This window comes from Uloborus diversus, chromosome 8 (genome assembly GCF_026930045.1).
Source record: "Uloborus diversus isolate 005 chromosome 8, Udiv.v.3.1, whole genome shotgun sequence".
NCBI lineage: Eukaryota > Metazoa > Arthropoda > Arachnida > Araneae > Uloboridae > Uloborus > Uloborus diversus.
The window spans coordinates 8,622,308-8,694,396 of NC_072738.1; positions in this window are offsets into that span (position 1 = coordinate 8,622,308).

The following is a 72,089-nucleotide window of genomic DNA, read 5'->3' on the forward strand; positions in this document are numbered from 1 at the left end:
ATATATATATATATATATATATATATATATATATATATATATATAATGTAATCCGTTCCGAATTTTTGTATTTAACTAAATATGTCCAACATCAGTATCCTGATGAATATATTTCGAAAGAACGAAGAATTCGTGAGCGCGGAACTACATCCCATTAAACAAATATCCCACTCATCAAGCAATTCCCTAAAATAAATCTTTAACTTCTAATTAACCCAATTACATTCCTCAATTCCGCAAAAGACAAAAACCAACAATGTTGACACACTAACTAGAAACTTATCGCAGTCTCTTATCTACAGCTCCCCGATGATAAATTTTATTTCACTCTCTTTAATTGGACATCATAGGAAAGAATGTATAACTTGGGGCGAATTTCTCTGAAACTAGTTTCCATATTAGCGCTTAATGCGTGTGACAACAGATGGTTATCGTCGTTGAATAAATTACATTGCGTTGAAGGTTAAACCGGTCATTGCCAATCAACGGGTTAATGGGTTTGATTTTTCAAACCCTTATCGATTTTAGATCTTAATGCATTTTTCTTTTTTTTCTTCAGATTTTCTTGAAAACTGTAAGAAATATGATTAAATAAATTGTGTACAATGTCTGATTATACCACAGGGGGGGGGGGAAACCTCTATAATGGAATGCCAATGTAAAGAAGTATCGCCCTGAGCATTATTTAACATAGTTTAAGAAGATAAGTGTAAAAAGCTAAAGTCAGATTTTGAATAAGCGGACGGTTGCTCAAAGCAAATTTGTTTCCATCTTTTTCTTATCATTTTAACACTGAATTCAAAAACAAGATTTTAATCTTTTCTTTCACAGGGGTGCCCCCCCTACTCGCGCTCCTTTTCCAATATCACGGAGACCCCCTTAAAAAGCAAGAGCCCTTTCCCCAAAATGAGAAAAATACCATTCCAAACACTCCCCCCTCTCCTAAGAATTTCAATGGTACAGTACGTGACATGACCCCCCCCCCTTAAGTGGGTGTCCCTATCTTTCAAATTATTAAACAAAGCGGACTCTTTTGAAATATTATTTTTTTTAGACAGAAATCTACAGTCGAGCCTGCTAATGGAATGGCCCAATTTGCCACGAAAAACTGACTTAAAAAGCATGATATTCCATTGTACGGAATCAAAATGGCAAATTACAACAATTTGGAACATTGAAAATTTATTTCATTAAGCGAGAGATTATCTTAACCAATATTTTCCATTTAAAAGGCTAGACTGTACTCTAGTACAAGCAGTGTCGAATCTTTGATTTTTCCTAACCGAGGCTTAAAAACTTTAAACTGCCGTCCTTACCCATTTTCTTTCTAGTTTATACACTGCATCGAAAAAACTTCAAAAAACAGGATGAATCTGCCTCCCACAGAAGTCTCCGCCCTGAGCAAGGGCGGAAGCTAGAACTTGCTCCTCCCTAGATCCGCGACACTAATTATAAACATACAAAATCGACTTACGTTTTCAGAAACAATACCAGTAACGCGAAATATTTACAGACTTAACCAACCGTAATCCAACCGCGAAATATGAGAAACTAACAATACATCACTAAGATAAAAAGTAAATGCTGGTTACGAAATGCTGTAAAATTAGTCCCTTTTGTTAGATAGTCCGCGTTTCTGGTTTGATTATGATCCATCGCGTGGAAATGATGCAACAAACAAAAATAAAACTTTTATACATTCAAAACACCACACTTAAAAGTTTCAAATTGTGTCCAACGAAAATGCGAAATTGTTAACTAATGACTTATGAACTTACGTTTGGCGGTTGACCCTATTTTAATTTATATGTTTTATTTTACTATAGAAGATATGAAATATTTCACGGAGAGCAAAACTTGGTCAGTTTACTTCAATGCTGTACGAGCAAGGAGTTTTAACAACCAAGAAGGTTTTACATAAATGTAAAAGAAAACTTGAGTTTCTGAATGGGACTTCTTTCACAATGATTAAGGTTTTTGCCAATGTCTTTTCATCAATAATCTCATATCTTCGGTGATGAATTGGGAGTTGCACTCTGTAACACTGAGCCCCAAATATACATTACTTTGCAATATTTACTTATCTGAATATGTTTTAATACGTTTGTTTTCAGCTCAAAAAAATATTGTTTAAATACTTTTGATATCAAGACTTGTATTGTTTTTTGAAAAGTTGTTTTTTGTACTAATCAGGTACAAAAAGTTGTTTTAAGAATGCGCAGTTTTTATTTATTTGACTTAATACAAAATCCTTATTACTCTTAAAAATAATAATCAATGGAAAAATATTTAGTTAAAATTAACATTTGAAATTCAGTCACTTTTCGTTTTTTCCTGCCTTAATAGCCGTGGTAACTTTCTATTATAAAGAAACATCACGCATTTTGATTTTCAGCGGTTCACCTTTAACAGTATTTGTAAATGAAAAAAAAAAAAAAAACTTTTGGCAGCATTGCCCAATTAATGGCTGCCTTACGCAAACTTCCTATCCCAGATGAAGATTTGTAAGAGCTAAAGGATACTTCCAGGAACTTCTTAGCAAGAAGAAAGGGCCGTCCCATTAACTTGATTTAGCTGGAAGTTTATTGTTAAGGCCTTGATGCCCAGTCACCATGAATTTTCGGTCTTTCGGGAAACAAAGCTTTTAAGAGGGGCCATTTTGTTTGGCTCTCCGGGCGCTTTTAATTACTCAGGGCACTTTGGAATGCCAGGTCTGGTGTTCGTGGGTGACGTAGGAGGGGGTGCCCAGAGTAACCTCTTCACAATTTCGAAGAGATTCGATGGCGTTAATGGATATGAGTGTGGTGGCTGTGAGTTGCTTAATGGTAATGAGATGGAATGGTACAAAATCTCATTTGACGAGGAATTTCCTTAGAATTCCTTATTTAGAAATAAATGTTAGACTTTTTTTTTACTAATTTGTGTTAAAGAGAAGAAGTTCTTTAAGGACCACTAACACTTAAAAACATAACACTAAAATAAGTTCATCACTCACACATAATATACCATCTATCATTTTAAGCACATAACTTACTATGCTTTTTCTTTTTTTTTTTTTTTACATTATCTAACTCAAGTTATTGTTTCTTTGATACTGTTCTTTTTTTATTATTTGTTTGCTTGTTTTTGAAAAGGGAATTGATTTGTTAAATTCGTGACATTTCAGCGTGATAGAGGACTTATCATGAAAATAATGAAAGCAGAAAAAAGGGTAATACATATCTGGTTACGTAAAAATCAATGGAATAATGAGGTAATTTTAGTATTTGTAAATATTCTTTCTAAACAAAGAGTTCTTTAAGTTCGTGATATCACTTCTTGGTGAATCAATAAAAACAATGGTAATGGAGTACAAAAATATGTAAACTATTGCATTCAAGTATTTTAGGGTTACAAGAAAATCGTTTTGAATGAAGAACACGTGAGCTGATAGATGAAGGAACGAAAAAAGCATTTACTGACTTGGCAATTTATTTTCATAGTTTTATTTGTAACTAAATTTTATTTTAAAAAAATGAATATTTAGTAGAAAAATCCGGGGCCGTAGTATTCGAGCCGGATTTACATTCATAAAGTCAGAACCACAAGGATTTTAGGGCAACGGGGTTCAGAATCGGAGTCGAAGGTGCTGAAATTCTAAAAGTCGGAGTCGGAATTTGGAAGAGTTGTATCTCTTCCAAAGCTGAGGAGCCAGAGTGTGAGTCGGACTGATTTTGGAGTAGAGGCGTCAGAGATTGAGTCGAAGTCGAAAGGTTTCTAACATTCTCGGCGTCGGATTCGGTTATTTTCCTTCCAACTCCGTAATTCTTCCGAAACTGAGGATTCAAACTGCGAGTTAGACTACTTTTGAGGTAAAGGAGTCGGTGATGGAGTCGAAGTCGAAAGCTCTAACTTTCTCGGAGTCAGACTCAGTTCTTTTATTTCCAACTCCGCAGCCCAGGAAATACCGAGTATCTTTAAGAGCTTATAATACGCATTCTTGCTTATCGACAGTAGGTGCAAAATACCCTCCACCACGATTAGTATTAAGTATCTAATTCGGTTCTCTTAAAGTTGACCCGTATTGAAAATTTTAGTTAATTTTAAAACAGTTAAAATTTTTTTAAAGCCATACTCACTATAGATAATGAATTAGAAACCTTTGAGAGAAACTTCTTGCCTTACTTGCACAATGCAAGAGTCTAAAGGGAGTATCATGATATGGTGCACGTTCTGTTGGCATGGAAGTGGTGCCCTGGTGTTCCTCGAGGGTAAACGAACAGCGATCGATCTCTAGATATATTGGCAGATCAAGTGCACCTTGCAGGGTTGCATTCTTATTCTAATGGCGACGATCATTATCATGGACGATAATGCAACTATATATCGTGCCAGAAGTGTTGAAAATTGGTCGCTGAGCATCAGTCTGATTTCCAATACCTTCCCTGGTCAACGCACAGCCCCCATAGAAAATGTGTGGGATATGGTGGAAAAACGCATCCGACAACACTCTCCTCTTCCATCTAGTTTACAAGATCTAAAAAGCTGCATAGCCAATGCACGGTATTCTTTGGATGTAAATGCACACTGAAACTTGTAGACGACTCGATGCCCAAACAAATCACAGCAGTTATCCGTGCAAAAGGTGGTACAACAAAATATTGATCTTGGGTTTCTTATTCATTGGCCAGTGAGTATATCTTTTTTCCCCCCTCCAATTGTAATCTGTATGCTTGCAAAACGTACATTGATATCGGTAGTCGGTACTTAAGTTCTCACATTAAACTACGATCCAACCTGTGCATTTAAATTTGACTGAACAGGTCAAGTACGAAATGCTCCTATGGTTTCCCTGGGAGACGTGAAACTGGTAACAAATCATTGACATCTAAGCCCGTTCCTTGATTCTAATTTAGAGCTTCGGAGCAGTTTTCTGCTTTACCAACACTAGAAGGCCAAAGGTAACACTAGAAGTTTTGAATAAAATAACCTTGATTTCCCTAGTTTTCGGTGCTGATCAAAACCGATTTTTAGATTGAATACTCGATTATTCATTTTTTTTTTGTGTCCTACTACTATCGTTGAACACGAGAGAAATTAAATATACCCACCTTTAATAAGAAAAACTTATAGACTATTTAAAAGCATTTTTTTTTTTTAAATTCCCGCACTCATGGTTCATCACCGTCTAAAGGCTGCTTTTAGCTTTGTAGTGGAAGAAGGTCTCTAAAATTCCAGTTCTGTGGTTAGTTAAGAGGTACGTCTGTGAAAATTTATTCATCCTCAATTGGTTGAATGTAGGGAAAAAAACATTTGTAAGCGCTTTTTGGCGTTTTCGCTCCACTGTGCGCCGGGGGAATTTTTGGCACTATATTAGTGTATTACTATATGAATACTGAGGTAATTGATGCCAAACAATGCAACACACATCAAGTTTATTAACTACAAATGGTGTTGCTACAAAAGACGTTGAATAAAACCATTATTGAATAAAAAAAAAAGTCCGCACAATTCACAAATAAATTTCGACGCAGCAGCAAATATGTCTTTTTTTTTTAAATATACTCTAGCAAAATGGTGGCCATCCTTCATTGAAATTTAGGTGCAGATCAGCCACATTTCTTTGATAGCAGATAGCAATGAGTAGCCATGCATTTTCTATGGTATAACCACAGTGATTGCCCAATCTTTCTCATCGTGACTTGGCGGTGGAGATTTCTAAAATGTGCTGTGTATCAGTGACATGTTAACGATATCGCAACTTTAAAAGCTCAGGTTACATTACAGGTAGGACAAATTACCTTGGATATGTGGAAACAGTAGTGCATCTTATGCAGTTCTTGGAACCATATTGAACCTAATTTCAAAATAAAATCCTCTGTGGTAAAATAAAATTGATGCATATTTTCTCGGCTGGCATTTCATCCTTCAATATTCAAAGTAATACACCTTTTGAACGCCAAAACTTCTCTTGGTGGCTTTTTTTTTTACTATTTTTTTTAATTTAAGAAATCGAAATCCCATGGTCTACTTAGGTACGCATATGAAATTTGTCAATGTTTCGTCTAATACTTCACTTGCTAGAAGGCTCTGAACACCTCAAGTTATTTTTTACCACCCTGTGTGTACAGAGATGTATAAATACAGAGATGTATTTCTTAAATGTTTTTTTTAATACACTGCTCGACATTGAAAATGCAACACCAAGAAGGAGTGGTCAGAAAGTGATGAAATTTGGAAAAAAGACAGAGACAGCAAGAAATAATAAATGATATTAATTTCAAAATGATAGGCAGAATACAGAGCAAGAACGGCGTCGGCTCAGTAGGATGCAGGACCACCGCGGACAGCGATACACGAAGAAACACGTCTAGTCATAGAGTCAACAAGGGTGCGGATGGTGTCCAGAGGGATGGTTCTCCATTCCCTTTCAACCATTTGCCACAGTTCGTCTTCTGAACGAGGCAGGGACAGAGTCTGCAAATGGCGTCCAATTTCATCCCACACATGTTCGATTGGTGACAGGTCAGGAGAGTATGGTGGCCAGGGCATCTGTGTGCCTTGGAGAGCATTTTGGCAGATGCGAGCACTGTGTGGTCGGGCGTTTTCCTGCTGAAACCGTTTTCCTGCTGTCGGCCTGGCATTCTCTCGTGTTACACGTATCCTCCAAGCCAAAAACAAAATTTCTTCGATAATTCTCCAGTCAGAAATAACGACACGAATATTGCCCATTCTGCAAGTTCCTTCCCTTATATCTTACTTCACGTGCGTCGGAGAGCTGCGCATTTCACATCATTTACATAACTCAGTGATGTACGTCTACTCTAAAATTTGCATAAATTTCTGAACACTCCTTCTTGGAGTTGCATTTTCAATGTCGAGCAGTGCATTTATACAAATATTAACAAGGGTTATTATATAAATTTTAAAAAACTGCTGTAAAAGTTTGAACTTCATAACTTTTAACTATTATTGATATTCAGAGCTATGTTTAGCAGTAAGTTCCTTCTCAACTAATATTTATGCATTTAAACTTCGTTTCAAAGCAAAGTTCTCAATAAATAAAGAATGAAAGAAATATGTCTCCTCTGTATATCTGCTAATTGGGAGGCTAAAAGCTATTCATGCTTTCCTAGACTTTCCCAAAACTCTAAGCAAATAGAGTTAATGAAACAGAAGTCCTTTTTCCTAGGAGTAGCATTGAGAAAGCTTCTTTTTATTGGTTTTCCAAATGGCTTCATACTAATCATTATCGGACTAAAGAGCGTCCATTTAACGCCAAGTGGATTGGTAATAGGAAAATGTGTTAAGAAGATGATTAAAATAATTTACTTAATAGAAAGTTGTTTGCAAATTGAAAAGAGTAATTTCTAACATCGAAATTCCGGCTCATTAGACGATTTGGGATGACGAGCCGACGAGTAACTAATAGTGTTTCTTAACATAAAAGACGAGCCTAACGACCGCCGGTCTTTCCCCAAATAGAACCTGACTAATAATTTTGTTTCGAAGCTTCAATTTTCAACTTAAGATAGCGCTCTTAAATAGTTAAAAATATAAATATAAATACAATTTTTTAAAACATAAATAGGTGTATTAGTTTTCACGTTGGTTAAGAAGAATTCAGCTGTGTTAAAATATAATTTTTAACTGTTTCCAATTTCATTTTTCAATTTGAGGCAGTACGCTAAATTAGAAGTTTATTAGTTCAAAAACAGAAATTTAATTCAAATTTATCGCTTGCAAAATCAAATTTTCCCCGAAATTGGTGGACTGAAATTAAAGCATACATATGCAGGTACATTTAGGTGAAATTCAATTTAAATTTTTACAAAGGAGAGTCGGAACATAAGTTCCCCTTGTTGGCTGTGGTTAGAGCTTGGTAAAAAAAGAGAATGATACATCTTTACTAATAATAAAGCTGAAAGTCTCTCTGTCCGGAGGATGTCTAGATGTCTGGATGTCTGTAGGATGTCTGTAGGATATCTGTGACGCGCATAGCGCCTAAACCGTTCGGCCGATTTTCATGAAATTTGGCACAAAGTTAATATGTAGCATGGGGGTGTGCACCTCGAAGCGATTTTTCGAAAATTCGATGTGGTTCTTTTTCTATTCCAATTTTAAGAAAAAAAATATCATAAGATGGACGAGTAAATTACGAAATTATCATAACGTGGAACCGTAACATGGGCACAAGCCAATTGGCGAGATACGAAATTATCATAACGTGGAACCGTAAGATGGGTACAAGCCAACTGGCGAGAAAATTCACCATACATTATTTGTAAATATACAGGCGAACCAAAAGACCTTTTGATTTTTCTATTACGGGCAAAGCCGTGCGGGTATCACTAGTTATAAAAAATAAAATATAACTTTATTTTTCCTCAAACCATTTAGTTCGAATGACTAGTACCCATAGTTTATATTATTTTATATTTCTTTATTGAGCAACTTTTTATTCAATTTTGAACAGTTAAAAAATTTATATTACAGCCAACTAGAAAATTTAAAGCTTATGTAGAACCTTTTAACATACAGAATCGCTTCAAACTTTTTTTGAAAGAACTTTTGTTGTAAAAATACTGTCATAAGAGGAAATGCTTTATTTTGGCTATTTCAAAAGCTTTTTTTTTTTTTTGAATAATTCATACTTTTATTGATTAATTCATGGAGAAATGCAAACTTCACTTGAAAATCTGTTAAAACTAAAAATTATTTTGTGCAGAAAATAAGTAACATTGACTTAAGTTAGAGATGAGTTAGGGTCAATCAAAATGAATTGATTTCGAAGTGCAACGAACTTATTGCGTACATAAATGAATGTTGATGTGAATGTGTGTGTGTGCGTTTTTTTTTTTTTTTTTTTTCATTCCTAAGCTTTAATTGATTCTTGGGGAAAAGGACATTCAAAACGATTTTTTTCTTTCTCAAAAGAAAGCTCTACGCACCTAGCGCATTGTCAGAATATCGAACAGATGCTAAAAAAGCGATATAGGTATACATAAAATTAGATTTAATTTGTTCTAAATGTAACTTCTGGTTAATCTTTAGTTTGATTTGAAGTACCACTTCAGGTATGAACCTTTCGTAGACGGGTATCAATTCGAATTTTTTTTAAATGTAATTTATAATGCGTGGTTCTCAGTAGAAAAAATTCAGTCTTTTAACACAATAAATCATTTTCGATTTCGAGTGTTTACGTAAGTTAAGATTTTGGTTCATAGCTAAAGCATTAAAGTACAAATATATTCAATGAAAATTTAGCAGTCTTTACTTTAACTTTTGACTTAAAGTGGACTTAAAGTGGAAAAACAAAACCTCCCTCAACATGGAATAACAATCTAAGATAGCAAACATCTAAACGCAGCTGCAATCGAAACAAGTTCGGGTTTCTGAAGTACTTTTCAAAAACCCCTAAGGTGTTTTTTGGTTTTTCTTTTACCGTTCTTACCTTCTTTGCTTTGTTTAAAGTTTTTCTTATTTTAGTTTGACGCAAGTCAAGTCACCAAACAACTATGTTTTGATTACTTGGAGTACTTTTTTTTTAATCGCAAAACGTTAAAAGTTCTTGTTGTTTCGAAGTAAAAATAAACTCCCTCACATTTATCTCAAATGAGTATTTTTACTAATGTATTTTTCTGCAATGATAATGCATGTGAATAAATTTAATGAAAGATATTTCTAATTGCTTGATTTGGTAAATATGACAAAAATTCAATGGAGTCTAAATTTGATACGTTAACATCCACTTTGCTTAAACGGTCTCTTCTTAAATTTAGCATTTAACATGATTACCTCTGGAGAATGAAAATGCTGGTAATTTTTACTTCATTTTACAAAAAAAAAAAAAAAAAAAAAAAAGAAGAAGTATTGTATTCTTGAAAAAAATTTCACTCAAAAATCGACCTTAATTTCCATTTTACTCACCCCAGAATAAATATTGAGGTTTTTTTTTTTTTCGACTCGATCACACGTGCGTATGTACATCGCATAACTCAAGAATAGTAAGTCCTAGAAAGTTGAAATTTGGTACATAGACTCCTAGTGGGGCTAGTTGGCTAGTTGTGCACCTCCACTTTTGGTTGCATTCGAGTGTTTCTGAAGGGATCTTTTGCCCCTTTTTGGGGGAAATAGTTGTTAATTTCGATGTAAACTCAAGTGGTGTTATAATTTGGCTGACACTTGGCGATCTATCGCCAGTCTTTTGGTCGCCAAGTTTTGTCGCCAACTTGGCGACCAATTTGGCGATTTATTATTATTTTTTTAATTTTAAATCTGTTTCAATTTGGCCACTGTTGGTGATATTTAGAGAGTAAACTATTGAATCACATTAAAATTGCCAGTAATGGGGAAATGACATTAAATTGGAGTAGAAGGAAGTCATGTGATGCACACATCAGCTCGTTTCATTGAAAATTTACGGCAACATATTTTGTTAACTACCAATCTACCTCAAATTGAATAAACTTAATATTCAATTCATATACTCAAACCTAATACAGAATGTAATTTAATCTTCAAGTGTCATCTCATACCTTGCGAAAACAGAATTTAATTTATTGGCTATCTCCGCATAAAGCTTACTATTGAATAATATTCAGGTCTTCAAGTGGACAATGTTACAGCTGCCATTTCATTTCATTAAACCAGATCAGTCATACCCTTTCGCGCCACAGAAAGGTGCGAGGTAATTGTTATTAATTCCAAGCCTTGGAATGTCTTCTGTTGAATATAAATTCACAAGTGAGTTCGGGTTGGTTTCAGCTGTTGATTTCTAAATGAATGGAGTATCAAAGGAACTTGTTTTGAATCAAGTGTTAATATAGCAATCTATTCTGTAAAATTTTTGATAAAACGCTTGAAAAGATTTTTTTTCTTGTTTTTGAATATGTCTGTACCCTGTACCTGAAAACCAGACTAAATTAAGTTTAAAAATGGAGATTTTCTGGGTGTTACAATATTCTGCCGTGGGCAGGTAAACGGCAGTATCTGCAGAAATGAGATTTAGAGATATTTGGAGAAATGCTTTTTGGATTTAATGCTAACAATGGGGAAATGTTGGAATTAGACGTTTTTTTTCGCATCTTTTTTTCAGTGGAAACCAAATAAGCGAACCTGTACAACAAAGATAACTTGCAATAGATGACAAAAATGCAAAAAAATGAAAAATGAAAAATTTGCAGTTACTGCCCTTTACCTGCACACCGCAGTGTTGTATATAGAATCCCAAGCCACAAAAACGTTATTCAATGTAAAAAAAAAAAAAACGTTCCTTTATGGGTGAATATGCGGTAACTGAATTTTTTGCTTTCCCAAAAGGAAAATCTTTTGTTTAGTTTAACATTTTATTTCAGATGTCGTTATTTTTGTATTTGTAAAAATAATGGCTAGATGATGTTTGATTTTTTTTCCGACTTTTATAGGCGCTAGGGAAAAAATATGCCTTCGGTATTTCAAACTACCAGAAGATTGACGCCAGAGAAGTGACAAATTCACACATGAGGCAGTGAGAAGCAAAGGGATGCAATTGGCAAAATTAAAAATTTGGAGATAACCAGTACAAATCGTAGGTGAACGCCTCCTCTGTCTTGGGGCAAGAGATGTTACTAGTAGCCCTGGTAGGTGCTGCTGTACAGCATGATTTAGAAAAAAAGTAACAATGAAAGCCTACCTAGGATCTGATCTTTAAACGCGTTTTACTCGAAACTTGAAAATGTCTATTTAACCCTTTGCTTCTCACTGCCTCATATGATCTATAAAATCAACATAACGCGCTCTTTTTACCAGAACTTAAATGTAATCTGTGAAATCTACACACAAAAAACCTTGCATTGTACAAATTCACAGTTAGGTAACGATAAAATTTAAAAATATATACTTACCAGGGGAAATACTGAAACGACTGGCGCAAGCACACTTTGTAGCAGTGCAAAGGCAATTGATGCTTGAATTTTGCTCAACATCATTAGCTTGCTTTTAACTTTAGTCTGTATAACGCTGGTTGTTCGCTGTCAAGGACATCTTTTAGCAATCTTAATGCTAAATTACAGCCTATTAATTTCGCCAGGGGAGGGTGACATAATTATTTTGTCACGTGAAAATGTTTGCGCCAGCTTTCTTGCAAAGTAGTAATAAAGTGACTTACTTTAGTCTGACTTTGCGGTACAGATACTTTTCTTTTAGCTGTTTAACATTGCCACACACACTATAAGTATGCCTTTTTTTAAGAAATGACGAATTGCTTATTATCCTCACTTGACCAAAGTTGATGTTGTTCTGATTTTTCAGATTACGATGACAGTGGTTTTTTATGTTTACTTGGAAAGCGAAATTTTTTTGTCATAGTTACAAATCGTCTGTGGTTTGATTTTATTCATATTTTTTCAAAGCTTAACTCAGAGATTTTGTGTAAAATTACGTTTTTTTTAGCAATCACGATTGCTTATTGTTCTCACTTGACTGTTTTTGAGGTCCTATCATTTTTTCCCCGCTAGCACCCTCTGCAGCACCACCAGCCTCACGATGCTGCTCCTCTAGCGAAAACCTTCTCCAGATTGCGTCCATATCCGACACGCATACATACACACACGCATGCCTACACACACATACCCACACGCATGCCTACACACACATATACATACCCACTCACATACACACACATATACACACACATACACATATATACACACACGCACCCACATACACACACACACGCACCCACATACACACACACACACGCCTGCACACAGACACAAACGCACATGCCTACATTCACACATACCCACACACACATGCCTGCACACAAGTAAAAAACACGTGATTGCGAAAAACATAATTTGAATTCAAGATGTTAAAATTCAAACTATTATTTTTTTTTTCGAGGAAAAACACTAGTATAGATGAACTTAAACAGCAAAACTTCGTCTAAAAACAAAATTTCCAGATTACTAATTCCCATTATTTAAGATTGATGAAAAATAAAAATTCTTTATGTTAAACGCCTTAAATAATATTTATGATAAGTGTGCTGGTGGAAGTCGACTATAAAATCTCTATCTTTATCACCGCTTCCTAATCATCATTTCTTTTTTTTTATGGGTATACCCTCCTATTACCTTAAAATAACCATTCATACTATATGACGGATGTAAATTTCTTGGATATTTTCATTCCATTCCATTTGTAAAAATAAGAGTCAACACGAAACAAATCTATCATAATTCGGGATTGCGGAAAACGTAATTTGAACTCAAGGCGTAAAAATTCAAATGATTTTCTTTTTTAACTTTTAAGATAGATTAAGAAAACAAATATATTATATAGCAGGGGAAATCATGCATGGCAGCCAACACCTTTCTCAAAAGAATGTAAACAATCAGAATAACAAATCGGGAAAAGCGTATTAATGTCTGTAGAATTTCAATGAGACAGCATAGCATTCAAAACAGTTCAAAGATGGGCGGTTGCCATAGACTAATAATAAGAGTAGACCGAGCTATGGCAACCCTTTTGCTGCTCATAAACCAAATCATGTGACTGGTGGATATCCTAGCAACAGCAGGTGTTGATCGTAGCAGACGATCAACGCTCGTGAGAAATAAAATAAATAGAATTGATGGAACACGGAAGAATGATCTTTTATGGAGTCCGATTTGTAAATTTGTTATTCTAAGTTGTAAATATTTTGTTAATATAGTGAGTTTTTCGTTTAGATAGTATTGTGAAATTTCTTTAGTCAATTTCAATAACTCTCTAAGCAATTAAAGATGCAAGCGCCCAAAAAGAATCGGCAAACGGTAAGGATTTTACCTACAATTTCAATTTAATATACCGATTAGTACATTTTTGCGTTAACGCTAAATGTTTACGCCATTACGTTCACACCAACGCTGACGTAGCAGTTCCAAATGAAATAAAATTTACTAAAAACTGTGATCAAAAACTTATTACTAATGTCAAAATAATGCATAACTTAAAGAAAAACAGTTCAGTCTCTGCACCTGGAAAAAAATTATAATAAAAACACATTACGTCTTAAAAAATACATGTCCAGTGCCAAACTATAGATAATGTTGCCATCTAGCAACCATGCCGCCAAAGTTTGCGCCAAGCCTTTCACCAGTCACATGATGTATCCATGAACAAATTGTTTCATCAGCAAGTCTGGGAAAGCTCAGTCTACTCTTATTATTAGTCTATGGCGGTTGCCATCAGATTCAACATGTTGTTTCACTTCGCTTCGTTATTTTTGACATTTATACAGAGCGTTTATGAAGTCTTGCACTAAATGTAGAAACTAAGATTCATACTTAATTCTTTTTTTCGTTTTGAAATTTTTAACATGAAGTTTTTTTCCCCGTAGGTACAATATTAGCTAGAAGCATGCAGAGATGAATGAAATCCAAGATTAAAAATGGCATCAATGAAGAAAAAACTCTCAGCGAATGAAAAGGGGTTTTGAGTATCAACCACCCAGAACCTTTACATTTAACACATATTCCCGGTCTTAATGTGTCTGGGTTTATTATTGATAGAATTACAGTCGGACCTCCATATATCGAAGTAGCAAATTTCCGAAAAAAAATTCGATATATAGAAATTTCGATATATGGAAACGATCTTATTTTATCATAAAATTCTCCTAAAACATTAAAATAAAAGCTAATTTTCGTGTATGAAACCCAATTTATAATTTATACGAGTATAGGATTAAATGAAAGTTAATGATTAAAAAATTAACAGAAATTTCATTTTTACTCCAACCATACATCTTCATATTCTTTGGCAATTCAACTTGATCGCAACATTAGGGGATTTTCGTTTTAACAATGTGATCGAGAGAAAAGTAAAAAATCAATCTACTTAACTTGAAGGATTTCTACTGAAGCTAAGAAGACTAGAAATGATAATCAACAAACAAAAGGGATAATTTGAAACTGAATTTACAGTGTAACTGGTTCCAGCTAAGATTTGAAATAAACTTGAGGGGATTTAAGAACTTCAGAACGGAACAACGACTTAACTACACACCCTTCAACCCGATATTTCTTATGAGTTCCGCAGCAACATTTAGTGTGAACGTAATTTTCTCCTAACCTTTATTTTTCATGAGACTAACAGTCTAAAGAGGAAAAAAAATCTACGAATGTCTCGAAAAAATTTTCGATATATAGAGATTTTTTCGATATATAGAAACAATTTTTCTATATAATGAACATAGAAATTTGATGGGATTTCGATATATAGAAAATTTCGATATGTGGAAGTTCGATATACGGAGGTTCGACTGTATTTTTTATATAAATGCAGGGTTGTTATGAAGAAACCTTCTTCCACGAGAGAGTAAATTCTGGCTGCACTATTGCTTGGCACGAAGTTGAAAACCGTCTATATCTTCACAGAATTGCTATAGGTGCACAGGGAGTAGTATATTAACGATGTAAAAAAAACTTTGAGATAGAAATCAAAATTTAAAAATAATTAGGCTTATATCAGAAGAAGTTTTTTTTAATGAATTTTCTATTTCAGTGCAAGACTTTATAAACACCCTTTAATTCTATGAAAAATGTCTTACTCTTCCAGCTAAATCGTTTATAGTTGGAACCAAGGACGAAGAATTAAACCGGGTGAAGCAAAACTAAAAGAATTTATTTGCTAAAACACCCTTGACATAACAATTACGTACTGCAAGTACTTCTATAGTTATTGGCTTTGTGCCAATAGAAGAATTCCTCTTATTTTTCCAAAAGCAAATAGAATTCCTATAAGATCTGACGTCTTGTTATCTGTGCTATGCCGTACAGTAGCGTAGTCAGAACTTTTTATTTTATTGTTTATTTATTTTGAAGGGTAAATGTTTGGTTTTACACCTTTTCTATGGTAAAAATAAGGGGAAAATTCTTAGTTTTGGAGAAGTATCTATCCCCAAATCATCCTTCTTGTATACTACTTCTTTGAGTGTGCTGGTGAAAACAGAGCTCTGATTGTCTGGTATCATATAAAGAAATATTAACTATTATTCTAATAACTGTAATAAATCTTTATTTATTAAATGTTTGAAATTAGAATCACTAAATTATAAAGTTCTTAAAATAGATAAAAAGTTGGTAAGTGATAGAGACAAAGCAATTGGAACTGCCATATCAACTCCGTATTGCCCCTTTTGGCTCCAGTGAAGCTACTGCCTGCCTGCCTGAATCACTAATGTTCATAAATTCTTCGTTTTTAAAACGCGATTCCCTATAACCCAAAAACATGTGTCTGCTTTTTTTTTTTTTTTTTAATTTGTGCGTCACTACTTTTTGTGCGTCGTGACAGCGCTAGCAATTTCGTTTATACACATTTAATGCTTAACTTTAAATACTATCGAATTTGTATTTTAAAATACAATAATAAATTAAACACCACTATCATGGACATAGAGAGAACGTACCTTTGGGGGGGGGGATGAGCGTCCCTTTTAATCTCGTAACATGAGTTTTTTTTTTTTTTTTTGCATTTTTGTGCATCCTAACATCCCGCAATTTTGTTTCAACACATATACTGCTTGACGATAAAACTCTCCCGAGTCTGTGTTTTTGAAATACAATAATATCATTTAAAACTCTATCAATAGCACAGCCCGGCTATCTCGTGTGGGGGGGGGGTTCATAACAAAACAATTTTTGCAGAAGGAAAATACTGTACTAGAATCCGCAACGGGGCGGTTTCTCTGGAAATTTTGTCCCACAATCCCATCCCCATTTGCTCCGGTGATTACCATCCTTGATTAAACTTCGACAAAAAGGCAAATGCATTTTTTTGGAATTTGAAATCTTTCTTTATTATAAACTAGTGGTATCCGCACAGCTTCGCCCGTAGTAGAAAACTAAAAAAACATTTGGTTTGCCTGTATATTTACAAATAATGTATGGTGAATTTCTCGCCAATTGGCTTGCCCATGTTACGGTTTCACGTTATAATAACGTGGTAATTTACTCGTCCATCTTATGCTAATTTCGCTTGGGAAAATGTTCTTAAAATTGGAATGGAAAAAGAACAAAATCGAATATTCAAAAAATCGCTTTGAGGTGCACGCCCCCATGCTACAAACCAACTTTGTGCAAAATTTCATGAAAATTGGCAGAACTGTCTAGGTGCTATGCACGTCACAGAGATCCAGACAGACAGAGATCCAGACAGACTTTCAGCTTTATTATTAGTAAAGATAAAGAATATCAGTCAAAATACACATTCGCAAAAATCACAACACTTCAAAATAAAGTGAATCCCTTTTTCTCAAACTCCTCACTCTTCCAAAAAGCAAAAGAATTCGTGTAGATCATTTAAAGCTCATTACACCACATTTAGATGGCGTCCGCTTCTCTTTATGTCCATTTTTACAAACTAATAGCTCATTGCCTCGAGAATGAAACAAGTTAAGTAGATACTTTAAGAGACAATAAGTGCGGCTCTTGCCAGGCACAAAGGAACCAGTCCCTGTTAGCATTCGGAACATGGGAATAATTAACAAAATCGCTGGCTGTTAACCTTCTTGACTGCGCTTGTTGGAATTAATTGACCTTACAGGAGGCGCAATTCCTTTTCTTCCTATTCCATTTCTGGTTTTGTTATGGGGTTCAGTTCACTTCGAAATGAAAATGCTGCGAGTGAAAAAAAAATCTCATAGTTATTGTTCGCAGTGAGAGTTAATTAATTTTGCATCTCATAAGCAACTTTTTTAAAGCAATATTTGAGTATTTCTAATGCGAAACACATCAATATTCTAGCTAAAAGACATGCTTTAAAAGAAAAATATTATTGCGTGTATTATCTGTCCAATAGAGGCTTTGACAAGTGCAACCAGAATTTACCTTTTGGGGTCGATAACAATAATAATTATTATTAATATATTGATTATAGTATTCTAGTACTGGAAATATAGCTCAAAATCAATTGTTCTATAGGAGCTACACTCCAAACCCACATGTAAGGAAGGTATGGAGTAATTTCTTGTTAAATAATTCTTACCATACTTTACCATACATACCCCACTTATCATTCATAAAGTACTTCATGATGGGAAGTGCTAATATACAGGGTGTGTCGTAAATATTGGGGAAAACTTTAAGGAGAGGTAGTAACAAGGATTCAAATTTGCACTGCAACCCGTGGTCGAAAATGCCATGAGAAAGTAATACGACAAGTTCAAGAAATAAAGAGACACAAGATTGAGATCATCTGAAATGTTTATTGTTCAAAGATATTATATGTGATCTGTGGTACATGATATTTAACGAGCAGATGTGTGCATCACATAACTTAATTTTACTCCAATTTAATGCCATTTCTCCATTATTGGCATTCTTAATGTGATTCAATAGTTCAGTCTCTAAATGTCACCAACAATGGCCAAATTGGAACCAGATTTGAAAAAAAAAATCGCCAAATTTGTCGCCAAGTTGGTTAAAAAAACTGCTCGAGCAAAAGACTGGAGATATATCGCCAAGTGTCCCCAAAATTATAACACCACTTGAGTTTGCATCGAAACTAACAATGATTCCCCCCCCCCCCTCAAACGGGCAAAAGACCCCTTTAGAAACACCCGAAAGCAAACAAAAGGGGAGTTGCACAACTAGACCCCAATAGAAATCTACGTAGCAAATTTCAACTTTCTAGGACATACCGTTCTTGAGTTATGCGACATACATACGCACATACATACATACGTAAATACAGACGTCACGAGAAAACTCGTTGTAATTTACTCGGGAATCGTCAAAATGGATATTTCGCGTGTCTATACGTTCTTAGGCACTTATCCAAGTGTGGTCGAGTCGAAAAAAAACTCAACATTCATTCGGGGTGAGAAAAATGGAAATTAAGGTCGATTTTTGAGTGAAATTTTTTTGGCGAATACAATGCTTCCTTTTTTGTAAAATAAAGTAAAAGGTCGCAAATGATGTTCAAAATTTCCACCATTGTTAGCGATGCAACTGAACAGTACTGGCCAGAATGGATGACTCGCTTGTTTTTCTTTTGTCCATTCATAGTGACGTATTGGCACCAGATGTTTGTTTTTGGTTGTCTGCCAAAGTGAAGGTGCTCTTGATTGGTATTTGGTTAGTTAATTAGTTGTGTTCGCCGTGTGTTGATGTGCAAATTTCTGCAGAAGGGTGAAATAATATCCAAATGCCTGGTAAAAGAATTTCCTGTGAAATACGTGACAAATAAAGATTCTGACCTAAACCGGTATAGTACTTGGGAAATTGCTGCCAGATTACAATTGGCACAAAAGAGATTCTAGGTCTGTAATTCATCTAAAATTAACCGGAAATTATGGATATTCAAAGCCAAAAGGTCGTTACAAGAGCACAAGCAAGCGCATGGATGATTCCATCATTTTGGCAACGAAGAAGTCACTTAAAAAATCAGCGAAAACAATCCAAGCTGGTTTACCGAAAGATGATAATATCACCAGCCGAAGGACAATCCACAGGAGGCTATTAATGCCAATTCAAAGTCCTACAAGCTTGCTAAGAAGCTTAAATTGTCTCCCAAAAACATTACTGACCGACAGACATTTTGTAAAAAGTATCAGGGGCGGACTGCAGAGCAATAGAAACATATGGTGTGGTCAGACGAGACTCAAGTATCGCAGTTTTATGTATTTTGTACAAACATACGACCTCCAAATAAAAGAGACTGTCAACGCTATAAGTGAAGAATGCCGCAAAACTCATGATCTGAGGAGCCATTTGTGCCAAAGGAAGGTGTGGATTGTGGTTTATGCCTGAAAGCACATCAATTAATGGAACTGTTTATCTTGATGCGGGAAAAGAGAGGTTACCATCGTTTATAAATTTAAACTTGTGCACACACTTCCAACATGATGGAGCACATTGCCACCAGACCAATCTGTTAAGACATGGATTGCAAAGAAGGGCTTTCAGATCCTTGGGCCGCAGCCTGAAAATTCCCTGGATCTAAACACAACCGTGAACTTTTGGATAATTTTAAAGCTCAAAGTTGCTGAGCGTAACCCCATTTCACTTTTGGACTTAAGGGAAACTATAAAACAAGTGTGAACTACAGAAATTACACCAAACTGTTGTGAAAAAATATGTATTTCCATGACTGATAGTTTAGAAGCTGTATTGAAAAAAAAAGGTTTCAACACCAAATATTGTCTGATTTTGTTAACAATCTGAACTTTTAAAGTTTCAACTTTTTATGTTTTTTATACTTACTCTTGTAAGCATCGTGTCATACTGTGTGGAACACGAGAAGTTTTTAAATTGTATTAAATTAAAAAAAAAAACACCAAATATTGAACACTTTCTCAGTTATTATTATGTACTGTGCTTATATAACTAAAATTAATAATCCCTATAAAATAAATTCTTAGTTAAATGCCATTACTCTTGTGCATTCATAAACATCACAGTTTTTTGTGGTGAGTCATCCATTCTGGCCAGTACTGTCCATCGTCGGACCACAGACTGGCGAACTCTCTCAAATACACCCGGATTTTTCTGGATATCAACAGCAGCACAGACAATTCTTGTGCAACTAGATCCATTTCTGAACCCACAGGTGCTGCTTACACAGCATTTCACAGAGCAATCCAAAGAAATAAACCAATGCTGTTTAAATAAGGAACTTATATGCTACTGTTGAATGAAGGCTTTTCGGACCACGGTTTATTGTGCAAATCTGAATCCTTGGGATGTTCCCTACCTCCCCTTAAAGTTTGCCCCAATATTTACGGGGCATCCTGTATATTAAGAAGTAGAAAAACTTTAAATGAAAGTTATTTCTCAAAATAAAACTTAGTTTCTTTTTAAAGTTACGTTAAGAAATTATATGATTAGGTTTTTCGCAATAATTTTCAAGAAACTTCATAGTTCGACAACAATCGAAAAATTAAAAAAAAAAAAGAAAAACTTACCCCATAACAGGTTATTTACCCTGTATAATATTTATTTCTACGTTTTATGTTTTATATGCAACGTCATAAATGAAATTTAATGCTGCACAAAAGCAATACAACAAGAACAAACAATTTACATAGGTACATGAAGAGGTTTCGATGTCTAAAGGAATCTTTTTCCAGTATTGTCGTAGTATTGTTCATTCATATTGTAGTATTGTATTATATTGTGCAGTATTGTGTTATATTGTTCAGTATTGTGTTATATTTTTCAGTACTGTGTTATGATAATTCACACCGAATAAAAAAATCAAAAAAAAAATTTCCTCCTACTATTCTTTAAGTTCTGAGGAAAATTTTTCAGAATCAAAATAGTTTGCTGAAACACTTTAGTTAGAGTCCTGATTATTCTCCATAATATGATTTGATGCGATTCTACTTTTGTTAATAGATATGGTAATAAAGCAGAATAAGATTTCCGTATGTTCAAAACACTTATACGTAGAGAAAAAAATCCGTTATTTTTTCTTATTCATTTGGTAACAAACAGTCCGGTGTTTAGTAGCACCAAAATAGTAAGGAAAGACATATATCGCTGCATGAAAACGTATGCACAATAAGCTTTAAATGCGCAGGTGAAAAACTAAAGGTTTACTTCTCTTTTTCGGATGGCAAAGGTCTGTTTGTTTTCGAACCAAAAATGTTAAACTTCTCTTACGCATACCTGCTTGGCATATTCGCCAATGACTCTTATTTGAGCTTAAATATTTTTCAACTCGCGGTAGAGGAATGAACAACACACAATTAAAACTTAGGACAGTGCAATTCAAATTGAATATCGGTTAAAAAATGAAACACATAGGGCATTTAATGAAATTTAAACCAGCATAGGATTATTCATAATAATACGCAAATGTCATAAAATATTTTTTTGGATATATGACTGAGGTGCGCGAATTTTATTCCGGGAAATTATGATTTATGATGTTACGCTGGCCCAGCTCTTTGACATTTAGCAAAATATTCGTACAAGCTAAATTTTAACAGTGGGACGCAGATGTTCTGCACGGATGCAGCTAGGTATGTAATAGAGAGGGAGTTTATTTTATAAATATGAAACTTAAAGTAAATAAAAAATACATTTTGAAGAAAAGACTTAAGATAATTTTACCAATGGAAAAATATGCTTTCCAAAACCTTTAATGATAAAGATAAAAAGATTAGGTGAAAAAAGTTTTGAAGAGGATTTACTTAAAAAGCTAAAATGCTAATATCAAGCAAAAAACCTTTTTTGAAGCGCAAGGATACTTAAAAAATAAAATAATAATAATATGAGTAAATATGAGTAAAAAAAAGTTTTAAAAAAGGTTTTTTAAAATTTAGTAATTAGTATTGAGTAAAAAATAGGTTTTAGAATTTGAAAACATGTTTTTAAGTAGTTATTAATATTAAATAACTTGATTTTTTGGAAAAAATAAAGTGATGAAAAATAGTAAAAATACAGTTTTTAAAAGAGGGCGTAAAAAAATACATTTTGGAAAAAACACCAGTATGTAAACACTTGCATGAATTTTTGTTTTAAATTAATCTCTATAAAATCGTTCATTTTTAAAAAATTCGCAGCAAGTGTAAAGATATTTTTACTTTTTACAAAAATAGTTATCGTTCAGTATCTTCCTTAACATACGAATGTTTGGTAACTTCCTGCATAACAGTATAAAGTTGTTATCTGCCATTACACAATGTTCACACCATTTCGGCATAACTCCCTTAGCAATTCATAAGCAATGACAATCGAAACGGAGGTACATTTTATTATTAATAGCTTACAAGTCTTAAAGTAATTGAAAAATAGGTGCGGCTCGGTAGCCGCGCTTATCCCCGATCCTTCACATTTGTATTCCGAGTCGGTAGTTTTGTTCACCATTTCCTGCTTTGGTCTGGAAGTGTCTAAGTTGATGCCAATAATGTTAAGAGCTGTTAATGATAAGGAAATATCGTTAATTTCGTTCAAGAGAATAGGATTTTTATCTGTTTTCAAAATTAATAGCTGTTATCCCATTGTGTTTAATATCAGTGGCCACAAACTTGAATTGTATGCGGACTGGATGCATGATGAGAAAAAATAAAATTGACTGAACTTATTATTGCTTGCAACAAAATAATAATTCATACTTATGTATTTAGATGAATATTGTCACATCATACCTCGTTATACCGATGCACCGCGCATTCTCGTTAAAATCTCGTGTAAGCGGTTTCTTCGAACACTCTCAGAAATGGACTTTCAAATTCGACGAAATTTTCTTCGTTTTTGACGAAACCACTTCCAGGGATATGCTCCGAGCGAACATTTCGTCAAATTGAAGAAACTGCTTTTGTTAGTGATTTGAGGATGCGAATTTCGTCAAATGTAACGAAATATTTCTTCATTCTAGTTTCGTCAAATTAACAATCATTTTCGTAGTTTTGAGAGCATTAGTTTCGTCAAATTAATTTCGTCATATATGAGGTCGTTAATTTCGTAAATTTTTAAGAAAATTTCTTTTTTTTTTTTTGTTTTTTCTTTGAGTACATTAGTTTTTTTTTTTTTTTTTTTGAGAATACAGTCGAACTTCGTTAATTCGAACACGCTTCAAACAAATAACTGCTGGATCAAACTACGTTTTAAAATAATCGATTTTAATGGTCCTTTTAGGTTCTTTTTAACGATGTTCGACTGTATTTTATAAGATTTGATCAAATTCTAAATTCTGAATTTTACCATAGTAATTTCCCAATTTAATGCGTGTATTCACTCTCACAGAATAGTCATTTACGACGATCTTTACAGTTTTTGAAAGTCATGTTTTTTACACATAGGTGTTTTAGTTGTTTTAGTTGGTTTTTTGTAAAAATTTTATTGGGTGCAGACCCTTTGCCATATTTGGAAAAGAAAGTTGAAATAGCGGGCCTGCAGCCCCCCCCCCCCCCCCCGCTTAAAAACAGACAAGTTATTGTTGAAAAAAGAGGTACACAAAATACGTCAAATAAATTTTATTACTGTAAAAATACAAACAAACCATTTCTTTAAAACACTAAAACTAGTTATTGCAGATAAAACTCCCCATGGTATCTAATTAAACCCCCATAAGGGGAGATTTCCTTCAATAAATCCAGTTTCTGTCGGATCTTTTCCAAATTTGCACAGAGGTTCGTTGATGCTCGGGAATCCACACAGATTAGGTTTCGTCCTTCTGTGTGGGGGGGGGCACCCCCCCCCCCCCCACAATTTTGATTTTCCTTCAAAAAATCCAGATTTTGTCGGAACTCTTCCAAATTTGGCACAGAGGTTCGTTCTCTTACGCTCTGGAATTCTCCTAGGGTAATTTTCATCTTGCTATGGGGGGGGGGCAACCCCCATTCGTGGAGTTTTCTTATAAAAACCAGTCTCTGTCAGATCTTTTCCAATTTTTGCACAGAGGACCTTTGATGCTCGGGAATTCACACAGGGTATTTTTCGCCATTTTATGGGGGGGGGGGCGACCGTCACGAGGGTTTTCTTTCAAAAAATCCAGATTTTGTCGGAACTCTTCCAAATTTGGCACAGAGGTTCGTTCTTTGATGCTCAGGAATTCTCCTAGGGTAATTTTCGTCTTGCTATGGGGGGGGGGCAACCCCCATACGTGGAGTTCTCTTATAAAAACCAGTCTCTGTCGGATCTTTTCCAATTTTTGCACAGAGGTCCTTTGATGCTCGGGAATTCCCACAGGGTATTTTTCGCCAACCTATGGGGGGGGGGCAACCGCTATGGGAGTTTTCCTTCAAAAAATCCGGTTTTTTCGGATCGTTTTCAAATTTGGCACAGAAGTTCGTTCTCTGATGCTCAGGAATTCTTTTAGGGTAGTTTTCGTATCGCTATGGGGGGCAACCGCCCATACGGGGGGATTTCCTGTAAAAAATTATTTTTTAACAGATCTTTTGCAAATTTGGCACCGAGATCCTTTGATGCTCGGGAATTCACCCAGGGTATTTTTCGCCATTCTATGGGGGGGGGGGGGCGCGACCCTCACTAGGGTTTTCCTTCAAAAAATCCAGATTTTGTCGGTTTTTCTGCACAGAGGTTCGTTCTTTGATGCTCAGGAATTCTCATAGGGTAGTTTTTCGTCTCGCTATGGGGGGGGGGGGGCGCAACCCCCATGCAGAGGGTTTTCTTTTAAAGAAAAAGTTTTTATCAAATCTGTTCCAAAATTAGCACAGATGTCCTTCGACTCTCGGGAATTCCTCTGTTTTCGTCCCGCTATGGAGAGGAAAACCCCTCGTGTGGGGGGGGGGAGGAGGCGTCTTATAAGATTCCAGTTTTCATCGGATCTATTCCAAATTTGGTACATTTGTATTTTGATGCTTGGGAATTCTCATGGGGCAGTTTTCGTCCCGGTATGTGGGACAAACCCCATAGGAGTTTTCCTTATAAAAATCCAGTTTTCGTTGGATCTTTTCCAGATTCGGCCTAGAAGCCCTTTGCTGCTGGAAATCCACATAGGGTAGTTTCCCATAGGGTAGTATTCATTACAACATGTGAACACCTGAGCAGTAAAGGACCTATGTGCCAAATTAGGGAAAGATTTGACAAAAGTCTGGATTTTTGTAAGGAAAACTTCCCTAATGGGGGGGGGGTAATCCCCTATAGCGGGACGAATATTCCAATCTGCTTGAACTACATCGCGATGTAAAAATTTTTAAATTGCCCAGCCCTACTGGAAATTTTTTCGTCCGACTTCCTCAGTAGATATTGGGTTCTGGAAGAATAAGTCATATGCCACTTTCATGCACAATTAAATTAATATATGTTCGGGGGAACATTGCTGGGGATTTTCTTCTTTATTGCATTGCATGTTAAATTCCAAAGAAAAAAAAAGATTTTTATCCAACTAATACCATAAATTTCAAAGAAAAAGTACAATAAAATGGACAGCCTAAAGTTTGTATATCTTTCTTCTAAAATTAGATATAGAAAATGAAATTAGATAATCTTAGGAAAAAGCTTACCTTTTTATTTTTCCAATCAGTTATTTGTCTTATTAATTTTGCTTCTATGTAGAATGCTTGTTTGTCAAAATTTATGTTCGATACAGGAATTTTATTATTGCATGCATTACATACTTCATACTTTGATAAGAATTGTCTGCCAAAATGTAGAAGAATATTTAAAAATATTAATTTTTAAAAAATGCAGATATGAAATAAATCTGTTGGTAAAGTTAATTTAGTATAATTATTCTTAAAAAAAAAAAAAAAATATGCCTGTGCTTTCAACCGCTAAATTTTTATTATTTTTTCCAAACATGTGTAACATGAAATCAATGCATATGCATAATGTACTAACACTTAGAATATTGTTATAACTATTGAAAAAGTCTTCGTCTGTCCTGGTGTTGATCATCTCCGCGATGTTGGATCCTTCCTAAAAGATTTCCAAGAAGAAAAAATATATATAATAAGTAAATGTATAAGTCCATATGGGTGTATGCCATCATGCACATTGATCTTTTTTCTATTTCGAGGAACATTTTACAATTAAATGCAGCAGTTTATTTCTGAAATAAAGCATTTTTCCACGATTTCTTCATAAAATCTCAGTTTTTTTCCTTTAGCTAAAAAGCTTAGATTCTCTTATGTCTTTAAAGAGCTTCTGGTTTTATTTTCACATTTTTCAAAATGCATGATTATTTTGATGCTGATAGCTATTTTCCCAAGCAGATTGCAAGAGTGAGTTATTTTTACAGCGGATGGGAAAATTTTTTATTTAGGCAGCCAGACAATAATTTCTTTCAGTTGGTTTCTGAAATTAATTTCTGAATAGTGTTCTGCCTTTTAGTCTGGTTTAATGTAGACCGGGACTTCTCTTTTTTTGCTAACAATAGCTTGAGGTGGCAAATATGGCAATAATATTAATGCTGCATTTGTTTTTGCTACATAAACTATATATAATGGAAAAATTCAAAATTGTCACAAATCATGTAACACAAATTGACACAGAAAAATTTATAAATTGAGCGTATTAAGTGTGAAAATAAACAAAAAATGCCTATCATCACTATTATTATTTTCAGACATGCTGCTATCTTTTCTTTTTTTTTTAAATCGAGGTTAAACATTAAAATTCTACCTTCAGTAACTTATTTTAATTTGCGGAAAAACTGAAAATCTTCAGTTGAAATATCAAGCAAAAAGATAAGAGTTCTTTATGGAAATTAATGTTTTGTCTAATTTAAAATAATTTGTATTAAATTGATAGCTACTTTACTTCATGTTTTATGCAAGTAAAAACATAAAAAACAGGCTCAGCAAATAATGAACTGTCGATATGCAACGTAAATACTCAAACATCTGCAAAGGGGAAAGAGATTATATAAACAACATGAGGTACGCTTTTTTATAAGTCCTGTCAACGAGCATGACAAAAAAAAAAAAAAAAAAAGGACATCATTTCGGAACTAAAAGCTGATATAAGCTGTTTGCATTTATTTTTCATTGCATAAGGCGCTTTTTTCCTCGAGTTTCATGGGTTTGTTTTAAAGGTTCATTGAAAATAATAGGTGTACGAACACTTTTGGGAGCTACTGTATAAATTATTATTATTATTATTATATTGAATAAAACATTACATGTACAGTGGAAGAAGAAAAAAATATAAATATTTATTGGGGGAAGAGTACATATTCGTTTACGAAAATAAAAATGCAGAGTAAAAGAAATTTGATGTATTAAACTAAAAAATACACTTCGTTTCACAGATTTTTTTTTTTTTTTTTTTTTTGTAAAATTCATGAGGACGAATGAAAATTCATAACCATGTAACATACCTATTCAGCGTTGAAATTAAAAGTTTCAAAGTTCTATTCCCCTCCATTTTATATAAAGGCGGTGTTTTCATCATCTGCGTTAGTTTAGTTACGGTGGAGCTTTTTATGTAAGTTTAAATTCGTACAAATTCTTTGGTCATGTTTGTCATTTATTTATCGTTAACGGAAGTACGTTTTTGGAAACAAATGTCAACCAACCAACGTTTTCTTTTGCAAATAAAATATAATGTTAGCTAAGCCTAACGTGGAGGTGACTGAAAGTTAGTTTAAAAAACACACATAGTTCTAAAACTAATCGAACCATTTGTTTTCAATTTTAATGTGTTTTAAATACAACAATAAACACAACACTAAACAAAAATGCAATAATAAACAAAATAAGGCACATTGCACATAAAAATTTCAATAAATACTAACCTTTTTAATGAATCCTATAGGATACTTGCCGTAGAATAATCGGATAATTTAACGAGCGAGTACAAGAGTGAAAGGAAAACTCCCAGAATGCACTGCAATGTGACGAAATCAGGAGGAAAATATTTCGTCAAAAATTTGAGATTTCTGGTTTCGTCAAACATCACGTGATTTGGTGACGAAAGGATCGTCAAAAATAACGAAATAGTGCTCGAGGATTGCAGAATCGTCAAAATTGAGCGTTTCATTTTTGACAGTGAAAGTAAAGGATAAAATATATGTAGGTACTGTACTGCGCTGCGTTTGTATGGTACGCGATTATTTCTATACTTTTGTACTTTTGCTTCACCGCATTAAAATTTTACTGCCTTTCAAACTTCGATGCAGTTTGTTAAAATACTAGTACAGTAGTAATACTGCCGTGCTAAGCACAAAAGTGGTATCTACACTTTTTGTCAAAATTGAGTTATTGTCACGAGGTGGTTCTTTATAACATGTTTTACCCCTATGCAATGTTTTATTGTCATTTGTGAATTGGAACTATTTTTTAAAAAAATCTTAAAAAGTGAAATCTGGATCAAATACATGGAGGCGTAAAACTTTAAATAGCAGTTTTTCGGTTTGACCTCAGCTGCAGATACGACTTTTGCGCTTAGCACGGCAGAATAGATGATAATAAAATTTCGGAAGACGCGTAACTGAATCGATTATTGCAGAAAGGGTATAAGTCACATTTTTTTTCAAAATCGGGTTAGCTGTGGTTTCCCATATTTGTATGTAGAGACATCGTACTAGTGTATCAGGAAAGTCAATCCTTGCACAACAAAGCACTTTATTTAGGGGTCACATTTTTTGTTCAGTGAAGAAAGGGTATAAGTCATGAACTTATGCCCTTTCTGCACTAAACGCGAAGGAAGAAATAGTAAGATGGATTGGCAAGATTATAGAAGAACTAGATTTTTTGGCGTAATGAAGTAAAATCAAATAACTCCTTCGATCTAGCCTAATTTCGGTAGTGGCAGGTTCGTCAGTTTGGGAAGTAGGGGACGGGGGGATTCGAAATCACGGAATCGGAATGAAATTCGCTAATTTCTCAGAGATTTTATTAAAATCACTCGAAGAAAGCGAAAATACTGTATGTTTTCAGTGAGATACATACTGCTCAAAATAAAAACTGCAGGAGACTTTTCTAGAAATAACACTGAAGAAATTTAATAAGATTGCTGATGACTTTCCTCTGAGAGGACATTTGTTTGTCTTTTGCGACTTTGATTTTAGGACAGTAAAACGAATGTTAAACAAATATGACACATTTTTACCATGTGAAATCCAATATCTTATAAGTGAAATTCTGAAATTACATTAAGATTCGGCGCCACATCTGTTCACAACAATGAAATCTAACTACTAAAGTGCTAAAACATGTGCCTTTTATTTCTTAAGAAGACTTATCTTCCTAATTGAGATTTTGGAAAAAACTCTACTGGGCGTCAAATGTTTTCAATTATCAACATTCCTGATGTTTAAATATTCGATAGAACATAAAAGGAACGGTTACAAGCTAGCTATTTTATAGAGTTTTCAAGAGAATATTGCAAAGTAACGCTTGTCGACTGAACTATATTGACTTTGTCAATATTGAGTTTAAAGGGAAAATTTTCATTTTGTTGGAAGAAGTAATAAGTATCAATATGATTATTCAGTGCAATTTTGAACATAGTCGCACTAATATGTACATCGAACTTGGGGTACACAAGAGTAGACAAGAGAAAGATAGGGGAAAAAAAGATTTCCATGTAGGACGTATTTTATGAATGTGAATATAGTTTCATACAACATGTAAAACTTTTGCTTTTTATTTTAGTTTGTTAGTTTTTGTATTTTTTCAAACCAGACTTTTGTTTTTAACTTCAGCAAAACGAGAGAAAGAGGAAAATGCACAATTCATTTTCTTAAGATAATGAATTTATGAATATGGACTTCACTAATTATTTTTGTCACTTTGTTAAATTTTTTATTATCATAAATCAGTTTGAAAGAAATCTGTTTCATTTGATTTGCATTTTCATCACTCTAAACTAGTCTTTCAGGATATTTTTGGCAGAAAGGGCATAATTCCAAATTATAAAAGAATTTTTAATTAATTTCAGTGACGAAATGAAACGTAATTTAAGGTGAAGTAATAATCCTACTGGTGGCTAGACTAGTCACAAAAAGTTTCGTAGAATTTAGTTCATTTCTGAATGAAATAGTCACTTTTTATTGATTTCTGAAAAGTTGCATTAGTTGGACTTATGCCCTTTCTGAAATAATCAATTCAACTTAAGGTGCAATATCATTGTGCTGTGTTATTCATAAATTTATATTCGATAAATACGGTTATGTTATCACGGCAATAGATTTATAGTGCAACTAACCAAATATTTATTGCACCTTACGTTTTTAAAGCAGCGTTTGAAATGTTTTTTTAGGGGTAAGCAAAAATTTCAAATGACATAAAAAGGCAAGAAAGCGCTGAAGACCGGAATGGGACTATTCGGCGCGGCCGTTACGGCGCCGCCGTTTTGGCGCGGCCGTTTCGGCGCGAAACCCATTTCGGCGCGGCCGTTTCGGCGCGGTCCATTTCAATACGACCTGTTCAAAAATCGAAATTGTCAGCATGTAAATCTGCCAAACATTGCTTCAAAATTCAAGATATCTTTTGTTTTTTAAGTTTTGTAAAAAGTTTTATGAAGTAATATTTTTAAAGGTGTATTTTGTTTTCTTTTTTATTATTAGTTGATAACATGTAAGTTCAAAAACATCTTCATAATTTTTCGAAGTAGATAAGTTAGGAAACAGCATTGACATTTTTCTATGAAATGTAAATAAAAAACTCATTCAATTTAAATTGATTTTTTTTTTCGTTGCTGATCATTAATTTGTGCACTTACTTAAATATCTTTTCTATAAAAAATTAAAAAATGTCAACTAATTATAAGATGAATTTTTTATATTTTTTATTGGAAAAAGTTAACGTGTTGAGAAACTCGCACGTAACCCTGCTCTCTACAAAGTTAAGTTGTGTAGTGTGCTTAGAACGCAGGATATACAAGAAAAAACTTTATTATGTAAAGATTATTATTATTTATTGACTAATATAATGAACAAAAAATATTTTAAACTTTTTTTTTAATAAAAAATAAAATATTTTGTGTCTTTTTAGTTCCTGTAACTGTTCTATAGCACTAAACTGTCGACTGACTATTTCGTAACAGAAAAAAAGGCAATAATAAAAAATAATAATAATAATAAAACTTTTTTAAAAAAAAGTAATTTACAAAACATTTATAAATTCATTACAGAAAAATAATAGTGTTTAGAAAGAACTTTAAAAAATAAATGATTTTTTTGTCAATAAAAAAAAATCAAACATTGCCCTAAATTTACCTTGATGTCCGTACATGGGTTTGTAATAGTTAAATCGAGCTTTTTGGTTAGTTTGAAACGTGTTTTCACGTGAAGAGGACTTATGAAATTATTTCCAATAGCTGCTACAACAAAGAAATAATCACCTCAGAAACACAAAACGGCTCAGCATTGATTAAAAAAAAAAAAAATCGACAAAGAGGTAGGCTTGGTACTGGCATTATTTGCTAATTTTTCAAGATAGTTTCTTTTATGTTATCGCAGTAAAACATACGTGGATCACATATGCCCCCTCTTTTCCCCCGCTGTAAATTTTAAAATAAATTTTAACTAGCTTCTAGAGCGCTAAATTTACATTCTTCTTCCAGAAATCTTTTTCCTTCTTTGAGCTAAAATTTCTGAAATTCATAAAGTTCAGAATGCAAAAATCTGGCGCCGAAACGGTCAGCGCCGAATCGGCTAGCGCCGAAACGACCGCGCCGAAACAGCCGCGCCGAATCGTAACAAACCCGCTGAAGACTTGTTTGTTCTTCTGCTGAATAAAAGCAAGTCATTAGGGTAAAATATGCCTGAAAATTAATGTTACAACTAGGTCAGATTAAAATGTTTTGTCTTTGTAGGCTTCCGTTTTTTCTATGCTTGAAGTAAAAGTTTCATATTTAAGATAAACTAACGTTCCCTCTTGGTTAGAATTAAAAGTTTAATATCTAAGATATAAACTGACTTTTACTCTTGGGTAGACTTGTTTGCTCTTCTACTGAAGAGGAAGCAAGTCGTCTGTTCCTTTCTAAGTGCAGTGTCAGGAGTAGTACCAATCGTGACAAGTTTCGACTAACGGGTTCGATACACTTAACGAGCCAAAAATATCCCATGTTAAATCAGTAGATTTTAAAATATAAAAAAAGAGGACGATTCTGAAAATCAGCAAAAACCGAGTTTTTGTGTTTATAGGCTTCCACCACAAAACTCTGTTTCTGGTAACCTCGAAACATGTGTCAACATTGCATCTGAGGGCTCGTGCGTCCCTGCAACAACACCGCATTTCTTTAAAACGGACAGCGTTTCGAGTAACAGAGTCGGAGTCGGGACAGAAAGTTTGAAAATTCTATGACTCTGGGATTTTCCCTTCGACTCCTTTACTTTACCACTGCTGTAAAAAAAAAGTTGGAGTTGAATTGATTATGTGTTACAGAAGTCGGAACCGGAATCGAATGTTCTAAAGTTTCAGGAATCGGATTCGGAGTCGGATTCGTCATTTTATCTTCAATTTCGCAGTCCTGTGAAAACAGCAGTTTTGCATAGATTGCATCAAATTTTGATTTGTGGTTTAATTTATACGACCTGGAAAAAATCTGATACAAGGTTCGTGCATGAATGAGAACATGATATACCCATCGTAAGAGATTAATACGTTTTTTATTTGTAATAGGTATTGAATGTCAGCAACATTTTTATATTTTTCGGAGGAAAGCTTTCCAGAAGTTGTGAAAAAATGTTATGCCTCTAACAGAATGAAAACTGAAAATCATCCTCTAAAATCAACTGTTTGGTATTTTCTGTAGAAGTTAACGTTTCCTCCATGTTAGAATTAAATATTTTTCTTTGAAAACTAACGCTGCTACTAGGTCAGATTTAAACGTTTTGTTTGTGGAAGCTAACGTTTCTTGTAGGCCATAATTAAAAGTTTAATGTCTAAGATATACTAACGTTTCCCCTAGTTAGAATTTAAAGTTTAATATCTAAGATCAACTGACGTTTCCTCTTGGTTAAAACTAAAAGTTTAACATCCAAGACTAACGCTTACTCTTGGTTAGAATTAAAATTTAATTTCTAAGGTGAACTAACCCTTTATATTGGTTAGAACTAAATGTTTAATATCTAAGATAAACTAACTCTTCACCTTGGTTAGAAATAAAAGTTTAACATGTAAGACAAACTAAAAATTCCTCTTGGTCAGAATTAAAAGTTTAATACCTAAGATAAACTAACGTTTCCTCTTGGTTAGAACTGAAAGTTGATTTTCTATGGTAAACTAGCCCTTCATCTTAGTTAGAACTAAATGTTTAATATCTAAGATAAACAAATGTGTCCCCTTGGTTAGAACTAAAAATATATTTTCAATGGAAGTTGATGTTTTATCCAGGTCTAAATTAAAAAAAAAAATTCAAATACTGAACGGTTCGTCTGGATAAGAAACAAAAATTCATGCTCTCACCCCACTTAAAAAAACCGCTATCATCAGTTCATCTGACACCCAAAAACTGTTGATGTCATCTCTCCACAACACCAAGTTTGCTATCTTAATCCCTATCCCTCCACGACCAAACGCATACACGTGCATCTGCAACAACCCCCTCTTCTCATCCGTCAATGCTCACATCCCATCATCAGCGTCACATCGTCTGATTAGAGAGCGTCCGTCCACACCACACCAGCGGATCGTCTGGGGATCGTCAGTCCCGACCCTGTCACATAAATTAGAACGCCTCTTTGCCATGTCTTCAACTAGCTTCTGTGTCTCAGCGATTTTTTTTCTACTTCTAAAAATAAAAAGTTCATTTTCTTCTTTTCCAGTGGGGTGGTCTTGGTCGTTTCTGGAGATTTGTATCAGCCAGTCTTGTCTGTCGTCTGCAGGAATGAGTGTTCTTTTATTCTTAGAATCTCTTGTATTGTTTATCGCCGTGCCCGGTTGAATTGTTTGCTCATGGAACAGTTACAGAAATGAAATATTGGTATTTCATGTATTTCCGCCCTCGTGGTTTTCTTTGGAACAAATTTTTGGTTGATTTATTTGATAAACTGATGCTGGGCAATGTCTTATCAGCTTATCCTATCCTCAGTAACATCAGTTATCTTAATTGGAGTAGTTGTAAAATAAGCTTGCATGAGGAAAGACAGTTAATGTAAACGGGGGAAAAATTCTGTTTGATAAAGTTATGCCTTATCTGATACTGCTCAGTCTTCCCTCGAAGACTGAATAGATTAGTCACATAAAAAGTGAAGAGTGAAATTCTCTGTTTATTAAGCCGAACAATCTACTTATTTCAAACAACATAAAGGTTCTTTGGTGATTTCTTTTTGAACAAACAACAGAAAAAGAAATGCTGGGGAAATATTAGGTTAATTATACCAAAATTTTTCAAAAAAATTAGTTAAAGAGTTATGAAATTTAATGTGTAGAAAACTATTAAAAATTCCTTTACTTTGGTTTCTATAAATTTGTAATGGCTTTGAAACTGGAGGAATAAAACAGCTACGCAGAAAAAAATGGTAATAACACTAAGGCATGTTGCTTAAATCATGCAGAAGTGATCCATAAAAGATACAATATACTGGGAATCATTTAAACTATGTTTAATCAATCAGTAAATGCATGGTAACACTAATTAATGTATCTTAAACTGTGAAGAACCTATGCGTAAATAAAACAATGTAACTAAAATCGTATAGAATCAATCAATAAGCGAGTTGTTACACAATAGAGATGAAAATTAAATTGCAAAGAACCAATCAGTAAACGAATGTAACACACTAGATGCTACATAAATTATGTTGAGTTACTTAGTAAATTAATGGCAGCCCAAAAGGCTAAAACTACATGGAACCAACCAGTAAAAAAATGGTAGCGGAAAAAGGGTGCAACTTAAATTTTATAGAACCATTTTACGAATGAATGGACGTCACGTAAGCCATATAGCACCAATCAGTAAACAAATGATTGCACAAAGGGAAGTTACTTAAATTATGTTGAATCAATCAGCAAAAAAATGGTAACACAAAAGCGATGTTACTTAAACGATGCAGAATAAATTATTAAACTAAATGTAAAACAAAGTGATGATACTTAAGCAATAACCAACAAGACGCACAAAAAATCTAATACAGAAGTTCCAACTTGGTCACACACACATACTAAGGGTTGAACAATCAGTTTTGTTCTGCTTAGTAAAAATCCACTTTCAGGAAATCTCGAAAGTTTCATGTTTTACATTTTATTTTCTTATTTGAAATCTACTGACATAACTCAAGCGATTTCAATGTCAAACCTTCTTAATCCAATTGATTTGCTTAGTTTTCACATGTGCAACACGATTTAACCTCCAAAACTCCATTTGTATACCAAATTAACTTTATCTACGAAGACCCTCACTTAAATTCCAGCTCCTCTCTCAGTGTTTCAAATATCCTATTTCTTTTTCCAATTGTACTTGTTTGTGTTACTTCTGGCCAGAAGTTTACAATCGTTGGAAAAGTTGTCCTTCAAACAGTCGAGCCCGTAACTTTGTTAAATCCTTCCACCCCTCTTTGTCTTTCTTTCGAGGAGGCATTGATTTTCTTCTTGACCACTTCACATGAATTTTCTCTTTGTTCAAGTATTTTTTACCTTTTTTTTTTCTTGACGAACTCTAGTTTCAAGTTTGATTCTTGTTTATGAAATCTTCAACATAGCTACAGGCTTTTCTCTTTGAAAACTGCCCAGTTGTTTTTGTATGAGGAGGTGGGGCAACGCAACTTTAGTGTCATTGGTCTATTTTAGGCGTGTCGAATAAATTGTTTGTTTTTAATTTTGCACACGTCAGCAAAGTTGAAGTATTGTTTTCCAGAGCTAAAGATTTATTACTATTTCAAGAATCTTTTGGTAAAAATTGACTATTAAAATATGGAATGGGAACGAATGTAAAGGGCATTTCTTTTGTATGTGTGTCTGTCCGATGTTTTTGAATTATTGTTTAACATTTTACTTTCAGTTTATATCTTTTATCACAAAAATTCAAATTTATTGAATTTAGTTATCTATGTATATATTTTTCACCTGAAAAGATTTTTTTAATTGGTAAGATTTTTTTCTTTTCATTCTCCTTTATTTTAAGCAGTTTAAGAAAAATTTAACTTTGATGTGCATTTTTTTTATTTTTTTTTATTTTCAGTTTTTTTAGTAAATACGCAAGCAAAAGATAAAATGTTGAAAAAAAATTATTCTCATTTACATTTTATTTCCTTGCCTTTATTGAAACGATTTTTCTTATCTCATTCAGAAAAAAATAGGCGTATAAAGTATGGGATCAAATCAAACTTTAAAATTTTTTATCCAGAATAAATACCATTTTCCATTTGAACTTCTGTTTTTGTTTAAAATTCTTTCTGCTTCGGTAAATTACCTGTGTTTGAAATTTGTTACAAAAAATGAGAATTAAACCGCAGTTTTCTTTTTTTTTTTAATTGTGATATGCGAACGTAGTTTTTCTAACTTTTTAATAGGAATAGAGTAGTACTGTATCAAATGTTAAATAAAGTTTCTCTCAGTTTCATAATATCCGCAAAAACGCGGAAATTCCTCTCTCTCTCTCAAAAAAAAAAAGTTTCGATATTATTTCGTTAAATAAAATGAAAGAAACAACCATAAATACAATCTTTTTATCACAATGCTATAAAGGCACGATATTTCTAATCACATAAGTCGATCTTGTTGACATAAAGCAAAACATTAAGATGAATTTGACATCTTAGGGGGTAAGTTATTAAGTTTCCAATTATGTGAACCCTAGAATAAGCACTAAGTTTTTAATCCTCAAATATTTGAAACATTACTTAACTAAGTTAATACTCGCCATGCTACAAATTTTTATTTTTTTTGATCATGTAAGCATAATGACCATTTTGAGCCACTCTTTATGAAAGTTAATGTGCTAACAACATCGGTTTTATTATTTTGCTTTACTATTTCAACAAAAGTAAAACGTTTGTTGAAATATTTTTGTTTAATTGAGATATTTTTTTACGTATTACAGTTTAATTGTACTATGTAAATACATTGCTGTTAAATTGTTTTAAGAAAAAATATATTTTAGGGAATAATATATTTTAAAGAAAAAAGACAAGAAAATATAACTTTTAGTGTGTTTTTTTATGTACTTGCATGTTAGGATTTTTAAATATAATTAGATATTAAAATTATATTCTTGTTGCTTATCACCAACTAAAGTAAAAAGGTAAGACTCGAAAAGAACATGATACCATGATACTTCTTACATTTAGAATAATTGTCATTACATTTTGAAAACATAGTTTTACGACTGCAACCTTTATGAATATCGCGTTAACGGTAACTTATAATGAGATTATCAAACTTCTCAAACCAGACGTTTAATTTATACAGGTTATTATAGCGTATAATTTGGTGTAGTAAAAATGCAATTTTCCCCTTTGTTATATAAAATAAAGGATTGCCGAAAGTGGAAGTAGCATTTCACGCTGTTTTTTGCGAAACATTGTTACAAAATAGTTGATAAAAACTAGATCAGAAGGGCCTTGAATAAATAAATGCACAGCCTTATTATCGTGATGACAAAAATTGAATGCGAATTCGCTAACGAGATTTTATGATAAATGAACGCCCAATATGGTTTACATTTCTTTCCATTACAAATAAAAAATAATGCATTTTCCCATCGTAACAATGGAAGAAGGAAAGGGGTTAATCAGTTTCTTTAAAGCCATAATAAATTAATTTTATTTCAAATAAGTTTGTAGGTAATTGATCATATTTCTAAGTATGCATAAAGGAGGGGAAAGACTCAGCATTGCTTCTTGCTGCTGTTAACACCAAATTAGAGGTAATTGAACGAGTGTGTTGAGACTAGGGCTGCGGAGTCTGAGACGAAATCGTGTTTGGAGTCGGACTGTTTAAGGGGTAAGGAGTCGCAGTCATAAGTAGAAGGTTTAAAATTCTAAAAGTCGGAGTTAAAGTCTCATTTTACCTCTGAGTCTGCAACTATGCCAGTGGTGCGGAGTACGAGTCGAAGGCAAAAATTCCGTAGTCTGCTATTTACGCTCCGACTTCGCAGACATGGTTGCAACTGGTAATCATTTGGCTAAATAATTTGAATTAGGTAGACTGTTAGTTCATTTGGTTAGGTCTAACATTAATGAGGCACGCTTGCAAGAAAAAAATAATGAGGTCATCCTCCGATAAGCGGATCTGATTTTTTTCTGAAAATATTAATGCAAATTTTTTGTTTTCAGTTCCATTTTTTATGCCAATGTCTACTTTTACATAAAAAGGTACTAGGGTACACTTTAGTTAAAACTGTAGTTAATTTAATAAATTTTCACCAAGGAAAACGTTGATAGCATCTAAAAAACAGCTGTAATAATATTTATGAACATGGAAACCAGAAGCTAAAGGCTGAAACGAAAATAACCAACGACGAAATAGTTAAGTTCAGATTAAATAAAGTTGCACATTAACAATAAAAAAATCCAACTCTTTTTATCATGTCTCTAAACATCATCAGACTACCATGAAAATAACTATTACGGGAATGACATTTTTAATGTTAAGCTTATTTAGTGATGAATCAACTTAAAACTAATAACTACTAATATTTATTGTTAATACAGTCTCAATGCTCTTCATAAATTATACGGAAAATTTGAATTCTTAAATTTTTTCTTGTAACGATAAACTTTGCAATTAATATTAACATTGTCTTTATTAATATATATTGAATATTCTGAATGAAATTTTTGGATAAAAATTAAAAGGAAAGTAAGACTTACTTAAAACAAAGTAATCTGTCGGCTTGTAAGAACGTGTCGTTCTTTTCTGCAAATAGCTTAGTGAATGTTAAAAAATTATGTAGTAGGGAAAGGAAGAACAAAAACTTCCATGACATGATAATAATTATTGCCTCCGAGAATAAAATTTTTATGGGAAAAATAATACAATTTCCATTTTTAATGCGTAAATTATCAAATACAGCTAAAATATAGAAAGTAAATGTACCTAGTCAATTGTTATCTTTACTTTTATAGCTTCTCATTTCTTACTATAGACCTACAAAGAATAAAGTTTGCAGTTGGGACAAGCTATTGACATTCAGAACTTTTTTTAAGGGGTTCGGGACGCATTTTGAAAAAAAAAATATTAAACAGTTTAGAGTTTTGAAATTTTTTGCACTGATTCACTATCTATTTTAATGAGCAAAATCATGACAAAAATGTTTAAAAAGATCTTTTTTCATTTAAAATTAATTTCTTTAAAAAAAATGAGATTGCATTAAATCGCTAAAACCCAAAATATTCTTATTCAATTTTTAAAATTTTTTCAAAATATTATGCACACATATCTTTGTTTAATTTTTATTCGGCGATTTAAAAAATATTAATTCCAATATAAAATATTTCAAGAAAAGTTCGAAAAATTCGAAGATATTTTTTTTAAATCATATTTTTTGCAGAGAACGTTTTTTTTTTTTAATTTGTCGAAAAAAAATTAAATTAAACTGTTTGAAAAAGATATTCTCCAAATTTCATTACTTTACCCTTATTAGTTCTTGTCTTGAATGAAAAAAAATCGGGAAAAATTGCATCACGGAGAAAAACGCGTTTAAAGTTTTAAAGTTAAGTAAAATGCATATTAATTAAATGAATGCAACAAAAATAATTATACCTTTCGTTCTAATTAAGATAGAAACAAGATTCAAACCTCCTTTTAAGCAAAAAACAACGTAGCAAAAAACGTAGATAAAAACAAATTACAAAATTTGACAATTTTTGTGCACTGGATCCCCTTAAACATTGAAACTTAAGTTTCATATTCAAAAGTTTAATGCAAGAAGCGATATGTGAATTGGAAAATATTTACAGATTCAAAATTAAATGCTTATTGAGAATTTTGGAACCAAATACATGAAATTTCCAATTTATCTGAGCGTGACCTTTATCTGTGTTTTGTGTTTTTATCGAACCACTTCACCAGCAAAAGGTATTGAGATTTTCTCTCACATTTTCATTTCCTTACGCTGAAAAACTTAATACTTTAAAAACCTGTAAATTGAAATGAAATCATTCACATTTCATTGCAGGCTCGTTCTTTGTAGGTACATTTTGAGAAAGCGTCGAAAAGAAATTTAATTTTGTACTAAAATATTTCGATTAATATAGTTTTCAAGAATATAGAGGACGATGTGACGAATTTCACCTTACAAAGGTGTGAAAAAAAAATGTGCATTCCTAAATATTGCCCGGTAAAGGAGGGGTTCCAGACGTATCATTATAATTATTTTCCTACGGTTGATTTATGGAATATATGGACGTCCGTTAAAGCAATAATTGCTGTAATTATTATAAAAGTTACTTTTTGAAAAAAATGTAAATATGAATGTAGAGGGAGATGAGGCACTTTTGTCCGCTTTTCAACTTCTTATTTTTTATCTCATCAAAAAAATAAATTTCTACCATAAGTTTCATTAAATACTTCTCATCATCCCAGCTCTTTGTTGAAAATGTTCAAGTAGTTAACTTTTTACTTCCTTTTTCAAAAAAGGAAGTATTGTATTCGCGAAAAAAATTTCACTCAAAAATCGGTCTTAATTTCCATTTGTCTCACCCCCGAATGAATGTTGAGTTTTTTTTTCGACCCGACCACACATGGATATATGCCTAAGAACGTACAGACACCAGATATATCAATTTTGACTATCCTCGAGTTAATTACAACGAATATTCTCGTGACGTCTTTATGAACGTATGTATGTGCGTATGTGTGTATGTATCTCGCAGAACTCAAAAACGGTATGTCCTAGAAAGTTGAAATTTGGTACGTAGACTCCTAGTGGGATCTAGTTGTGCACCTTCACTTTTGGTTGCATTCGGATGTTTCTAAGGGGGTCTTTGTCCCTTTTTGGGGGGAAATCATTGTTAATTTTGATGTAAACTCAAGTGGTGTTATAATTTGTCGGACACTTGGCGATATATCGCCAGTCTTTTGGTCACCAGCCAACTTGGTGACAAATTTGGTGATTTTTTTTCTAAATTTGGTTTCAATTTGGCGATATTTAGAGAGTAAACAATTGAATCATATTAAAACTGCCAATAATGGGGAAATGACGTGAAATTGGAGTAAAAAGAAGTCATGTGATGCACACATTAGCTCGTTTACTTAAGTTTTTCCAACTATTCAACAAGCCCATCTCCCTCTACTATGATTACAAATCTGCTGCAAAATCTCAATCTATTAATAAATGGCATGCGTAAAAGTAATATTGTTGAAATTCATTGCAAAAAGTAATATTTTTCTTCAACCAAATATAAATCATTTCCTATCTTCAATGGCAATGTTATTATCAGCAGCTATTATCATCAGTTTCACAAAACAAAGATCTTAAATGCACTTTATCTTTTTCAATTTTTATGCAGAAGGAAAAAAAATAAATCGTTTACTTGATTTCTTTCCTCTTCTTTCTTTTTCTTTCAATTGCTTCTCCGGGACAGAGTTTTGGGCGGCAGTGGACAAATGAGCTCTTGCAGACGATCTTATAACTTGGTTAAAGTCCTCAAAGTTTGTCTTTCTTAAAGTGGGCATCGATTTTTTTAGGTTGTTTTTCCCTCTTATCTGTTTTTTCTACGCTTTTGATTCTACAGCTCTGATCCTCTACTTTCCAAGATTTAATTTATCGTACTTTTCAAAATTTCCGATAATGATATCTTAAACTTTATTTCTTCAATTGGTTTAGGGAATATAGATTTTAGAATTTCCTAAGACTGTTTTGATTGGTGCTTCCAAAATGCCTTCCAAATTATGAAGAAATGCTTCTTGTTTTTTGATGTTGAAGCTATTTTCGGACAGGAAAAATTAAAAACATTACCCAGCTTTTGTTTCTGGCATCTATGTCTGTTAAATTTATGTTCAATGCACACTATAACCTCGTTTATCCGCTCCCGTTTTTCTGTATGTCTGGTTAATCCGGATCATATTTGTAATGTTTATAACGAATTCTATACAATTATTGTAAGGGTCATTCTCCAGACATTGTACTTTTTGAACACAAATATTTTTCAATTTCGAAACTTTTTTTTTTCATTATTGCATAGAAGTGCTACTTAGAAGAAATAACTAGAGATCCTGAATGCGGAGAGACTGGACAACTTCGGAACGGCGGCCATCTTTTGTCCAAAGATGTTCACTCCGCGTAGACGGTAATGAATCTTCTGCCCCAAATATCACTGTACATTGTATCGAAAAAAATGGACGTTAGTTATGATTTTATGAAATGCAATGTGCAGATCACAAATATCTATTTGTTTTCTATCTTTATAAACAAGTTTTTGAGAAAAAAAATTCTTTGTAAGCGCTATGACGATACGAAACGATTGGCGCTGGATTGAAAGACTTGGCGTTCACTCCATTTAATGAAAATACGAAGAGAAAAAAATCAGTCTGTTCTTTGAAGATTTCATGTCCTATATTCCGTGGGAAAGCTAGAAATTCACGCAGCACAGCATTTCGAGTTGCCAACATTTGGACTAAACACAGCGGACAGCGGTGCGCCGTTGTCCATTCTCTCCGTATACCACGATCTCTAGAAATAACCATGCACAATGCTCCAACTAAGTTCTAATTATTTTACTCATAAATAAAAAAAATTAAGAAAATGCCTTATTCACGGAAAAAAAACGTAGATAAAAACAAATGACAAAATTTGACAATTTTTGTGTACCGGACCCCTTTAAACATTGAAACTTAAGTTTCATATTCAAAAGTTTAATGCAAGAAGCGATATGTGTGAATTGGAAAATATTTACAGATTCAAAATTAAATGCTTATTGAAAATTTTTGGAACCAAATACATGAAATTTCCAATTTATCTGAGCGTGACCTTTATCTGTATTTTGTATTCTTATCGAACCTCTTCACCAGCAAGAAGTATAGAGATTTTCTCTCACATTTCCATTTCTTTACGCTGAAAATCTTGATACTTTAAAAACCTGTAAATTGAAATGAAATCCTTCAATTTTCATTGCAGGCTCGTTCTTTGTAAATACATTTTGAGAAAACGTCGAAAACAAATTTAATTTTGTACTAAAATATTTCGATTAATATAGTTTTCAAGAATATTGAGGACGATGTGACGAATTTCACCTTACAAAGGTGTGAAAAAAAAAATGTGCATTCCTAAATATCGCCCGGTAAAGGAAGGGTTCCAGACGTATCATTATAATTATTTTCCTATGGTTGATTTATGGAATTCATGGACGCCCGTTTAAGCAATAATTGCTGTAATTATAAAAGTTACATTCTGAAAAAAAAAATGTGCATTCCTAAATATCGCCCGGTAAAGTAGGGGTTCCAGACGTATCATTATAATTATTTTCCTATGGTTGATTTATGGAATTCATGGACGTCCGTTTAAGCAATAATTGTTGTAATTATTATAAAAGTTACATTCTGAAAAAAAAATGTGCATTCCTAAATATCGCCCGGTAAAGTAGGGGTTCCAGACGTATCATTATAATTATTTTCCTATGGTTGATTTATGGAATTCATGGACGTCCGTTTAAGCAATAATTGTTGCTTAAACGGACAATTTATTATTATAAAAGTTACATTCTGAAAAAAAAATGTGCATTCCTAAATATCGCCCGGTAAAGTAGGGGTTCCAGACGTATCATTATAATTATATTCCAGACGTATCATTATAATTATATTACGTTAATTTATGGAATTCATGGACGTCCGGTAAAGCAATAATTGCTGCAATTATTATAAAAGTTACATTCTGAAACAAATGTAAATATGAATTTAGATTAAGATGAGGCACGTTGGTCCGCTTTTCAACTTCTTATTTCTTATCTCATCAAAAAAATTAAATTTCTACGATAAGTTTCATTAAATACTTCTCATCATCCCAGCTCTTTGTTAAAAATATTCAAGTCTAAAAAATATCTTAAAAACTTTTAATGTTTAAAAATCGAGACCAATTTAATATGAAAGTAGTGGTGTTAATAATTGCGCAAAAGTTAGCTATTTTAATGATTCGTAGTAATCTAATATTAAGCTCTCTTAATCAAAGTACGGCTTAATTAGTAGTTATCCTTTTAGTTTTAATGTGTGTTAAAAAATGTGTGTATAGTATTTAGTAAATTTGAGGGTATACTGGCAATTTATAATTTTGGTAGAATGCCTATTATTGATGTATTTCCCCTCCATCATTTATTTTCACCTCAGTAATAATGACATTGATGAGGTCTGTCACGGATGTGAGGATCTGTCCATTAATATAGGCCTAATTGATACATTTTTCAGGGAATTTTTTATTTCTTCGTTGCTACAATCTGCACAACATAAGCATATGAAAACATGTTCACTTTTTTTTTTTTACATTAATTTACATCCGTGAAATTCAAGTTCAGCGAACTGAACATTCACAATAACCACACTTAGTTTTTAAAACAAAATCAATCTTCTTGTTTTTCGACAAAAATCTCTCAACTACTTTATGACTGAAAATAAACAAGGGGCTCCCTTGTTTCATAGAAATAAAATGTGATGTCTTTACTGCCACGTGTTAACGAGAAATGAGTATGACATGATTCCTTATTCTACTAAATCGAACTAAAACACAATTTAAAAAAATAAATATACTTAAACAATTAGTATTTGAGACACTTGTGAAAGTGTGAAAGGAATAATAAATAAATATACTTTTAATTGAACAAGTTTTTTAGCAACATAAACAGTCACACCAGGTGCGTGACATGTCACGGAAGTGAGAATTCACATGATGTGAACCAAATATGCATTAATATTAAAATTATAATTTAAAAAATGTTGGCAGGTTTAAATTAATATATTTTTGATGAAATTGAAAAGCATTGTCAAATGAATTGTTCGTTAAAGTTTTTACAGCAAAAGGAGTGTGACAGAAAAGTTAAACTTTTTGAAGAATGACCCATAAAGTTTAAGACAACCCTGCATCGATCGTACAATAAGCCATACTACTCTAAAAATCATCATGGCGTATTCTAAGAGTCAGTGTGACACCCCTGCAGCTGAAATATATAAATAATAAAAGGTTTGCGCAAAATGATCCTACATAAATTATTATGAAGCAATATTGTTCTCCATAGTACTTGGATTATCTGGCTTTTCATTTATCTGGATAAACTTTGATCCCAATTAGTCAAGACAAGCGAGGGTGTACTGTTTATGTTATGTGAATGTTCAAAGTTTGATGAATGTCGACATTATCCGGTAATTTGAACGTGCAGATACCAAAGATGTCGGAGAAAGATCGCATGTTTCTCGTGAATCAGCAGTGAAAGTCAACATTCTCCAATTTCTATAATTCATTGCAACATATGCATGCAGGAATGTGTATATTACGAGCCGCCTTCAGAGCCTAGATAGCCGCCTTTTTGCGCAAAAAGCTTTTTATGCCATTCAACTTTTTACGTCAAAAATACCGCCTTAGTTGACTAAAAATAAAGTACACAATGATATAAATTTAAATCCATAACTATACATCTATAGCTATATCTATCTAATAACATATTGTTGTATACATTTTTGTCTTACATTAATCTATCGCAATGTTTATTATAATATATCACGGCATTTATTAATCTTTATCTAAGTGCGTCCCAAACAAACATACAAGTAAATAAACACCTTATTTTATTACAATGTAAGATGTGTGCAGGTATGTGAACACAGCCTAACCCACAACAACGTATATTTCTTGGGAAAATTTGATGGGAAAAAAGGGAAAAATATCAATAGTCACTTTTCTTTGTAACATTTTATGTTGAGAATTTCGCTTTCAGCATTGACTTTTATGTCAATAAATGAACTGAAAATGGCAGTTATGGACTTATACACTATACAAAATATATACTAAATATTAATTCGAGATAATTAAAAGAAAATTTTTTTAAAAGGTGAGCTTGCGAAAGAATAGGTATGCAGTCAGAACAGTGTACGTATTTGCACAACATTATATTATTATATACAGTTGCATTGGAAAAGAGTCTCAGTAATCATAATAAATTTCAGTAAATTATTAGTTATTTCCTATTTATTTTGACTTTATTTTGTTTCAAATTTGATGCATGCAAAATTTACTAGAATATTAGAATTATTCATTACTTATAAATGTTTCCATTTTTGAGCAATCACGATTGCTGATTGTTCTCACTTGACCGTGCTTGATGTTCTGGTTCCTTTTTCAGCTTGGACCAGGGACACCAGCACCACAGCCCACCGGCCTCTGCAGGCGCGGCTCCGAGCACTGCCTCCTGGAACCCGTTTCTCCTGGTCGGTGGCGTCCATGTCCTACACACACGCACACGCTCATACACACACACACGCTCATACACACACACACGCTCATACACACACACACGCTCATACACACACACACGCTCATACACACACACGCTCATACACACACACACGCACATACACGCATACGCTCATACACACACACACGCACACTCATACACACACACACGCACATACACACACACGATCATACACAAACCTTTACTCACATACACTACACACACGCCTAAGTGCATACACACAGGTCTACACATCTACACACACACAAACCTACACGTGCACGCGCTCATACACACACACGCTCATACACACACACACGCACATACACGCATACGCTCATACACACACACACGCACACACTCATACACACACACACGCACATACAAACACACGATCATACACAAACCTTTACTCACATACACTACACACACGCCTAAGTGCATACACACAGGTCTACACATCTACACACACACAAACCTACACGTGCACGCGCTCATACACACACACGCTCATACACACACACACGCACATACACGCATACGCTCATACACACACACACCTACACGTGCACGCGCGCGTGCCTACAGACACACACACAACTATACACACGTAACCGCCCAGGAGGAGGGTCAGGCTTGGAAGGGCAGGAGCCGTTTCTAGAAACAATAGCTACCAATGAGCAGGGTCCTGTTGCAACTCGTGATTGCGAAAAACATAATTTGAATTCAAAGTTTCAGAATTCAAATTAATTTTGAAAATTCGAAAGTTAAGTTTTTTTTAAATCTGGTTTCAATTTGGCCATATTTAGAAAGTTAACCTTTAAATCACATTAAAACTGCCAATATTGGGAAAATGTATCGGTATAAAACGTTTCTTTGCATATTTTTTCCCTAAATACGATTGTAGCCTGAATTTACCTGATACAGTTTATTTGTAATTTTCCTTTAAATCCCGACATCGTAGCGTTCGAATTCTACTTCTTACACAAGTGTCTAGACTTCCCTTCATAAAAGATTACACAAAACTCAAACACAAAATAAACAAAATCACAAGCTAACTTCTCCTTTAAAACGTTTCTTACATAGTTAAATAGCTTTCGAAATTTAACATTCTTCTCGCCCGCTGTGCTTAATTACCCCAATACGGGTCTCGCTATTCTTTGATAACAATGCAGTGTAATTACAACAATGTTTCCTGATAGAGCTATTTATCTACCATAATGCAAGTAGCGCTAAAAAGCGTGACTCTTTTAAAAGTAAGCCTGCCACCCATTTTAAGAATTAACAATTGTGATGAAAGGGGGAAAAATGCTTCAGCTATTGAAGTCACTAAAATGAACGTTTCTATTGTTTGAAGATTACCAGGTACATGTTTGGTAACAGTATCCTTTTGTTTATTTACAGTGCATCTTACTGAAATAATGGCTAATAAAAAGATTATACGTTATGTTTTAAAAATCTTCATGTGCAAAAGAAATATGGAATAGTTTAGAAAACATTTAAATAGTCTACCTTTTCTAGTATATGACGTTCACTGTTATGAATACATATGTAAATAAACATGTTTCAATAATTGTATTGACACCATGAAATCACACTCTGATTACCATGAACATTGTATTACTAACGTTCAATTCCTTAGTAATATCAGGAATTTTTGAAGCGCTATCGGAATTTAATAAACATAATCAAATGAACATATTGCAAATAATTGTTTTGACTCCATGAAATCACACCCTGATTACCTAAAACAATCTATTACTAACCAATCAAGTTCAATTCCTTAGTATTATCAGGAATTTTGAAAGCACTAGCAGAATTTAATAAATATCTTTAATAATAAAACTGAAAGTCTGTATGCCTGGATCTCTGGATCTCTGTCTGTTAAGTGGATAGTGCTTAGACCGTTCTGCTGACTTTCATGAAATTTGGAGAAAAATTTGTTTGTAGCATAGGGGTGATTACCTCGAAGCGATTTTCCGAAAATCCGATTTTGGTCTTCTTTGATTCCAATTTTAGGAGCATTTTACCGAGCAAATTATCATAACATGGACGAGTAAATTACCATAACATGGACGAGCAAATTACCATAAAATGAGCGAGCAAATTAACATAACATATTGGCGAGAAATTCATCATCCATTATTTGTGCAGGCGCACCAAATGACCTTTTAATTTTTTACAACCGGCCAAGCCGTGAGTGTACCACCAGTAATTAAATAAACATATCTTAATAATAGTTTTCACTGCATCAGAAAACACTTTGATTACAAAAAACCAATCGATGACTACCAAATGAAATTGCATTCTTGACCATTATTCGGAATTAAGAAAGCGCTTGCAGATACATTTTTTCCATTCCATTTTAATCCTATGAATATAAATGCCCCTCACCCTTTCTAGCCTCTTCTCTTCCCTTATTTTCCCAAAATATAATCTGAAAAAGACACATTTCCAGTGCCATTAAGAAATTCCTCCCGTTCACGACAAAGCATATCTATTTCTCGTAATATCCAAGCGGAATAAACATTCCCATGATTTGTCTGAATGTCGTTCTTCGCCTTATTGGCTAAATGCCTCATAAATTGCTTTTCCGGGCGAAAATTCTGTTACATATATTTCGCCAATGTTTGCCTAATGGGACGGAAAATATGAAATAACGGAGTTTTAGAGCTGGATACGGCGATGCAGGAACTTATTTCCAAGCCGCTTTTGTGCTTGTGGATGGCCGGGAGAGTTCATTTAAGTGTATGTGCTGTTGTTCGAATGGCGTGGATGTTGTAATTGTAAATAATTTTAGTTGAGTTTGGAGGAGTGTCTTTGGCAGACTTTTGGCTTATTTTTAATTAAGAGAAGGAACTTAACTTTTCATTTTACTTTTTGCAATTTGTGATAGAAGTAGAATAGTAAGCGTGATAAATTGTGAACTGCATGTTTTTTAATTGAAGCGTAAAGCTGCAAAAGTAGGAATGTCCGATTCCAATATTTTAACAAATACATTTTTACTTCCTTTCACAAAAAAAAAGGAATTAGTGTATTCGCAAAAGAATTTTCACTCAAAAATCGGCCTAAATTTCCATTTTGCTCACCCCCGAATGAATGTTGAGTTTTTTTTTTCAACCCGACCACACGTGGATATATGCCTAGGAACGTACAGACACCCGAAATATCCATTTTGACGATCCCCGAGTTAATTACGACGAGTTTTCTCGTGACGTCTGTATGTACGTATGTGCGTATGTATGTCGCAAAACTCAAGAACGGAGTGTCCTAGAAAGTTGAAATTTGGTAATTAGACTCCTAGTAAGGTCTAGTTGTGCACTTCCGTTTTTGGTTGCATTCGGATGCTCCAAAAGGGGTCTTTTGACCCTTTTGAGGGGGAAATCATTGTTAATTTCGATGTAAACTCAAGTGGTGTTATAATTTGGCGGACACTTGGCAATATATCGCCAGTCTTTTTGTCGCCAAGTTTTGTCACGAACTTGGCGACAAATTTGGCGATTGTTTTTTTAGTTTTTTTTTTTAAACTCTGGTTTCAATTTGGCCACTGTTGGTGATATTTAGAGAGTAAACTATTGAATCACATTAAATCTGCCAATAATGAGAAAATGACATTAAATTGGAGTAAAAGGAAGTCATGTGATGCACACATCACCTCGTTTCTTTTAGTTTTTTCTTCCAATACTTGGGTAGGCCAAAAATCTGAGACAGTTAGACAATTCCCAAAATGGTTACGATAAAACAGGAAAAGTGATTTTAATTAATGTATTTTTTTCAGCGACAGATATGTGAATTCTTCGTAAGAAATTTTTTTGAAAATGCCTAATTTTACAGCAATGCGCTTTGTAATTCGTAAAACTTCTTTGAGATACAATTTTGGTATCGTGTCTGGAAATAAATAAAATTAATTTATTTTTAGCCTGTTTCTCTAACATCACAGTGACTAAAACGGAACCCTAAAGCGAAATTTGCGTGACGGTTACATTTACGGTATACAAGGAAAATTGTGTTTCCGTTGCATGACCATCATAAGGCCTGACTATTAGGTCATCAAAAGGTTGTAGGAACTTTTGAATATCAGCCCGTGATGACATTAATTTGTGACGTGCTTTCAGACACGTCTTCACAATTTCACAAATTAACTGTTACAGCGGCCTCGCAATGAAGTCACTTGAAATATTTTGCAATTGTGTCACCACATGACTCTTCTAAGACGTCCCACTTACATGAAACATTTCAAAGATGTGTCACAGCAAGGGACCTGTAAGACATCACAGTCACATAAAACATATCCCAAATGTGTCTCTCGTATGACGTCACAATTACATGAAACATTTCACAAATGCGTCACCGCTTGAATTCTGTGACGCGTCAGAATTACAGGAAACCCTTCACAAGAGTCACAGCGTAACCTGTGAGACACTATAACTCTGCTAATTCGTGACCGACGGTTGTGACTCCCCAGAGACGTCCCTGTAACATTTTACTGATAGAACATCATGTCTACTAATGTATAATTTAAAAAAAATTTCTTTTTTTCGAGCATCAAAATAAATGAACTAAGTTATACATTGATTCAATCGAAGACTCTTAAATTACGGATTACTCTGACACATAAATGCAACGAATAAACAATATTAGCGTCCAATTTACACTGTTAAAACGTTTCAAAAACGTTCCTGGAAAATAATGGGCAGCTGATGTGCCCAATTTCTGCCAGTAAAATATCTTGCAAAAACCAGGAAAGTTTTCCACTAAAAACCAGTAACCTTTCTGAAATTATCCTTGAATCTTTCTGAAGATTATGCAGATGTCAACGGTTAAAGCCAGTTTGGATCTTTCAAGAAATATCCGGTAGGTTTAATGCAATTCATTATAAACCTTCCAGAGTTACTAATAAAGTTCCAGAATATCAATGGAACCATAGCCAAAGCGCTACGGCAGAATTGCAAGCAAGAACCAGGCATCTCCTTTGCCTGCAACTCTTGTCTTGCTTTTTCGCTCTCATTGGTAGCTTAGTTAACCTGGATGGACCATAACCGAATTTAAGACGACACACTTAATAAATACACTTAGTTAATCTTTAAACTGGTAACTAAAAATATTTTTTTTACCACTAAGAAGTCTGCGTACGTGCAACTTGAAACAATTCGGGAAACTTTTTTGCGGAGATACCTGGCTTTACGGGGAAATAGGTGAAAACCTGTGAAATCCTGCAACGTTCCACGGAAATAATCAGTAACGTTTCGGTTTTTTTTTACAGTGTATGCTTTAAGCAGAGCTAGTACACAGCTGGAATGCGGTAGAAGTTTCGCTTCGTATTCCGGATGTCGTGAGTTCAATTTCCATCGGTGCCGTAATTGTTAATACCTGTCTTTGTGCTGCAAATATTTCTTGTCTTGTCTTGTTTGTCAAAAAGATTTAAAAAATCCAACCACTCGACATAATGGCATCAAAACTTTCCATGGTGATTATTAACAATAGACACGCAAACAACAACGAAGTTCAGTAAGTTACCGCCCTATAGCCAGGGCTAATATTCGAACTGAACCGAACCATTGCTTCGGTTACTCGTCTGGTCAGTGCTAATTCTTGGACTAGCTACTGTTTGATCAGGGATTGTATGTAATTCGGCAATCTGCCAAGTAAAGACGATTCCATCTGAATGAATCTAGCAGGGGAGAAGGGAAATTAACGATGAGATTTTTATGTACGCGTTTCATAATGTCACTAGTGCCTTATTCATTTATTGCATTCTCAAACATAAAATAAGGGAAAACAAAAGTAGTTACCATGGAAACAACAAAAAGAAAATAAAATATTTTCATTTCGTTCAGGAACGTAAAAGCAAAATGGTAAGTTCAAAACTTTGTTATGAATAAAGAAATCATTTAATTTTTGCCGTGAGAATATGGATCGAATGTACTTTAGATTTAAAAAAATGTTGCTGTAAGCAAGTTTTCATTTTTACAAAACTAAGGTCAAATTATTGAGAGGCAAAAGTGCACATCTAAAACTAACCAACTAACATCCCTGTAAACTAATAGATACGTCCATTTCCGCCTATAAACCGGATATTAGCCTTTCCATGTAATCAATGGTCAGACAGTACCAGTTTGTTTGGCACTCTTGGCTTCCTTAACGGGTTTTCCACCTCCAGCTCAGTCACTCCTATGCCGGACTGATGAGTGCTAATAAGCACGAAACTGCCGTACTCGGTTGGAATTGACTGAGCCGGCGGTGTATTTCATGAACAACGAAGTTTTCTCGATTTAAGCCGTTGACCAAGAAGTAGTGGTCAAAACCGCTTACAAGTAGTACCCAGTCAAAATGTAACTCTAGCGGGCTATTATGAATGCATAGTAGAATTCTAGATCTGCGGTTTAGAATAACGAAACAATTGCGCCAAGTTAAACATTTATCAATTATTGCAAGTGAGCTTTCGATCAACCGAGATCTCTGTGTTATATAACTATAATCTTACAGTTGGACAATTTTTAAAACATAATCCTCAAATATATAACAGCCAAAGATCGAGTATTGCTCCTGACATCATCTTTACTAATAATGAAGCTGAAAGTTTGGATCTCTATGACGCGCGTAGCGTTCGGCCGATTTTCATGAAATTAGACGCGGAAATAGTCTATAGTATGAGGATGTGCACCTCGAAGCGAGTTTTCGAAAATTCGATTTTGTTCTTTTTCTATTCTTATTTTAAGAACTTTTCAACGAGCAAATTATCACAACGTGGGCGAGTAAATTACCAAATTATCATAACGTGGAACCGTAACATGGGCAAGCATAGCATTTTGGCGAGAAATTCATCATTCATTATTTGTAAATATGCAGCGAACCAAACGACATTTTAATTTTTTACTACGGGCAAAGCCATACGGGTACCGCTAATTAACAATAAAACTCGCGCCATTGCATGATATCTTAATAATATGTTTTGGTACTGTTTAACATGCAGGGAAAGACTTTATTGCAACAAGGCTAAACTCGATCCGGTAACTTAACTGTTTTACGGGTAAGACTGCGCTATTTCAGAGGAATGAAGGAACAAAAAAGTGGTTCACAATGAACGCTATCTACTGGAGTTTAGGGTTAATCCACTGGAGATAAGGTTAAAATTTCAACTATCAAAATATCCCCAAACAGGCAATAGCTTTGTTAAAATGTATAAGCATATTTCACCCGTCAGACGGGTGATTTGTACTAAAACAATAACACCAAATGTATTCTCAAACAACATAAATCAGTTATCCAGTTAACTAATAAACGCAGCACAAGTAGCAGTTCAGTCACGAAAGTTATCTTGAAGTTATTATTACATCATATTTTGTAAGAAATTATATGCTCCACGTGGTTACATTGCGTAAAACTTGACAGGGATCCCAAGATTAATAACTCGGGATCTCCATAATTGCGCAATGGGGCTTTACGCGATTGACTTCTGCGCAGATGCATGAGAGCGCCTGAGTTCATATGGCTATAGGCAGTTATGAAGGCATGACTGCAAAAAAAAAAAAAAATCTCCTGACCGATTAGCGGGATAAATTTATGGATATCTCTTGACCGCTATTCGGGAAAAAGGGCAAATTGGCTGCCCATCATGTATACTGTTTCCGTATGTAGAAAATAAATTAGTTTGTGTGTGTTGTGAATGAACATAGTCTCTTCAATTCTCTCCCTCTCCAAAAGTTGATACATGGAAAATGTGACAAAGAAGAAGGGGCGAAAATCCTCTTCATATTTTTGCTTTGAAAACTTAATTACACTCATTTTTTTCTTTTAATTCTCCTTTTATTGAACACGATTGGTTCAAAGCTAATTATCAACGTTTAAACAAAAAAATTTCAGTTTTCTACACATTTAGTATCAGTCTTCTAGAATACTCGCAACAAATCCTCTTTAATTTAACATTTCATTGCTTTTTCATTAGAAAAGATTTTCTTTTCTTCAATATCGACTTTTGAAATCTATTTCTTTTACCAATTACTACTATTTGTTTTACTTGAAGAGTGAAGTTTTGTTTCAAACTTCAATTGATCTTATTTGGCACAGTGAAGCATTTTTGTGTTTGAAGTGGAAATTGATTTTCCACCCACAGCCTTTTTAAGAGTTTGATGATTTTTCATCAAAACTTTTGGAAATTTTTGCTAAGAAATATTAAGTTTCCTTTGTTTGTCCACTTGAACGTGTAAAAACAGAGCTAAAAAGTGTTTTATAATGGCTGCAAAAACAAAGTATCTTTAAATTTCTTTTTTGATTAAAAACTGAGTTATGCAGGTTTAGAAATAACACAAATGGTGAAAAAGGTTTTTTTTGCTAAGTTCAATCAAATGTTTTAAGAGTTTTAAAATATTTTGGTCCTAGTTTTTGTTACATATATATGAGTCGACAAAAGCAAAAGTAGTTAAAATCAATAAAACTAGTTTTTTAATATCTGAAAGGTTCAGTTGCCTCTTCAAACTCAAATTCAAAACTCAGTTAGTGTTCCAGTTTACGATGACAGACTGTCGGCAAAAGGTTAAACCTAGTCTTTTCAAAATTAGAAAATAAAATACTCTTAACGGCTCATATAATGGACGTATGAAGGGCTCGGCGCAAGAATGTGATGATGTGAATTTTCAGGAGGCTAATTTCCAACTTATGAAAAATATTGGTACAGTAGTGGTAAAAAAATTGCATCACCCGCGCCGCAAAGGAGAGGAATATCATCCCGACTGCATTCAACGCACAGTCAAGCATCCCGTATCCCAGATCATTTGGGGATGTATTTCTGATCAAGGAGTTGGTGGGCTTTACTTTGTGCAAGGAACAGTAAACGCTCAGGTGTATATTGGCATTTTTGAGGAGAAATTGCTTCCTACTATCCGGGATCACTTTACTTCAGTTCCAAACGTCATTTTCCAGGATGATTCTGCTCCGTGCCGTTGAGCAAAACTGGTAAGTAACAATTTAAAAACCTTTATCCTGCCATTAGACTTAAATTGACATGGGGTTAAGTAATTTTTTTTTCTCTAAACTCACACGCAGGTTCAGAAATGGAAAAACGAGCATGGGGTCAGCAGTTTGCCTTGGCCCGGAAACAGCCCCGATCTACGTAAACAATTATCGGATTCCTGCTGTTAAATGTTTTATCTCTTAAGTTTTGAAGAATTTCACATACATTCATCGTTAATCGGTCGACCAAAACTTCTACATAATCCCATTGTTGTGAAAATGCGAGGGTGATGCAATTTTTTTTACCAGTGCTTAGAATTTTTCAAAGATACTGTAAAACCGTACAACTTTAGACCAGTGTTGCAACTTTGGACCATTGAAGGAATCTGGTAGTATGTGCCATGTAGTGGTCGGTGGAGCAAAGCTAAAATTTTTAAAAAATCAGTAGGTTCTCAAGTGTTGTCCAGCGAAGTTCATGTTGTTTACCACAAGCTCCAGTGTTATCATTCTCGTCTCAAAAATTATTTGTGTTGGGAGGTTTTTCAAAATTTTTACTTCAGCTCTCAAAGTCTCATTTGAAACCTATATTTGCCGACTGAATTCTCCGAAGATAAGTTTGTTACTTTATTAGGTATCTAAGATTATTTAACCTTATCAGCGAATCCTGATGTTGCTTTGTTTACTTGTCGTTTCAAAGTCAACAAAATACGGGAATTACAGTTGCAACTTTAGATCACCCATTTTTACTATCGTTTGTTAATATGTTGTGAACTATTTCGCATTGTCTTGAGCAGCTTTTTAATTTATCTGTTTTCTTTGGTTTTAGACAGGAATCCATGGAAAAGAAAGAAGATAGACGGCGGTCCTTACCTCAACTATTCGCCTGAACTGATAGAAAAGGTGATCCAAGAAATCAGGAGCAACCAAATTTCAACAAGAAAGTCAAAAAAGGGTAAATTTTGGTGTTGGCCTCATTCCCCCTATGTCATTTGGTACAAAAAAAAAAACAACTTATTGCGACAACGAAGAAACCTACCCAATTGGGACAGAATTTGTATCAAGCCCCTGTAAAAAAACGATCAACAAAAATGCCCTTAAAAAAAATCCAGGAGTAGGTACCTACTAATTGCTTTTTCATATTATCTAACGTTCATATTTATAAATCCAAAGAAAATTTTGTATTTTTTACAATTTATTTTATTGAAGGAAACCTGAAACTGACTCAAAAAGTATAAAAAATTTATAAATCTGAAACACTAAGTACATTTTTTTTTTTAATTTTTGCGATCTATGCGTTGTAACTTTAGACCGGAGCGGTTTAGCGGTGCATATCAAGGAAAATATGAGGTGTTCCAAAGTTGTCACCACCATGTGCAAACTTTATACCACTATTCAGAAAATTCCCCCTCCCTTTGTGTGTAATTTAGATCTTTTTTTCGAAGCGTCACTCTACAGCTGAGGTGTATGGTAGTGTATGGTTAAATTCTCAACCTTTTTTGGCAAAGAATAATGAAAATATGAAGAAAAATACACATAAAGTGATCTAAAGTTAAACTGGTTTTACGGTATTATACATTCTATATTCTTTTCTTTACTAATAATAAAGCTGAAAGTCTGTCAGGATCTCTGTGACGCGCATAGCGCCTAGACCGTTCGGCCGATTTTCATGAAATTTGGCACAAAGTTAGTTTGTAGCATGGGGGTGTGCACCTCGAAGCGATTTTTCGAAAATTCGATGTGTTTCTTCTTCTATTCCAATTTTAAGAACAAAATTCTCATAAGATGGACGAGAAGAAACGAAATTATAATTACGTGAAACCGTAACCGAGCCAATTGGTGAGAAAATTCACCATACATTATATGTAAATATACAGGCGAACCAAAAGACCTTTTAATTTTCTATTACGGGCAAAGCCGTGCGGGTACCACTAGTATGTAATAAAGTACCAGATACGTTATTCTCGAAATAAAATAATCAGGTGTCATGTTTATTCCAATTTTAGTTGTGAGGAACAAAAATTTTGATCTAAAAGTCATTCCTTGTGGCTTGTCACATTTGTGCCCCGAGACCTTTATATATACAAATGCATAGTTAAAAAATAATTAAAAAATAAATTACATAAGGAGTGAAACCGAATGCAAGAAAAAAAGCCATCCTTTAAACTACAGCTCATCGGACAGCTAAGAATTTGAAGTTGAATTCAAAAGTTTATAGTTTTTGTGATAACCCTAAAACCAAGGAAGATATTCCAGGTTTGAAACTGAATCCGAGCTACAAAACGTTTTGCGAACGTTTTAATAATGTAAATAAAATTAACAGAAGCAATGTAGGATATTAAGAAAAACAATTACTACATACAAAAAATGATTGAAAAGCAGAATTAAATGTGAAGGATGAATACTTAGATTTTCAAATATTAAGTTAGACAGTATTACAATTCAAGAATTAGACGTCCACTAAGTAGTCTTAATCAAATCAGTTAGTGATTTGGTAAAAATATAAAACAAAGAAAGTGTGTAATGGGTGAGATAATGTTTATCAGTTAGTTGAGTTTTGCAAAAAAATTGGAGAATTAAAATCAACGAAAATTTTTGTGAGGTTTGACACTGCGATTTTGAAGTTCATTTAAGAAAATTTGCATGTATGTGTGTGTTTTGTTTTTTAAATTTCTGTCTTAATTAAGCTTTTGCATTTGAATTTTTAAAGAGAACACTAATACATTTTAGGGCAATTAAAACCCTTCAGCATTGTTCAGCGTACACCAATTTTAATTGTGTGTGTTTCAATAAAATCAGTGAATTTCTCAACAGTATCTCAAATAACTTTTCCAAATACAAGACTAATATAGTGAAATCATAATATCTAAATTAGCTTTTTTATCGACAATAACATCCATTCCATCTCTCTCGCAAAACAAAAGCACTTTCCTCACAGGAAACATAACTCCGAAAGTCGATCCAATCGGGTAGAAAGCAATAAAATAGTGCGCCCAGTGGTGAAAAAAACAGGAGACGACAAACGAAATGAAAGTGCGAGAACGTACAAATGTATTTTACTGATAGAACGAAGGAACGCTTGGCATCACACAGACGCTTATATGTGAGCCGCAATGGTGGGCAACATCTGGCCGATCTGTTCTCTGATCCAAGTTAATGAAGCAGCAAAGAAAAGTCTGATTTGTGGCAATGAAGGGGGAAAGAGCAGTGAGTAAACTGTAAGGCTTGTTATTTTGTTTATTACATACTAGCTGCGTTGCCCGGCTTTGCCCGGTCTATTTTGAAAACAAAAATTTTGTCAAGTGACGTATATTTAACAATCAGGCATAAATAAAAGAAAAAAAAACCATCACGCAAAATTTCCCCTCCAAACAATGACAACAGATATTAAAATACTTTTAAGAAATTAAAACAAAATGAGATAGATGGATTTAAAAAGCGTAACCATGGAAACACAAAATAAAATAAGTTTAAGAATTGAAAACGGGAAAGATGGAAATTAACAATGGATTCAAAATGCGTTACCGTGGAAACGCAAAATAAAATGGTTAAAAACATGAACAGAGAACAGATTTTTGAACTTCATTTAATTCGCTTGTAACTTTTTTTCCTTTGAAGATAGAAGCTAATTTTTTTACCATAGGTCGAGAGAGATCTGGAGTAAAAAATGTCGCTTTTTCCAATGATTTCAAAAAGAAAACTGTGGGACAATTCCTTCGCTTATTATTGATAGATTTAATGAAGAAAGCAGTGCCTAAATTTCAGCTAAGCCTAAACAAATTCGAGCTAAAAATGCAAATAACTCCCGCCGTAAGTAAGTTAGATCATTAAAACAAATTGCGTAGAACGCGGGAAATTCTACTCTTTCCAACGATATGTAATATTAATATGTGCAAGTAATTTTTCACTCCCATATTCGGGAATTTACGTGAAAATTGGGCCTAAATTGGAATAAAAAAGGATTATTCATCGAATTCTTTTCGAACTGGCCTGCAAACCTTCTCAGAGCTTAAAGGAACAAATTAAGAAAATTTCAGCAAAATCGGCCGGGTAGTTCTCGAGTTTTGTGAGTTCAAACACACAGACGCTTTTTGGAGACTTCATTTTATACTATGTAGAGATATATATAACACATCACTGAAACACCGCCTTAAAATAAAAAAAATAAAAAAATAAAAATTTCACTTGTGGAAGTATTGAACTGGATGTACGATACATACATACATACATAACCCCCCCCCTTACATACATGCATTCATACATGTAGATTAGAATTATATTTAGAAAAACAGTAATTTTTTATTAAAAGCGTTTGAAATATATCTCTGGTTATCTTTCTACTTCTGAAGCCGAACTTAACCAAACATCCAAATATCTCTCTCATCATGCATCAATATACTATATTTTTAATTAATAAAGAAATACATTTCAAACATCATTCAAGAACTGCATGAGTTTTTCTTCTTGCAGCTGGTTATTTACTCATTTTTTAATCTAAAATATTTAGCTCCTACAAATATAAACCTTTTCTTTCAGCTAAAAAGTGAATAATTTTACTTTCCATTGATTTACAAAAAAAGTTTCTAAAAGTACTGAATAGCATGAAAATTTGACAACATCAAATATACCAGTATTGTTTTCTTCCAGCGAAGGATTTAATTTGCTTTTAAGTATAATTAAGTATATTTTTAATAAAATTTTTAGTCTTTATAAAAGTTTTAATATCGAGAAATATCAAAAACATAGACTTATTTTCATCAACCCAAAGTAAAGTTTTTCCTCCTATTCCAATGTCAGCTAACTTGCTGAGAAGAGCAACATGCAATACCTTGTCAAAAGCTTTTTGAAAATCAATATAAACAACATCCACACATTTTTTGTTATCTAAAGCTGAGGTAACCTTGTCGTAGAAATGCAATAAATTAGTAGTACAGGATTTACCTTTCCTGAAACCATACTGCAAACTAGTCAACAGACTATTAGTCTCTAAGAACATCATGATCTTAATTTTGATCAAAGTTTCGAAAATCTTACAAATCACCGAAGTCAAACTTACAGGTCTATAATTCCCAGCAATACCTTTAGACCCCTTCTTGAAGAGTGGCGTTATGTTAGCCAGCTTCCAGTCCTCTGGCACCGTCCCCGAGTTATAAGAAGCATTGAAAATATTCAAAATAACATCCACTAATTCCTCTGCACATTCAACTAAAATTTTTGGATAAATATTATCTGGTCCCGGAGCTTTAGTTGCTTTAATCTTTTTCAAATGAAATAAAACCTCCTCCCTGGAAAATACAAAATCCTCAAGCTGTATAATAGCTTGTGCCTTGTTAGTGTCAACTGTTGAGATACAGTTATCGTTAAACACACTGGAAAAAAAGTTATTTAGAACATTTGCAATATCCCTATCGTTTTGGATTAAATTTCCATGCTCATCAACCAAAGGCCCAATTTGACTGTTTCGAGCTTTCCCAGAATTAGCGTAAGCAAAAAACCTCTTAGGGTTCCCATCAATGTCATCTGCCAGCCTTTGCTCCAATTCCCTTTTCTGAATCCGTACCAAATACTTAAAATTTCGCCTCGCCTTACCATACTGGAGCCTCTCCGCACTCTGACCAGTTTCTTTAAACTTACGAAAAGTGGCTTGCTTATAATTAAGAGCTTCTTTAGTCTCCCTGGAGAACCACATGGGCCAAATTTTGGTACTAACACCTTTTCTCCTAAATGGAACATAGTCCCCAACGGTTTTAGCAAGTTTATCCTTAAATTCCGTCCACTGTTGATCTACGTCGCTATTATAAATGCATAATTAAACAATGCTTATCGGCCCCTGGGTATTCGAATTCGCCCTTCGCTTCATTAACACGACGCGCCAGACCTGGGTATTCGAATTCGCCCTGATAACTGAGCCAGTGTCTCCAGTATGGTGTGCTATGCATTAAAGCAATTCGTAATTAAAAAAAACTGATGCCTCAGTTTGGCATCGCAACCAAAACGTGCAATTTCTCTTCATTTTTTGCCAAGAGCGGTGAAAAATAGTTTTAAAATAATGCCTTATTTATGTAGTTTGATCAAGAACAGAGGCCGTTTAGGTGTTGTCACAGAAAAACACCTTTGAGAAATAATATATGGTATGAAATTTGAGAACTGCTATTTACGATAGTTTATTTCTGAACCATTCCAATTGTTTTTTTGAGCAATCAAGATTGCTAATTGTTTTCATTTGACCGTCCGTGATGTTGTGGTTCCTTTTCAAACCCCACCATCCTTTGCAGGCGCGGCTCCTCCAGTCCTAAGCAAGGGTCCCCCGGAATCCGCTTCACCTGGTCGGTGGAGTCAATGTCCTAGACGCACGCACATACACATTCACACATACCTGCGCCTTTACACACATACACGCCAACGTGTACACACAGGTCTACGCACACACATACACAACTACACAAACGTAACCGCCAAAGAATAGGGGCAGGCTTGGGCGGACAGACAGGAATGGTTTCTCGAAACAAGTGATTGGGGTAATAACCAATGAGTAGGGTCCTGCCCCAAATCGTGATTGCAAAAAACATAATTTGAATTCAAAATTTCAGAATTCAAATTAATTTTGAAAATTTGAAAGGTTTTAAATTTATTTTTTGAATCAACCAAATTTAACTTTATTTCCAGCTTGACTGCGCTCCCCGAGTGAATTTAACGCTGACTGCTGCTGTCCTTAGCCTGTTTTCTCTGACTATATGCATCTTCCTAAAATGGCAAGACATTTTGGAATTTTTTAATGGTTTTTACTTTCTGGCATATGAAGTTTTAGTAAGTACAGCTTAATTTTCGTTGTAAAAAATGCATTTCATACGTACATCATTGTACAACTAAAGTCATTGTACCGCTAGTCAGGCTATTGCTATAGCCTGTACTCCCTCTAATTAAATCAGGGATTTTCAAATAGACAGGGTGAAATATATTTCTGTTTGTGATTTTTCCTTTATTTTATCTGTGAAATGCATTTTTGTAAAAATATTACCCTGATTGAAATAAAATGAACTGAATTGAAATGAAAGACAAATTTTTTCAATGAGTTTGCTAAAAGCGGTCGAGGCGGAAAAATTAGTTTTATAAACGTAAGAGGACAAGAGAAAAGGCGGAATAACAAACTTCGATCGGTGAACCTGAAGGAGGCATAGGAAAGTGATTTATTTAAAAACAAGTCAGTTTTTAATATTTTAAAGTTGAAATGAATGATAAAATGTATCAAAATAAAACTACTGCTAGTGGTTAAAACTTACTAGTGGTTAAAAGAAAAAAACAGTTCAATTCTAAAGATACGCTATTGCATTTCTAGCGCCAAACTACTAATTTAAAACTTCCCTTTCTACCGAATTACGGCCTATGGTGTCAAAACACAGTTTGGGCTTATACCAAGTTCAAGTTGACCGAAATCTGTCAGTAGTTTTAGAGTATAATCTATAACGTGTCAAAATGCCACGAATACATTTACAGTAGTGTGTAACTCTAGTTGGACAGTTTTCATTGCCAGAAGGAAGATATGGAAAACTGCAGCAATGTACGCACAAAATAGTCTCGTGAATCTAACACGGTAGCACAGAAAATTCAAAGACAATATTCTTTTGTTTTGAAATCGTATGAATAGTATTTGGGAAGATTTCGATAATTGGGGTGGTCGTCTCATTTTTGACGTTAATAACTTTATTTTGGTAACCCCGCTAATTTAAAGTAATCCTATGTGAATAGATGTTTCCGACCTCTTTGTTTAGATTTGCAAAGAAAAATACCTCTCGCGCAGGCGCTGAAGCCAAAAATTGACGCCAATAAAGAAAGATCGCCAGATTCCAAATTATCGAAATATCCCCTGGTATTTGTTTTAATTTGTTTATAGGAGTACTTTCTATTAATCGACCTAACTGTAAAAGTCTTTCATTTTTTAAAGCTTAGTTCTTACTCTTCACCTGCCTTGATGTGTTGTGTATTGTAATAAACAAATGAGCGTTCAAAATTTAAAAACGATAATTCACGATTTTTTAGGAAATATTCTTTAAGGCTTTACGCTAGGTCAAAAAATTAAACACCAGCAGGATGCAAATTTTAAATATATGTACTTGAGGAGGTGACCTGAAAAAATAAAATAAATCGCCATTACAATTATACGTAAACCACCGTATTTAAGTTCTTTGTGGACTGCAGACTGGTCTAAGTTTTACATTCACTATAAATATGTGTAGGAATAACATCACTAAAATTTCCAAACCGTTTTTTAAAGTTTTTAACGGAAATATTTTCGGTATAAAGTGATAAGGTAGAAACTGACTAACATCAATGACTGCTGAATCGCATTTTCGTACGTTTATGTGCTCCATTCCTTCCCTTTCCTTGATCACCGACTTTCCCTTTTATAAAAGTTAATTTCAAGAACAATTACAAATGAGGCAGTGAGAAGCAAAGGGATGTCTTTCTTTTCTTTCTTTCTCACACACAGATTGAGGTTTCTGCTATTCCACTAAGGAAGCTTATACCTCTATTAATCCACAATGTTTCCAGGATTTTGTTTTCCCAGGACAGTACAAAGGCAACACAATAGATGGTGGTGCCATCTATGGACAGTTCGAGCGACAATGTTGAACCAGGCCACGAGCCGAATAACTTCCTAGTCTGGCACCCCCAGAGGTATCGTTTCAATTGGAGGACATTGTGACCACGAGCATATTTAACGTCGCCCAGTCACCATTAATGAGGACGATGGGTCTTCGACCAGTGAGGATCGAACCCGAGACCCTCCGATCCCGAGTCCAATGCCTTACCGATCAGGCTACCACGGCCCCAAAAGGGATGTAAGTGGCAAAATTAAAAATTTGGAGATAACCAGTACACATGGTAGGTGAATCTCTCCTCTGTCTTGGGGCAAGAGATGGTACCAGTAACGCTGGTAGATGCTGCTATACAGCATGGTTTCGAAAACAATTTCAATGAGAGCCAACCTAGAACCTTATCTTTAAACGCGTTTTACTCGAAACTTGACGATGTCCACTTACATCCCTTTGCTTCTCACTGCCTCAAATGTATTTGTGTTGTGATAAATTTATTCCATCTGTAAATTGCAGCCACACTTTATTATTTTTTTAAACGTTTTTTCATACTGCATTTCGAAAACTTTTTCATGTTAGTATAGAAAATGATAATTTGTTACCGGTATTTAATTGTTGTCCTCTATCACTATTTAGCTGCTTACAGGTGTTCTATACAGCTGTATATGAGGAAGGTACTCATAACATCGAGTATTTTTTAAATCTGAAAATTGCACCCCTAGATCACTTGTTTACTTTATCTGTAAATTTTGATCTGTTCAAAATTTTCCGAATACCTTAAATGTGTGTAACAGTGACACGTGTTTCGAGGTGACAAGACCTTTTTGTTATACATAAAAACAAGAATTATTGCTTATTTTTGTCAAATCTCTCTTCATATTTTTTTTTTTTTTTTGCCTTGCAAAAAAACTTTTAAAGTTTCTTTAACCCCGAAACCACGTTTACGTCATTTTGTGCTTTTAACGTTTTCTGACTTTTTATATGTCGCGCTAAGATTAACGTTTTACATGAAATACACCGCCAGCTCAGTCAATTCCAGCCGAGGACTGCAGTTTCGTGCTTATTAGCACTCAGCCCGACATAGGAAAGTGACTGAGCTGGAAGTGGAAAACCTCTTCAGGAAGCCAAGACTGCCAAATTTGTACCTAATACAGAATTAGCACTGACCAGACGAGTGACCGAAGCAATGGTTCGGTTCAACTCGAAGATTGAAGGCAAAGCAGGTATATTCAGTAAGTTACCGCCCTATAGCCAGTGCTAAGGCAGAAAGGCAAGGCAGGTATATTCAGTAAGTTACCTCTCTATAGCCAGGGCTAAGGCAGAAGAAGGCTAAGGTTTCTGCCTTAGCCCTGGGGCGGTAACTCACTGAATATTGACGTTTTACTTTGCAGTAGTAACATTTGTAAGTTTAAGCTGATAACGTATACCTATTATACGGCGAAGATCGATAACTTTTTAGTTTTCTTGAAATAACTCTGTAATTAATAGGCTGTACTTTTTCAAGAGCGATTGTTCAAAAACTGCCATGAATATCATCCTCACTGGGATTTTACTACATGGGTACGTTTATTCTTCTAACAAACTTCTGTACCAAGAACATATATTATTTCTAATGACAGTGCTTGACTCTAGTTAGTCCTAAACTAGAGCAATTTACTAACAGTTGTTTTAATGGAAGTTGTATTGGATCAGTAATTATGCATTTTGTAATTTTTTAAAATTGTAATTTGCAATGTTTTTTCTTTGAAAATTGGCAGCTAACAATTATTATTACGACTTACTTAGAAACTTTGTCTGCGCTTTTAATTTACTAGATTTTTATAGCTTTGTAATTATATAAATCGGAATTTATGAGCTTATCGCCTAAATCTGCACACCTTTCGATGGAATGCTGTTCAGATTCTCATTACTGGAGCAAATGCATATATGCAATTACATATTTTAACTTCTTTTGACAATTAATGCATATGTATGCATAAAAATGGCAATCCTTTACAATAATCGTATGTTACTGTGTTTTTCGGTTTTGTTTTTGAATTGAGGTTTTTTTTTGTTACTTTACAACAAACTGTACCACTGCAATCAATGGGGCGGTTCAACTCGAAGAGGAAGGTAAAAGCTTAGGTAATAAGTAGTAAGTTACCACCCATAAGCCAGGGCTGACGCAGATTTACTAGCACATGTGTCACGCTTAAACGTAAGGTTGTGGAACACTTAAGCCCCGTTGAACCCTGAGAGTAGGAATTAGTAAATGAAGGGAGCAAGTCCAACCATTTGCTTAGCAAAAGCTGAGGCAATAGACCCCAAGTCACATGACTCAATAACGACGAATGGTTGACACTTTTTGCGTGAGACTAGCGGAAGAAACCTGATTCCTTCCAATGCTTTGCTTATAAATCTATCACGTGAGTTGGTATCTTTGCTTCACGAATGAAAGTCTTCACTCCCTCCATTTTATCTTCTCTCAGTGGTTGAACCCCTCATGACCACTGGAAATTTTTCTCTCAGAAAAATATAGTGGTAGGAAACCTTTTAAGGAACGCGACACAATTTGGGTTTCAAATTTAAGAAAGGTTCATCTAACGTAAGAGTAAGACTTTCTAAATTCAATATTGTTCAAAAAGAAGCTCCTAATTACATTTCAAACTTTAATACTTCTACTCCAATTTCAAACTTGTATTTCAGTGGGACCACAGGCGCAAGCGATATATGAGTGGTATCTTGTCTCTAAGCTGCGTGTCAACGGCTGTTATAGCTCTTCTATCTGGAAGACCTGGTGGATCTTGGCTCTTACTCTACATCTCTTCGTGCTTACAAATATTTTTCGCTTTTATAGTAAGTATGTTTTATGGTTCATTTCTACAATAATCTCACTCAAAATAATTTTTATTTTAAATGGATTCCAAATATTTTTACGTTTTTTTTATTTCTGCAGATTTTTTTTTCCTTATTTTTTTTTTATTTTCTGTTGACTAATACTTTTCGCATATTTCTGGAAATTCAAGTATTTCCCTCTTCATTTCTACAAGTTTTGTTACTGTTGGTGTGTTTTATTTAATGATTTTTATAAATAGTTTTTTTAGTTGCAGTCTCCTTCTAAATTTATCTTATCTTTCTTTTTTCTTATAATTTTTCTTTTTGTTGTATGTTTCCTAGTGTATCTCAACAACATACTTCAACGTAGTTAAACAATCTTTTTCATTAATTTTGACTGAGAATCTTCCAATTTTTTAAATATTTTTAAGCTTTGCAACAATTATATTTCATTTACTTTTACAATAATCTCTATTAAATTTTCTGTAGCTTCTTCCTAAATTTTCTCTTTATTTCTAGATCTTTGGCAATGGTCGATATGTTCCTCCATTTATTTCTACATTAACATTTTCATGTCAATTCTTTCAGGTGCCATTTTAACTCCTACTTTCCCACTAAACTATATCGACTCCTTTTCAGAAAAGCTAAATAGGGTTACTTTTACATAGCAACTGCAGTAGGAAAAATATCTCGATAGATTTGAGAGAGGAGACAAATGAGAAGGAAGGGGGGTGGGGCACACTTGAAAATCCCCGAATGTAAGGATGACGTAAACATTGTAAAACCACTTTCTAGCTGAGTAACTTGCCGAAATGTAGTCAACGGATTCAAAAATAAACAAACTATGTTCAAATAAATGCACGTTATTCTGAGTGCCCACTATTCAGAGTGAACTACAGTTAACCCTCGTTTATCGCGGTTAATTCGTTCCAAACGTTACCGCGATAACTGAATTTCCGCGAAATACGATTCTGTATTTATAAACCGAATGTTTTCCTAATTAGAGCTCATGAAACTTACTTTACTACAACTTAAATGGGTTTATAACATAGTCAGAGCCCCCTAGACTCCTTTGCCACCATTACATTTGTATTACTTAAATATATTGCACAAAATTAGACGAAATATATATCACACTGTTAATCATTGAGAAATCAACTACAAAAAAACACATGAAGTTCTTACAATCTATCTACTAATCTATAAAAATAGCTCTACTTGTTCGATGATGAATTAATTGCCAGTTAGTGACCGTATGAGCCCCCATTCTTCCTCTCTACATTTATCCTCATTAAAGGTATTAAGTATACACCGTATACAAATTACAAAGCTAGTACATTGTTGAAGACCAGTTATAGATGCATTTACGTCCCCTAGTAATAATACAGTGATTTATACTTTCCAATAAGTGTTTAACGGTAAAAGTGAGACAGCGATTCCCTTCACTTTCTTCGGCGATTTTATACCTCCACTCCCTCAACTAGTACAACTACACGCCTCAGAAGAGCTCAGCTTACTTAAAAAGACATACATTGTTATTTTTTTGTAGGGAAAAGTTCACACGAGCGCAAGCAAAAGGCTAGTTACTGAATTTGAAAAAAAAAAAAAAACGCAAAGTAGCGAGGGATGACTTTATACGGAACGACTTATATGAAGGGACTGGAACTAGCAAAAATATCCGCAGAAGGGATTGTGTCCGTCCAAGCTGATTTTACTGTAGTTTCAATGCTAGAATTGTTTATTTTCATTCTGGCGATGTTTTTTCAGCTTACTTTCCACTAAATGCATTAATTCATTATTTACTTTTCATAGAGAATTGTCCAACTCTGGAATGCACACAGATGTCCTAAGGAAAAAGTAGGAAACGTCTGGACCACATACAGATGCGTTTCGTCAAACAAACGGAAAGAACTCTGGAATGCATACCGATATCTTCCTGCAGATCAATTCGAAAACCTAACTGCAGCATGGAACAGAAGAGCTGAGAGGATCCTTTTGTCCCTCGACTCGCCAAAACCACTTTCTCCTCAGAGGAACCAACTTCCATCATTAGACGACTCGCCAAAACTACTTTCTCCTCAGAGGAACCAACTTCCATCATTAGACGACTCGCCAAAACTACTTTCTCCTCAGAGGAACCAACTTCCATCATTAGACAGAAGCAGGCGAAAGAGATCGAAATTTTACTACTGACAGAATCGTGATTTTAAATTACTGTTTCTTATAATATCAACGAAGCGGCTGTTTTTAGTTATGTTGATGCTGTTGAAGTTTTAGTCATTCATTTCTTCAATGTGCTAGTTTGTGTAATCAAAAATGCACAAGCAGGATACTGATTTGAATATTTCATTCGAAAGTTAAATTTACACTAGGTTTTTCAAATCTTTCATTTAAAAAAAATGTAAACCATTTTTCATGTTTTATATTCATATCATTTCACATTTCAGCTTCATATGATGATTCATTTTTTAAAACTGCAAATATTTCTGTCCATTGATTCATTGTGTTGTAAAAAGGACGATTCTTTGAATTGGAGCAACTACATCATTTTCTAATGTTATAGATTGGTTATATCTTTTGTACGTTGTGCTCTGCTTAATAGGGTAATCCTGAATGCTTGTAGTTTAAAAATATGTTGACACGGATTGTTTTGAAACATTGCAGTGGGAAGATTCATAGATAAGGATATATTCTATGCATATGTACTAAAGAGTTCATCAACTTGAGTTCCTTCAAAAGCTTCTAGTCTAAAAATTCAGAGGATAGGTTTGTAACAAATGTTGAATCATTCACTCGCGTTTCGACTAATGATTCATTGACTAGATACTCTCAATCATTTCCAGACGGTAGTGACATTGATTCCGGTCTTTTAGAATTTTTCTAAACCAAAGTAAACGTTGATTAAGATTTCCTGTTTGCAGACGGAAGATTTGTTGACTGATAACGATCGTAATGTTTCTAAACGAAAGATGATTTGATTATGGGATCTTCTTGATCGGTTCCATGTGAAATGTTTGTTGGGATTCTTCTGAACCATTCCAGTAGAAAGATTCGCTGACAGAGGACCTAGATATTTCAAGCATTATTTTAATTGACTGACCTGGATCTTTTATATTTTTAATTGATCGTTCGAAGTGTAAGTTAGAAGGGTAAATTTTAACTCCTGGTGGTTGTTTTAACGTGAGTGGTATCCAAGTTCTATTTTTTGAAAATTATTTTCAAGTGAAATCGGTAAAAGTGTAAAGAATTTCCATTTTTAGTTATTTTGTTACAATATAAAAATAAATGAATTCTCAAATTTTTTGGTTAGGAAATCAACTTTTAACTTTATGCTTAAATTTACTTGTTTTTTAAATTACTGCAAAAGTATGTTTTATGAATGCGGTATCGTATTATATTTTTAACAAAGGATTTTAATTATAGCTACGTGCTGTTGTTCTTATTTTTTGTTATAAAATTTTGTTGAACGTATGTTTTGAAAATTAAATACATGAATAAATCTTTGTTCAAAAATTAATGTACTCATTGTTTTGTTTATGTATTTAGAAGTTAAGTGGTTAAACTAAAAGATTTACTGGTAGTTTTTAAGATAAATACAAATAATGAAAAATAAAAATCATTTTAAAACTTATTTTTAGATTGGAACTTGAGGTAAAAGTTTACATTTCGAATAAGTATTAAATGTTTCTTTGAATACTTTTTTGCAGTTGTCCTTTAATTCGAGAAGTTATTGCTTCTGTCGGAGCATGAAATAAATCTCCGTTGAGACATTTTTTTTAAGACAAAAAATTAAATTTATTCAAAGTGAACAACACTTGTGTAGATTTCTTGCTGATTGTAACTGCGACGAAATTATTCAATTGGAATACTTAGGTGTTACTCGTTGACGGTTTTTATGGGTAACATGTTAAATTTAGGCTATTTCATATTATATCTTGGCAAAAACAAAAGAACCTGATTCTCTGCATTAAAAAAGTTTCCAATAGCAAAATGAATAAAAGTAAAGTTGGTCGAAACTGGGATTTGAAATTAGAGATTTACAAGCTTTTATAACATTTTATTTGGAGTTTTGCTACAGTCGTGCCCATATTCAGCAGAATTCAAAATCCAAACTGAGATAACCTCTTAAGTAATTCACTGCTCAATAAACACAAACAGTAGAAATAAAAAGGTGTAATTGTTTTATGTTACCTTGAAGCTTTTTTTTTAATTGGCTTTACTTTGAATTTGCTGTTCAGTACATCAATGTTTGCGTCCAATAACATAAACGGATTTTTTTTCATTTCCTCACCTATTTCACATCGCATTGGCGTCATTCCTATTTGGAAATGAACCATGGATATCAAGACATGAGGGAAAGGAGCATTATTTCAAACTGAAACATATAGCAAAGTAACATGCTAACTTTTGGCTTTTTTTAAACACTCAAAACTGATGTTGGTTTTGTTTCTTAATGTGAATTAAATTTTAAAAACCCATCTTGGGGGGGAAATCGTAAGAGTAGGTAAACAATGAAGCGCAACAGAAAATGTTTTGAGGTGTCCTGGTTGTTTTAATGCAACCTCGGACCGTGAGAAATTGACAGTATTTTGAGCTCTCGCAACTTTCTTAAAAGCTATACTTTTGAAACTTTTTGCTGCAACCGAATGAAAATATGCGTTTTATGAATCACCCCATGCCATATATTTAAAAACTATCCCACTTTTTTTTATAGTGATAGTGAGAAAATTTAAATGGATGCACGTTGCTACACCATGGACTTTATCGTGAGTAGGACTGTGAACAAAATAATGGTTATGGAAACGAAAACAAGCTCTTTAAGTATGTTAGAACTTCAAAGACATATATAAATCATGAAATACACCGCCAGCTCAGTCAATTCCAGCCGAGAACTGCAGTTTCGTGCTTAATAGCACTCAGCCCGGCATAGGAAAGTGACTGAACTGGAGATGGAAAATATCTTAAGGAAGCCAAGAGTGCCAAACAAACTTATACAGAATTAATACTGACCAGACGACACCACAAAACTGCAGTCCTCGACTGGAATTGACT